Source organism: Impatiens glandulifera, chromosome 4 (genome assembly GCF_907164915.1).
Source record: "Impatiens glandulifera chromosome 4, dImpGla2.1, whole genome shotgun sequence".
Classification (NCBI taxonomy): Eukaryota; Viridiplantae; Streptophyta; class Magnoliopsida; order Ericales; family Balsaminaceae; genus Impatiens; species Impatiens glandulifera.
In genome coordinates this window covers 9,713,997-9,778,572 of record NC_061865.1, presented here as the reverse complement: position 1 = coordinate 9,778,572, position 64,576 = coordinate 9,713,997, and the positions used below count along the sequence as shown (strand labels likewise).

Genomic DNA, 64,576 nt, shown 5'->3' with positions numbered 1-64,576 from the left:
TGAGAATGAATTTTTCAGTTGAAATAAAATTATTGTTTGATGTGACATTTATACTAAAATGAGTTTGAAAATACGCTTTTTTGGCTGGAAATGATCTTAAATATCTTAGTACAATAACATATTAGTATTCATATTTATTGTATTTGTTTTCATATTATTTTTTGTTTTATTGGGTTTAAATGACTTTTATTTTATCAAATAGAACATTTTTAAAAAGTAATGTTGGATCAAATTTGTGATTCGTCCACTCAAATATATGTCAAACTCATTCAATTTCATCCATTTTCTAGTCTAACGGTAACAAGAAGTGAATATTTTCAACCTCCATTTTCTAGCCTAGCTCCAACAAGAGGTCCTAGGTTCTAGACTGTTATGTATTGAAGTTCTGCATCTGGTTAAATGGTTAAATGTATTTTTATTTTTTTTGGAAAACGACTTAGTGTCATTTCATTAAAATCCCAAACGGGAAAGAAAAAACGGACATAGTTTCCTCTAACTTTCTAACAAACCTAGAAAGTTAGAGTAAAATTCAAGAAACAACATCCAAACAATTCAAGCAAAGTAACAAACATGACTTACAAACAAACATAAAGAATTAACGAGCCTTAAAACATTTAAAAGATGTGACTTCATAATAGTTGACTTTCCATTCGCGACAAAGGACCCATTCTCGCTCGCCTTTAGAAACCCGCCTCCACGTTCTAATTAGTGCACCGCAATCAAATACAATATCGCTTCACACATGATCAACGTTTCAACGAACTCTACCAAAGACTCTAGCATTTCTCTCGGCCCACAAGTGATAAATGATGACTGTAAATCTGCATTTAAAAATATTGGCACGAAATTTATTACCTTTAGCAAAGGTGTGGGCAGCAACAATGATCTCATCCCAAGACTTTGACAAACTCCCAATACCCATAGCCGAGGAGAATAATTTCCAAATGGATTTAGCAAATGGGCAGCCTCCAAAAAGATGATCAATAGATTCCAATGACCCACTACAAAGCACACATCTAGGATCTGGGATATCCATGTAAACAAGAATATGATCACGAGTGTTAAGCCTTCTCCGGAAGACAAGCCAAAGTATAAACCGGTGTCTCGGGATAACTCTAAAGGACTATACAAGTGAAGCCCAACCCACTAATTGACCTTTCTCCCGAATAACGCTCCAAATCGCACTAGACTTGATTTTTCCATTCTCTTCTGCTTTCCACAAGTGCACATCAGCCATATTACAAAGATTGAGACCACTCAAATGGTCAATAACTCTTTTGCCTTCCAAGACCCGAATAATATTCGAAACCCAAAGCCCGCTATGAATATCGTGAACTATGACAACCGCACAATCCCTCATGATCCTTATGCCTCGGAATTCATCTCTACTAATCAATAGTTTGCTTTCGAACCATGGATCATGCCAAAAAAGAGTGCCACGTCCATCACCAATTCGAATGTCAAAGATCGAACCAATTCTGTTTTTGAGCTTCAATATCTTCTTCAAAGACCAAGCCATATTGTCGGTAATTTTGCACGTCCATATACTCAATTCACGTTTCATAAACCGGGAGTGTACCCATTTAACACATAAGGAATCCTACTTAGATTGTAAGGCCCATAAATGCTTATAAGTAACGACACGATTCCATTCGACACAATTCTTCAATCCCTCGCCACCTTCGTCCTTAGGCTTACACACATCAGTCCACTTGACTTTTCCCCCCACGGCCATGGCTGCCCCAAATAAAGTCACATAATAATGTATCAAGCTCCCGCATCACCTTCTTAGGAAGAACAATTTGTTGAGACTAATACCCGATAAGCCCCATTGCAACACTGCCCACTAACTCAATCCTTCCCACATAAGATAACTTCTTGGCTACCCAACCCATAATCACGTTTTTTACCTTCTCAATAAGTGGCCTACAATGTACTACATGAATCTGCCTTGCCGTGAGCGGAATCCCAAGTATCAGATCGGAAACGAACCCTTGGGGATGCCCATGATGTCTTGTATCCTTGCCTTTGTCTTGTCATCAACATCACCGTAGAACGCTGAACTCTTATCTACATTAATTGATAAACCTGTAACATCAAGAAGTTAAGCGAATCTTTTATAGTTTTAATGGTTTCAACATCGGCATGAGCAAGTAAGAACAAGTCGTCTGCAAAACAAAGATAAGTGATATTCTCCTCCTTGCATAAAGGGTGGAAAGAGTAATGACGATTCTTTCGGAATGTCGTTAAGACACTCTCAAAGACCTCCATGGTCAACATGAAGATATAAGAAGAGAGAGGATCGCCCTCTCTCACACCATTTTCGCCCATGAAATAGCCCCCGTGAACACATTGACACAAACTACAAAACGGGAGGTAGAGACGCATTGCATAATCCATTCAATATAAATTCTAGAAAAACCAGCAACGACAAGAAAATCATGTATAGTTCCTCATTTAACGGAATTGAATGCCTTACGAATGTTGATTTTAAACGCAGCCTGAAATCTTCCTTCTCCCAAAACCCTTAAGAAGATTCTGCATTAGAAGGATGTTATGCGATATAGACTTACCGTGTATGAAAGCAAATTGTCCTAGACTCACTATCTTAGAAATAACTCTTTGAAAAGTGTATTTACGGGGGTTATGTATTTAACCCGCTATCCCATTTTTTTTTCCAAAAACTCAAGTAACTTCGATTTAGATTTTAGATTATTTAAATAATCTCTTAATTTAGAGACGGCTTTAACTTTGGGTTAGGGCAACTTACTTTTGGGCAGTCCATTTAATAAAAAAAATGATTTAATTAAATTTGTTGTTTTTTTAAACTTAATGTGTTATAGCATAATGATTTAAGATAAAAATTTTAAACTTGTAATTGATTTTGAGTTCAAATCTCGTTAAAAACAATTTTTAGTTTTAGTTTTTTAAACTAGATTTGGGGAAACATAAATCTACATTTTTTTCTACCTGGGACTTGGAGTTAAAAAAATTTTGGTCCGATTCTGAACTAATCAAACCTCACTAAATTCATTAATTAAAATGTATTTTATTTATAAAATAATAATTTATTTTATTATTATCAAAAACAAAAAATCTCAATTTCTTAAAATCACTACTTTTATTCATACATAAAATTAAAAAAAAAAAAAGTTTTCGAACAAGACATACTAGAGTTTTAAATGTTTTTTGAATTTTTTTTTTTAGTTTTATGTATGAAATATTTATTTGAATTTTAATAAATAAAAATAATATAAGTAGACATAGGGATTCTACCCAAGTCATATAGAAAAGACCAACAAATTTATAATGACTATCTAAACAAGTGGCCATGATAAGTCCAACAAAAAGAACAACATGAATATATCTAAAAATAAATAAATAAATAAAAATGTTACATTTGCTTTAGCAACTAACTACGTACCACGGCTCCAAACCGTTAATGGTGACGGTCTTTTATTGCCTTTCTTTTTCTACTTTATTAATTGATTATTTATAACATCAATAATAATTCCTTTATTAATCAATATTCTAAAGATTTATTATTATTTTTTTCAAAAGTTTGCACCACTCATAATTATAATCCCGCTTTTATTAATATAAAGTATTTCAAAAAACTCCTTAAAACAACATTATTAACATGTGTGATCATAAAAAATAGAATAGACAAACCTATATCTACAAAATAATCTATATATGTTTTCAAAGAATATTAAAACAAATTAAAGCGATTTGTCACATTGATAAACACTACACTTGAAACGTCTAGAAAAAGAAGTTCAATAACAATAAATATGAAATTTTGATAAGAAAAAATAAACTATATTTAAATAATATTGTTTTTTTATACCCATATCTCCATGAAAGAAGTAGATAAAATAATAGTTGGATGTATGAGTGACAGAGTCTTATGTAGTGTTGAATGGGGGGCAAAAAGCTGTTTTTCAATGGAATCCCAACTTGTATGTTGTAAATTGTTTCACCTTTCAAATGATCATATAACATGAAGTTGTGCAATAATTACTTTATTTTAAAATTATATTTTTAAAACACAAATCATTATTCACATACCCATATGACCACAATGCCTATAAATTATGATTGTTTTCTTATTTTTTTTTAAAAACACAAATAACTTAAAATGCTAGACAAATAGCATTAGAGAATGAAATAATACATACATACAAACAAAAAGAAAAGTCCAAAATATGGGATGATGATGGAAGATCAATGTTAGATTAGGTCATGTGAAGAAGATCCATGCTTATAAATTCATCACTTATCTCTTCAATCTTTTAAATTTTGATTTCTAATGCATATATGGTCCATCCTCTACTCAACTCTATATTAATGTCTACCTAGCATGAGCCTCACCCTTACCACAAAATCGTCAACATACGACAATGTGTCAATATCCTCGATGTTGAAATTGCGTATTAATCTTTTCTTAGTAGACAAATAACCTTAATAATGCCCATGCTTAAGATCACGACCTAGGGTTTTATCCTTTCACTAAATAATGTTGAAAACTATTAATGCACTCCTAGCCATGAAATTGTATGTATTTTTTTACACGGGTTTATACTCGTGGATGGCTAACATGATTTTCACGTTCACGACGACATATTTGTAGATCAAATCTACTAGGGTTTGAATAAGTTTTTTTTAGTATATATGGTTTTTATTTTTATTGCATTTTGAGTGTTATAATAAGCTATATATATATGTGATGTTACATATATAACTCAAGTTCATGAAAGGCCCACAATCTTGATGGTGGGCAACATGTTTCTTGGATAATAATCCCAATGACATCCCTCATCCACTCCTTAACTGACACATGTCGGCTTTTTGCCTACGTGTCAATCCTCTTGTTTCATTACACTACCAATTTTTATTTTGATTTTTCAGACTAAATTTATATATGATATTGCAGAACTGATCCATATAGAGATTGATCATGATATCAGTTTGGTTTCTTTCTTTTACTATGCACCATACATTTCAAAAGCATGAATATATGGTTAGAGATATCCTAATAGTCCCATCATTGGCCTTCTTTTTATATATATATTTTCCAACTCTAGAAAGACAAATCAGAATAAGAACAAATTACAGAAGAATGGTGAGAAATGTTTTGGTCAAAAAATGGAGGGTTAAATGTATGTACATAACATCCAAATTATAAACCCTAGAGAGTTCTAAAAGTCAACATGATATGATGCTAGCTTTCACCATGCCAAATCAAGATCTAGAAAATGACCAACAATTTATTAACATGAATCTATATATATGGAGGAGATTTATTCAAATAAATTAGGTTATTATTGTCAAACTATTTTCAGCTTATTTCAACTAGGTCTTGGACAAATTATTTCAAATATCGAGTTAACAATTTTAATTTACGATCTTAAAATTTCCGTTTTTTGAGTTTAAAATTATCTAGATTTTTACAATTTTATAAAAAAAAAGTGAATTTGTATTTTTAAATTAAAAAATAAGTTATTATTTATTCAAATAAAATTATATTTTAGTGTCATTTGTTTTATACTATGTTTTTAATTATTTTTATACTTAATTATATAAATAGTAATAATATATAATATGTTTTAAACTAAAACTCTTAAAATTTAAAATGAATTTTCTTATTTTACAAATTTATAAGTATACAATTATTTTAAATAAAACTTTGATTTTGATTGATTTTCGTGCCTAGTGCCTAATGCCTATGATTTTAAGGGCATTATTTAATCATTAACAAATAAATGAAACTTTACCTTTATTCTTACTAGTAAAGATGGTGGTTATGATGGAGTTTTAGATGAGAAATTTGATGTGGAATAATGGAAAGATCACTCATCTTGTAAAGTAATTAAGAAAGAAAGAAGTTTAGTATTTGGCTAGGAAAGGGACCATGCATATATATCTTTTGGGGATGATTTTTAGACCATTGAAGAGTGTTCTTGAATAGTATCGTTTTCTAGTCAATTAATTTTTATATGACGTCTAAAGTTATTTTAAACATTTGAAATAAACAAGACAACTAATTGGATTTGCGTGACCAATATCATATCTAATCATAACTCCAAAGTCCAAAATATAACACGAAAAAAATATAAAAACCCGACATTCATGAACCCTAAAGCTCAACTCTTCTTGTAATTAATATATATTGTTTTGAATAACTATGTGTTCCATTTAATTGAATGTGTATATTGTTAATTAGTTGTATATTATGCACTAATATTAACAAAAATAAAGAAAGTGATGGATTAAAGGTTTTTCTAGTAACTAGCATGTATCACGTGCATTTGCACGAGTAATAATATAAAAAATCGTGAAAAAATATTACGGTAAAATTTTATGGGCGGGTCAACCCACAATCCGACCCAAGTATCCATTTACTCTCACATATATCCAAATTAACCACAGTTCTCGACCCGGCAATCCGGACACTTTAAAAATTAAGCATCATTATATATATAAAGTGTTAAAAAGTTGAACTTATATGGTTAAAATGTCACGCGTTTATCAAATTTTGGGTTGAATTTAAAATATAAAGTGTTATTAGCCTAGTTGGTTAAAAGGTTGTACTTGTTTGGTTAGGTTGCAAGTTTGAATCATACTTATAGCATTTTTAATTTTATTTTTAACCGTTTTAAGTTTATGGGCGGGTCAATCCACAATCCGACCCAAATATCCATTTACTCTCACATATATCCAAATTAACCACAGCTCTCGACCCGGCAATCCGGACACTTTAAAAATTAAGCATCATTTTATATATATATATATATTCTTGAACTCTTTCAATTGAGTATCACATATAAGAAAAAAAAAAACAATTATTTCTCCCTATAATATTATATATGAGACTAAATTTTAGTTCTTATTAAATTCACCATTATTTATTTGTTTAATTCATAATTTTTCATTATTTTTTTAAATTCACCTCAACTCTAATTCTAAAATTTCATGCCTAAATTATTTTTACTTTAACTAACTATGATTCACCATCTTTCATTTTTATTTATAGTTAAAAAAAAACTTAATAAAGGGGATAGATTTTGTTTTTGGTAAGAGAAAACTTAATTAAGGGGATATTCATATTAAGTCTCGGTAGACCTAATAAGAATATTCAAACATTATATATATATATATATATATTATTACAAAAATAAAAAATCAAATAAGTGATCAATTGTGGCTAATTATTTTTCAAATTATAATCATTGAACTATAACCTCACTCAACATATGGCAAACTTCAATAAAGTGATGTCTTCTTTTTCATGACAAATATTATCAATAGAATTGTTATCAGTCAACTATGTAATCAACTTTCCATTGAAATGTATGTGATGGGCAAAGTTCTTCAAAACATTTTACAGATCACAAAGCCTTATCTCTTTCAACACAAACACATGTGCATTGTTTCATAAACATTTCAAATCATTTCCATTTTCATATCTTTTCTTACAAACTTCATAAAAAACCCAAAAACACATAATAATGTTTCTCAAATTCATGTCTATCTACCTCGTTCTAATTTGTTTTCAAAGTTAACTTTTGTTGTTTGTGTTAACCGTGTCGATAGAATTCTCAATAGACGTAGAAGAATCGAGTGATTAATAGAAAATTATGGGGAATCATTGTTACTATAATTTATGATCTTATCCTTCAAAAAAAAAGTAATGAAAATCTGTCATGTTTCAATATTATTGTTAAGAAGATGCAAACATGGGACCCTTTACTATGAATGTCCTTTTTAGTCTAGTTTCCTCCCCCCAATAGTTTGGATAAAAGGGTAAATATATAATTGAGTCTTTTTTTTCTTTATTTGAATCAAGTGCAATTTATGACTCAATTGGAATATTGCTTAATTATACAACTATTCATCTATAGAAGAGACATCAAACTCAATTTTGGAGTTATAATTATACCTGATGTAGAAAATATATTCAAACCCCAATTTGGGTCTCACATGGATTTGACAATCAATTTTGAAATAATTGATATAGATTTTTTAAAATGATATGTAGTAATTTAGTCAAGATCGATAGTTATGTTTCTCCATTCAAATTAATGAAATTAAATGTAAGATAAAATTAAATATTACACTCAATTTAAACGTGAATTAGCAATACCACTAGTTAAACATATGATATAAAATAATTTAGCAGTTTAATTTATTTCTAATTTTGATAATAAAATGGTGTGCATTTTGAATTAGTGATATTTGAATTAATTAATTTCAATTAGTTAATAAAAATAATTAAAAGTTTAATTGCATTCATAGGCTTAGATCAAATGTATGGTATATATATATTAATTGGTCAGCTTGATTTGATTTGATTTGATTTTTAATTAGTGAATGGTAGATTTGGGGTCTCTTATTTCAGACTATATGCAATTTGAACTCTTATTTTGAAACATCAAAATTTAGGCTATTTATTATTAAAGTTACAAAAATGAGACTCGTTTTTTTAAACTATTTCAAACGCGATTAATTTATTATATAGGTGTCATTTATAAATAAATAAATAATTAATTAATATCACTAATTTAATTATTAAATTTTAGCGAATTTAAAATTTTGATTACTTTTAGTTAGTTAGCTTAATTTGATTTTTAATTGATAAATATTGGTCACTTACCAAACCCAGTTAATAATTTAACTAAATGCAATTTAATGGAAAATGAGTATTTGTTTTTGATGGTTTAATTTTTTTAGTAAATAAATTTCCTTCAAAACTTTCAAGATGTTATCGATATTTTTTTCTATAGAGTCTGTTACCCATCAAATCCTTTTATTGTGAACATTGTTCGAGTTCTTTTCATGATACAATTCTTTTTAATCCAGTAATAGTAATTCAGGTATTTGTCAAGTTCAATGTTGTAATAATTTTTTGTGATAAATCATTTTAAGTTATATATTATTACAATTTAAGGATGGATTAAAATAGTTATATTCATTTTCAAACCATTTTCTTATATACATATCCTCAAAATTATAAACCAATACTTTTAAGTGACTACATTATCAACAACAAAAATAAGACTAATAATGTAGCCAAATCAACACAAATATCTCTTGATAGTATACCGACATCCATCGAGAAATTGCTACACTTTCACAAGTTAAAGTATATATAGAAATGAGTTGACATTAGAAATATATAAAGAAAAAAGTTGTTATGTTTTTCATTGAATTGATTAATTAGGTAGGGATAACCATTTAAATTATAAACACATGTCCTACCATTAACTTCAATCATATATAAGGTGAAGTAGTAGTGCCCTTTAAAATAAGTGAATCTTCGGAAAGAAGTAGTTAATATGCCTAATCCTATTATAATATAAAATATAAAATATAAACTAGGCTACAATACAAAACTCTATGGCCAAAGAATATAAGGACTTTAAGGTTTATTTGATTGATCTAGCTTAAATAATTGTTTCAAATTGTCAAATACCTGCAAAGCTAATCAAGAAAGATTCCTAACTACGGACGCTAATTTAAAACTCCCCCGATATTTGAATCGATTCCAATCGGTTGGATTTTCCCACTTTGAACCAGAGATCGAGACGGATTGAAAAAAAATCGAAAGATATTGACCGAAAATCAGGGCAGCTGCGGAGATTGTAGTTATGTGCCATACATAAAAATTATAATAATGTCATTCTTTATGTATAATATTTTTTTTTAATTTACTATTAATATTTGTTTTAAAAGAAAAAATGATATAAAATCATATATGTTGGATATATAGATGGAATATAAAAGGCAATCTATATTATAAGTAGTTTTGCCTCTAAGTATAGATAATAAATATCAAGTTATAGAACATCATTATTTTTATAATTAAAAATAATATTTTTTTAAATATTTGATATGTTTATACAATTTTGAAAATATATGGTATTTTGATGCCGCACAGGGAATCCAGTCCACCAATAGGGACCGGGATAGTTGGTGTTAGGAGGAATCGGGGTTTGTACTCCCTTTTCCCAGACCGCCGCCAATAACATCCCTGTTCGTAACGAAGCTTTCATACAAATCGGGTTCATTGTGAAAAACTTCTTCAATTAGCACTAATCTTTTTAAAGCTCGACTCCAAAGTTTAGAAATCAAACAAATAAAAGTTGGGCAATATTCATTCATGCACCAACCTGGTTCGAAAGTAAGTCAAAAACAAGAGACGATAGGCTACAACAAAACTGAACCGCCTTACATCTACAAAGATTTCAGACAAATCTTGTCCTGTTATTATACTCTTTTTCTAAGACATAATCGAATACAAAACAAACTGATGTGCTGTATTATTCAGGAATGTGGTTCAGAAAAAAGGATATGAAGCAATGGTATCTTGTTCAGTCATCATAATCATGATCATCATCGCCATCATCCTCGTCAACATCTACTTCTGAACCTCCGAGGAGCGAGAGAAAAACTAGAACAGCCACTAGTTGTGTTACCAAGAAATATTTGGTTCTTCTTTTAAACTTTTTCTCTTCTTCAGTCTTTTCCTTCTTAGGCTTGGTCTTAGGTTTTGAACCTACAAAAAAAATGAGAACATAGATGAGAAAATCAATACACTAGGGTAGCTCAAGTGTCTCATGTTCGATTCTCAATAAAAATGCCCTAAGTTGAAGGGTGGTGCGATAAAATCAAAACTCGAACACTATTATGAAGGAATTCATTGACAAATCTTGGCTTTACTCCGACCTAATTTCTAATTTTTACCTTTTGATTTGGGACCAATTGAAACCCGATTACAAAACAATGAACAATTGTTGAAATCTAATCAAAACTTGTCTAAGTCAAAATTGAAATAGACAAATGAATGAGATTTGAAAACATACTCCAATTTGAAGGACCTCCTCCTCCGGTATGAAGTGGTGGTATAGAAGATGAAGGAGAACTGTTATCAATGAATTCCACCTTAAGTTTTTCAGCATAATTTACGAGATTAGAATGCTCCAATAACTTGCTGCGGAGAACAGATGTTTCCTGCGATTACAAACAGAAGAATACAGGAAACTAAGAAATTTTGATAATGTAATGCAGATCTAAGCTGCATTCATACTTGTTCATTGATCATCTCCTATTGAATAACTATTGAATAAGCACTCACTGGTAAAGCATGAAGAGCAAAAAGAGCATGTCCAAGAAAAACTGCATCCAAGCTTGTTGGCCTACAATAGCAAATACACAAGTTTCATACAATCAGTGCCTACCTCTATAAATATGAGCACAAAGTTTTATTTTGCAGCCATTTCGTGTTAAGCCCAATGACAAGTAAACAAAACTTACAATGGCACAACAAAAGGCAGTTAGTTACCTGTTTCCAAATAAAAACTGTTGATCACCTAAACTAGTTGAAAGAGAAGAATACGCTATTTCAGCTCTCCTATAAATCTGCGAATTAGTAAACATACAAGATAGACAAAGCCCAAAAAACGCGTTAGTCATAGCATGAGATGAAGAAAACAAAGAGTAGTAACTACCTCCTCTTCTCTTCGTTCACTATTTTCTCTGGTCAAACCAAGTAGTTGTTTAGTAAAGTTCACTTGCTTGAAATATAAAATCTTCCCAATTGGCCATGGAAGATCATCATAGTATATCTTACGAGCCGAGCTCCCATCAGAATTCAACCAGAGATCATACATGATTGCATCTCCTAGCCAAGATGAAGCCAAAGCAGTCATGGAAATCCATTCAGGGAGAGCAGAAGCTTCAGAATCCAAATCAACAATGCCAGCTTTCTTTAAACCCTCAATAACACCACCCTTTTCATTGTTGTATGCCACATTAGTACCAGACTCAACATATGGAATTTGATCTAGCAAAAAGAAAAAGTTAACAAATATACATAAATCATGCATTTTTCTAGCTTCTTCTCTATCTAATTTTCATAATGGATAAAGATTGAAGTCAAACAAACAGATGAATCATCAAATATGCATAAGAGAGGAAAAGGGTAAGAACCTGAATCGGGATAAACGAGATTAAAGGACAAAGTGAAGGGAATTTTAGCAAACTTGAGATAGATGTAAACAGGTAGGCATTGAGGGCATGATGTGGGGAGACCAAAGGAGGGTTTTCTTGCAACTAGGGTGAGTTCTCCAGTATCATCCATCTTCAGGTGTTCTTAAAAGCTTAGAGAAGTAGCGAGGAGGACTGTATACACGAATATATGAATCTTGATTTATTCCCAAGTGAGGAATCGTAAACCCTAGATCTGTACAGGAATCATGGAAGCTTAGATTGTAGCCGGCAATGAAGTTTTTCTGCTCTCATTTCCCCTGCGTGGATTCGGCCAAACAGAACAAAGAAGACGAAAGGGTTTGACCCTTCTATCCTATTGTAATCGGGTTAACCCGAATCCAATTTCACATTTTTTTTTACTTACAAAACAAAAAAAAAAATATTGCATTTTATTTAAATAAAATTTTATACATTTTCACAAAATTATCAAATTAAAAAATTATGTTGTTGTAAAAAAAAGGGTAAATTTCATTTTTAAAAGACTCATTAATCAATTATAAATGTAACACTATATAGAACATACAAATACTTACTATTTTTTAATCCAAGTTTATTTTGGATGATAGTCATTTTAGAGACAATTTATCTTTGTTAAATAATATTTATAATTTTTTTTTTTGTATAAATGTAAAATATATATTCTTAAATGTTATTTTCTTTTATTTTTTATTTTTGAAATTTTAAAAATATTATAAAGCTTTTAAAATATCAAACACATAATAATAATAATAATAATAATAATAATAATAATAATAATAATAATAATAATAATAAAATAACACACAAATAGGGCTTAAGGGTCATTCAAACCTTGGGTTAATGTGTCTCGGGTAGGGGTGAACAAATGGGTAAAATCAATCTGTTTTGTCCGATCCGTATTAAATTCAAACTAAATTTATCCAATCCGTAATTCAAACCATTTTACTAATTAATACGGATCAGATACGGATTGGATTGAAAATGGTTTGGATAATCCAAACTAAAAAATATTTAGATATATCAACTTGAAATTAGTTAACATATTTATTTTTATTTTTTTTAAGTTTCGAATTTTTTATTATTATTAAATTTGAATCTGAAAAAAAATAATAAAAATAAATAAAAATAAATATTGTTGTCAAAGTGATGATAAGTAAAATATATAATATATTGAGATGAAATTTAATTTAAAGAAAAATGAATTGAAAAATATGTTTTTATTTAGATAGTTTGGATAATTTGGATAATCCTAATCCAATCCGATTTCATTTAATCCGAACTCAATCCAATCCGATCTCAATTCAATCCGAATTAGTATTTAGGATTCGAATTGGATTGGATTTCGGATTAATCCACCCAATGCTCACCCCTAGTCTCGGGTGAGCGGGTTTTTAGGCTTCTAGACGTGGGGCTGATCTATGGTCAACAGGCCAAAGGACTAGTTAACACGCAAGATGACCCTCGGTCGGGAAGGAGGAAGGGCACGCGATTTTTCGGTCGTTGGGCGAGCGCTCGATCGAAAACGTGGTCAAGGTCGACATGCTTGTGGACAAGGCAAGATGCGTGATCAACTGAGAAACATTAGTGAGTTTTGGTCGAGATGGGCATCGTCTTCAACCTCTATGTCTCATTTTTGTTTTTTCTGTTTGAAGCCTCCAATTTCAAAACTAAACATATATGAAGCTTACCCTCGTCAATTTAGAAGATGTTTACTACTTCCTAAGGCCGTCATTCTTCCTAAGGCCATCATTCATCCTATCAAGGCCTCGTCGGAACCTAGACGAAAAACATGGTCCGAAAAACGGGATTTACCTAATTCGAACCAAAATTGATTTGTAAGCTTTCCACAAGCTTCTTTTGATAAATTAGAACAGAAACATAACCACAAAGAAGAGTTTTATGAAATTTGGGCAATCATCTACCAAATCACTAGGAATTTATTTTAAAATGCTTTTTTTGGAGTATATAGAAACTATTAGGATGCTTATTGAGTTGTGAGTTGGTGTTCAAGAACAACAATCAATTTTTTTTTAAATTCATCCTTTTTTATTTAGGGTGAATGGAAGCAATTCGTTTCAACATAAAGCTTATAAATGATCTTAAGATAAAATTTCAATCATCAAATGAAACAACAATACATGATTGAAGAACATGAGAACTCAAATGTATAAATTTTGAGTTTTTGTAGATAATTTAAGTTACAACATGAGTGATAGCTTACACTAAATTAGAAATCACTCTTAAGAAGTTGATAGAGCTTTTTCTTGGATTGAAATCGAGCTTTAAAGCTTCTTTTGGAAAGAAAAAAAACTTGATTTTTTTTGTTAATGGCGATTTTGATTACTTTTTCGGTTGCTCTCTTTGCCTTCTTCATCATCCAGAGGAGCCAAACAAGTAGTTAAATCGGTTTAATTTTGGCCCGACAACCATTTAATAGTTTTAACTCTCCGGCCGAATTCTATTTGTTCAGACGAATGTGACAACCTATGAACGTCGGGGAAATGATCACAAGACTACTACGATCATTTCGATTTAAAAAAAATATTATTGGTTGAGATATGATGAAGTTAAACTTCATCATTTCTTCAGCAAATCGGTCACCATCGTCTGTTCGTCGCGAGGAAGAAGACGAGTCCAAACTTCATGGACTTGTAGAAGACCCGAATCTATCTCCGCTGCCTTCGTTTACTAGTAGAACTTTTAATTTCCTTTATATTTGGACTTAGACCTCGTTTTTCTTTTCGATCCGGGGAGGATGCGGTTGATCTTAACCTTTTGTATTCTTGTTAACCAAAAGTTCTTTTAGTATGGAATTTTTTAATGCTTTTCTGGTGTTTTACTTTGAGTTGTTTCAGGTTTTTTCCTTATTCTACCGAGCTGAAGAGCGAAGCTGGAGCTTCAAACCTGCATCTCCGGCTTCTCTATGGGGCCCCTTCATACAAGTTTGCTAGGAGTCCCTTTAGTCGAATCAATAATCAATAGAATCAAACTAACCTGGCTCTTTAATTGACGATCTACTGCTCCCTCTTAGTTGCAGATGCCCATGCTTTGATTCGAAAGCCCTAGCCAGTGATGCCAGGAAGAGAGGACTATTTTAATCCTCCTCCCTAAGTCTAGTTTGAAATCGTCTCAGCAACGAACAAAAACCATCCTACTGCAAGCAAGTGAGGCTCTGCCCTTCCCTTAGAATCCATTATGGGTCGGAGGAGTAGCTAGTCCAACCCCCTTAGGCATTCCTCATGAGATTTCCAAGTGTGAGTCATTGAACTATGTTTGAACTTGATTCCTCCTCAAGGATACGTAGGCAGCCCACGGAGGTCCGATCCATTTTATCACTAAGTCGTACTTTCCTCCTTCGTCATGTGGGCCCCATCCCTTCAATCACACAAGGGGAATGACTCTCCGATGACTCTCTTTCACCAAAGTCTAGAGGTCATTCGGTTACAAACCTTGCCTACTTCAAAATAAAGAGTAATCCTATCATGTAACATGTCACTCGTTGGGCATGAATCTTCCAAGTAGCTTCCATAAAAGAGTCCTGGGATTCTTAATGATCCCAATGGAGAACTAATTTCTAACTATATTAGGGACACTGTCTCCTAGATTCTTAAGGCAATCCGAACATGTCGTTCCCTTTCTCGAAAAGCCACGTCTTTCTCTAATGGGTTTCCAAGAGTCATCATCCTCCCCATCAGTCTTCCCCGTAATTGTTTTGAAGTCAACTACTTGGAACTAACAGTCATGAGTAGTTGTGTAGACACTCATTTTTCACTCCCCAATTTTATAGTTTATGCTTTTAATAAGTCTGAGCCTATACAAATTTCTCGAATTCATTCTCGGGCTTATTTCACGATTTATTTTAAAGACAATTATTTTTGGAACAATTGAATTTTTAGAAATAATTGATTTTAGATTCTTAATAAGTTAAGGTAGTAATTTGTCTAAGTTATAACACTTGGGTAAGTTATTATACTTTGAATATTCAAGGTTACATTTAAATTAATACCTTGGATATTTATAAATAAATAAAACATGCAAAATATATATTAGCGTTTTTTAATTTAAAAGTAAAATTTTTTTATATATAATTTTGTTATTTTTTAGATTAATTGTTTTAAATTGTTAGATTAGTTGTCGACTAATTAGTTGTTAGGTTAGGTTTTGCGATTTTATTTTGAATTAATTAGTTAACATTTTTATTATAATTATAATTGTTCCTTAGAAGTAGGAATAATAAAAATAAATTGTCTCTTTTGTTTTTCAACAACAACAAAAAAAAATGTATGATAAAGGGAGATGTGTGACTTTTCAAAGGGGAAATCCAAGATTCACATGCAAGATTCGGACCAAAATTGTGAATGGGGCCAAGAAGATCCAAATAAAAGGAAAGTCAACCCGAAGAAAGGACAAGGAAATGATCCCAATTGACGGATCCGACCAGTGACCCAACCTAAGGACCGACCCATGCCCGAGATCCGACCCATGAAGTCAAATTGCTAAAAAGAATTAGGTGAAGTCAGTGTTCACCTTCATGATGGTAAAGGCAACGTTCACCTTTATGATGGTGACAGACGCAAACCTTGAAGCCTCAATTCAATATGTGTAGTCAAAGAAGTTACCTAAGGAAAAGGGGAAGCTGTCTAAAAAAGGAAAAAAGTTTCCAAATGAAGAGGGATACAGCCGTGTGTTGAAGAGAAGCTTGAAGGCTTGATCATTTTTTTTATTAAAAATTAAAATGACCAAGTATTGCATCATTATTAATTAAGCTTAAATCCTATTGGATATCACTTGACATTTAGTGACATGTCAAGTGGAGATTGCTCCATTTTTTTAAACATTTGTACATGTTTAAAATGGTTTTCTCTTTCCAACGTCAAGTGTGTTAAATGGGTCTTTGGGCCCTAGGGTTTCATAGTTTTGCCTATAAATACCCTCTCTTAACGAAATGCGAAGTTAAGTTTATACTAGAGTTGCAATTGAATTATGTTGTGGGCATTTCCTTAAGTATATGTTAGAGTGATAATTGACTTAAGCTAGGGAAATTTCTTAAGTGTCTACTGGAGTGGCAATTGACTTAAGTTGGGGAAATTTCTTAAGTGTTTGCTGGAGTGACAATTTACTTAAACTGGGGAAATTTCTTAAGTATCTACTGGAGTGGCAATTGACTTAAGTTGGGGAGGTTATTTAAGTATCTGCTAGAGTGACAATTGACTTAAGCTGGGGAGGTTATTTAAGTATTTACTGGAGTAGTAATTGACTTAAGATGAAAATCTATGGAGATCCTAAGCTGCTGGAGAATAAAGTGCTTTAGCCATATGTTAGGCGTTATATTTACTCATTTAAGCTAACTATGTGGGGATCTTTTAATCATTTCATTTTCATAGAATTCCCTTAGTGTCGATACAAGGGTTTGATTTTTTAAAATGTTTAGGACCGGGCTCATACAAGCTGCCTACGTATCCTATAGCTAGGGGAATTCAGGTCCAACGTAGTTCCATGCACTTTGTTTGTGAAAAATTCTAGCATTTGTGTGTGAATCTTTTGAAAAAAATTGAGATCCTAAGTCGTAGAGCAAAATACTTTAGCTTTGGGCATTATATTTTCTCAAGTGGGACTTTATGGGGATCTTGTGCTCATTTTTATAAAAAAAAAATGCTCCTAGTGTTGATATATAGGTTTGGTTTTTGAAAATGTTTAGGACCGGGCTCATACAAGTTGCCTACGTATCCCATAGCTAGGGAATTCATGTCCAACGTAGTTCCATGCATTTGTTTGAAAAATGTTTGTTTGAATTCTTGTGAAAACGTTGAGATCCTAAGTCGAAGAGAAAAATACTTTAGCTTTGGGCGTTATATTTTTTCAAGTAGGACTCTATGAGGATCTTGTGGTCATTTTTATAAAAATTCCCTTAGTGTTGTTAACTATGAGTTTTTGGTTTAGGAGTCAACTCAGAGTGTGATTAACTCCCCTTTTGATTTAAACAATAAATGCATGTGATGTGAAATGTCTATCAACTTCTTTCGATAATTGATAGTGGTGACCGCACCCTAGATGGACTGTATACATACTCTCGAGAGAGATCATGTCTCATGTAGTTCACAACTTGTGAGTTATGAACTTTAGTTGTATGTGATGTGATGTGAAATGTCTATCAACTTTTTTCGATAATTGATAGTGGTGACCGCACCCTGGATGGGCTGCCTACATACTCTCGATAAAGTTAGGTCTCACGTAGTTCAAAACTTGTGAGTTATGAACTTTGGTTGTATGTATTTCGTGAATGTACTTCATTACGCATATTTTAGACGAACTATCTTTTGAGCATGTCGACGTTGAAGGGTGCTGAGAGTTCTTCTCCGTCCAAGGTGGTCAATCTCGTGGCGCCACCTAAAAATACCTTCTTGACAAGGTAGGGTCCTTCCCACGGTGTTTAGAATTTCCCTCTAGGGTCTAATATCTGTAGGTTCTTCTTTAGGACTAGATTGTCTTCTTGAATGTTCTTAGGTTTCACCTTCTTGTTGAAAGCTCTAGTCATTCTTCTCTAGTATGCTTGCGTGTGACATAACGCGTTTAACTTCTTATCTTCCATAAGAGCTAGTTGATTGTACCGTGACTTACACCAATCTTCCTCCACTACTTGTGTTTCGAGTAAAACTCTTGGAGTAGGGACTTCAATTTCGATAGGTTACACTGCATCAATTCCGTAAACCAATGCGAATGGCGTTTCTCATGTTGACGTTCGAATGGTCGTTCTGTAGCCTTAGAGGGTGTATGGAAGTTTCTCGTGGCAATCCTTGTACGTCTGAGTCATCTTCTTGATGACGGTGATGATGTTCTTGTTCGTTGCTTCTATTGTGTCGTTCGTCTGAGAACGATAAGGTGAGGACTTATGGTGTTCAATCCTAGTACTTTGAGTACTTCTCCTCAGAAGTGTCAATCATTGTCTAAGATCAAGACTTTAGGAACTCTGTAGCGTGCAATGATGTTTTTGCGTATGAACTTGGCAACATGTGATGACTTGAGCACCTGGTATGATTGAGCTTCGACCCACTTTGTGAAATAGTCGTTAACTACAAAGATGAACTCGTGTTCGTTCGAAGCATGAGTATAGATTTTACCGATGATATTTATTCCCCATGTCGAGAATGTCCATGGTGAGGTCATGTTGTACAGTAGAGATGTTGGGGTGTGCTTCAAATTCGCGTAAACTTGACATTGATGACACTTCTTAACATACTCTACACATTTTTGTTCCATGTTCTTCCAATAGTAGCCAAAGTGAAGGATTTTCTTAGCGAATGTTGATATGTTCATGTGTGGGCCACATGTTCATGCGTGTACTTTCTCCATGATCTAAGATGCTTGAGGTTGGTCGATATATAACATTTTTTAACTATCAAAGGAGAATCGATATATATTTCCTGCGAGTAGCACGTAGTTGATTGCATATTGGCGTAGAGCTCCCCTCTCTTCCTTCTGGAAGTGTGAAGGATACTCTCCATGCTCGACGTACTTTTGTATAGATTCGAACCACGATTTGGGAGCCACTTCGGCGTTGGCTATCATCCTTCACTTGAAGTCTCTTCTTTGTTTACGACGAATATTTAAAGGCTTGATCTTGATTCCTTTTGTGATTTGCGTCATGGCTGCTAACGTGACCGAAGCGTCTGCGAATCGATTCTGACTTCTCGGAGCGTGTGTGAATGCCACATGTTCAAACTTAGCCATTAGAGTCAATAAGTGTCGATGGTAGGGTTTGAGGTTCTCTCCCTTGACTTATCATTCATCATTATCTTGTGAAATGACTAAGTTCGAGTCTCCTACTACTTCTAGGCGTCTAGTTCCTTTTTCGTGAGCAATCTTCAAGGTTAGAGATGCATACTTTGTACTCTGCTTCATTGTTCGTCACGGGATATTCAAGCTTGACTGAGATTGGATTGTATGTCCCCACATGATCGATGAGTAGTATTCTGATGCATAGCCTTGTTTTCCTAAAGCTCCATCGAATAGTAGCTTCCAGGTTGTAGGGTTGATAGTCATCACTTCGTCGTATGAGAATGTTAACACTTCCCTTGATAGATTTCTGAACTGTGCACTCGAAGTCATACTCTGATCATCATCATCCACTTAGATAATCTCGGTGACAAAAGCGTTTTCTAGAATAAATGACGAATTGGATCAAGTTTGGATACCAAATTGACTGTGTGGGCTTTCATAGAATGTCTTAGCCTCTTGGTGACCCAAGCTAGGGCCAACACACATTTTCTACTGGCGAGTAATTAAGTTCGTAGTCTGTCATGCGCTTTCTTACATGATAGACTGTGACTTCTGTCTTCTCCTCGTTTTCTTGGGCTAGTAGACTATCCATCGAGTTTTTTGTGATTGTTAAGTATAGGATTAGTGGCACGCCTACTCTTGGTGGCATCAGAATATGAGGATTCTTGAGGTACCCCTTTATCTTCTCGAATGTGTTTCGACAAGCGTCATCCCAAACGAATCTTTCATTTTTCTTTAAAAGTTTAAACAAAGATTCACATGTCATAGTCAACTTGTTTATGAATCGACTTATATACTGAATCTTGCATAGATAGCCTCGTACTTCTTTTTCGCTTCATGGAGGTGGCATTTCCGTGATTACTTTTATCTTTCTTGGATCAACCTCTATTCATCTTTGCGTGATTAAGAAGCCTAGCATCTTTTCTGTTATTACTCTAAATGTGCAGTTCTTCGGGTTGAGCCTAAGTTGGAATTTCCGGATGCATTCTAAGAATTTGTCAAGATTCTGGATGTGCCATTCTCGATCCCTTAACTTGACAATCATATCATCGACATAGACTTCTACTTCCTTGTGGATCATATTGTGAAGAATCATTGTGGCAGCTCGTTGATATGTTGCTCTTGTGGTCTTCAACCCGAAAGGCATGACTCTATAGCAAAATGTTCCAACTTCTATGATGAATGTTGTCTTTTCCTTGTCTTCTAAAGCCACCAATACTTGGTTGTAGTCTGAGAATCCATCCATGAATGATAGGAGTTGATGGCATGTTACGTGATCCACTAGCATGTCGATGTGTGGCAGTGGGAAGCTGTCTTTAGGGATTGCTTTGTTGAGATCTTGATAGTCTACACATACTCAGATCTTTCCATCTTTCTTCGCGACTGGGACTACATTGGTGATCCACTCTAGGTAATCTACCACTTCGAGGAATTCTGCATCGAGCTATTTCTAAACTTTCTCTTTGATCTTGTCACGATGTCTGCCTTCATTCTCTAGAGCTTCTACTTCACCGATTTTGTGTCTTCGTAAAGTGGTATGGGTGTTGGATGATTTATGGATCAATGTCTTGACATATCTTTATAAGACCATGAAAAAACATCTTTGTTTATTTTTAAAAGTTTAGTTAGATTTTTTCGTTCTAAATTATTTTAACTTTTACCGATTAAAACAATCTGAGGATCTTCTTCTTTGTTAAGATTGATTTCAATTATTTCTTCTGCAGTGGATAAATTCTCCTCTTGTTTATTTAGATAATGTCTCATCTCCTGTGTCATTTCTGATTTAACCGTTTCATCGGAAGACATATAATCAAAAGTTTCTTCTTCATTATTAAAAACATTGTTCAAAGTGTTCACAGACTTAGAGTTATTAAAATAATGTTCTGCATGTGAATGAAATTTAGACATGATAGTTTTTAAGTTCGAATTATTTTTAGAGAATGCATGTTTTGTCAAGTACGGATCGTCCTCCTCGTTATCCGTGACGCCATCACTGTCAGAGTCTGTGTGGATCAACTCTTCTGGCCTGAATGGCTTAGAAGGGCTTGTGTATGTATCGTCTTTAGGAAATAGTTGTTCCTTGTTCCCGGCTCGCGTTCACGAAAGTACGTCCTGCCAATCATCTGGTTCCCCTGATCACGAAAGAAAAAGGGGTTTGAGTAAGACGACAATCAGGAAAGATTTTCAAACCTGGAAATCGACGTTTGGAGGTTGGGTGTATGAATGGTTATGAGAATTAGAAATAAGGAATGGTTTCTCCTTGTTTTACGAACTGGCCATTCAAGGTAGGTGGGATCGGAATATAAGTGTCAACTATTTTACATCTACTTCCCTCATGGAGCCCGGATGGCTCATAACTCATACCACGACGATTCACATTTCCTACCATCTGCACTAAACCTGGTATTTCTGAAGCTTGTGGACCTAAACCAAAACCCGAAAAATAATTCATCTTGTTTATCAAATACAATACTAGATGAGAGAAATAATCAAACACCGGTATCTTGTACGGATTGTTACCTTTTCCTGATATCATACGGACAGTAAATTCGTTGAGGTGAACCTCTTCAAACGTAGCATGTACTGAGCTAGTGCCTACCGTAATATACGACTCGCCATTTATTGTGATCAACTTTCCTCGTGATACAAATCGAACCTTCTAATGCAGAGTTGATGCTACTGCCTTCATCTGGTGTAACCACGGTCGACCCAAAATGATATTATATGATGGCTTCATATCAATGACAACAAACTCTACTTCAGATGATACTCCTACCATTTTCACAATTGTTTTGAAGCTACCCATGATTTCTTTCTTTGCGCTATCAAAACCGCGAACACATAAGTCTGAAGGTACAACACTTTCTCTCTGAACACCGATCTTCTCTAACGTTCTCCACGGACAAATATTCAAGGCTGACCCATTATCAACTAAGGCCATCGGAATAGATTTCCCTTCCATGCTCACATAAATGTATAACGCTTTAGAATGATCTGCACCGTATGAAAGCAAATTTGAATCATCAAAGGCTATCTTCGGTTTTGTTTCTCTCCCACATACATTTCTAACTAGTTGTTTTTGGGAAGTATTCACTGAGATGCTAGTTTGAGAAAGCTCGTTTAGCACAAGTTGCTCGACATTCTTTCCAGATAGGGCGAAACGCCCTGACCATCCTCGAGAGTTGACTAAAGGTCTTCGTTCACCAACAAAACTAGATAAAAGAAGTCGAAAGGGTCTCTCAAGCATGGTAGATGCGAGGTTAGACGCAGGTGGGTGATTTCGGGGATGAGCTATCCACATGTGGTTTGTGGGTTGACTGAATTATAAATCTTAATATTTTTACCTTTGTAAAATTGATAACTTTTAATGGTTACAAAGTATTAATTAAAATAAAAAGAGCTCAAAGAAAAGTGTAATTATCCATTTTAATATCGGAATTAAAACATGTTTAGTTTGATTAAATTTAATATAGTAAGTACAAACCGCACTTATAGCCAAAATAAAATAAAATAAAAAAGAAAGGTACAAACCAGTCAGTCCTAGCTAGTATCATCCCCTTTCTTTCTCTTCTCCTTCTTCTTCTCTTTAATCGCGACCTAAAAATGGGTCCTGACGAGATCCCTGTTTCCAATCAGATTCAAGATCCAACTCATTCCAACCTATCCGAACCAGATTCCACAATTCGACACAAGAAGAAGAAGAGGAAGAACAACTGTCCATCGCCACTCAACCCAATCGCCACCAATTCCATCTTCTCATTTGGGTTGGAACTCAGATCCGAACTCGAACCCAATTCTACCCCAAGATTTGGGTCCTCTCCGGCGGCGGTAGAGGACCAAAGTGAAGAAGGGGATCTAAAGAGGACCAAAATTTCTTCTTCAATTGATCAATCAAGTTTCTCTTTCTTCAATTTGGATCAGAATTCAGATATTGGGTCACCGGAACCCACACCTAAATTTGGGTCTTTCAATTTCGTGGCGGCTCAGATTGAGGAGAGTGCACAGACCCAGATTCCGACGACCACTCATCAAGAAGTAGATGCTCCTGCCGCCGATGAAAGAGTAGAAGTAGAAGAAGAAGGAGATGAAGAAGATCATTAATTAAGGGTTTCAATGTAATCACTCAATTGTATTTCAACATTTGCCTAAATAAAATTAAGCAATCTCTTATTTTCATTCTCCCCCAATTTGTTTTATTAATTTATTTTAAATCATGATTAGATATATATAATTAAAATAAATGTATTTTATCTAAATTAATATTTTAATAAGATAAAATTAATTTATTTTTACAAATATTTTATTGTTCAAACCTAAATTCAAACTATATTTGAATATCTAATGTATATTATATATAAAATATTAATTTTTCAAAAAATTAAATTTATAAATTAGAGTTAAGACATGCTTGAAAATATTATAGGAAATTTAATAAAATAAAAATAAATTATAAATTATAAGAATGGATGATCATATATTTTACTTTTTTTTCTTTTAAATTTGAAAAATTAGAATATAATGTTATAATTTTTTTTATCGGGCATTAACATAGATTTACCCATGCTTTTCGGTGACGATGGATTAATTGCTAACCTATGTTTTATTCTCTAATTAACTTACTAAATAGTTTAAATGATAAAAATAATTTATAAGAGATCAAAAGTCACGAATTCAATTATCACTAAAGTTTATATTTCTATTTGTTCATTTTGTGATATGATAATCTGAATTAAAACATTTTGTTTTAAGTTGGGTCTCCTACACAAATAAAAATTGTCCTAATATTCAAGAAAATAAACCAAAAAAATAATTAAGAGAGATTTTTTTAATCAATTAATTAGATTGAAAAAAAAATAACCAAACTAAACAATATTGGAATATGATATTGGTGGACTTGGGGGAAAATCCTTAAAGAATATAGAATAAAAAAAAAAATACATTTTTCCATATTGAATTCCTTAATTAGGACTTGTCTCCATGTATTATGTCGGAGGGATGCATCTACTAACTCTCTTCAAAACGTGGGAACCTCTAAAATCTCCTTGAGATTAATGTATTATAATTTGAATTATTAATCATGTCATTTAATTAAAAATCTATTATAATTCTTCCCATTATAAATACCAAGTTTGTCAGCTCATGATACAACCCATAAACCACACAATTTGATTCAAAAACCACCATGAACTCGAAACCATCTTTGTTCGGGTCCTTCTCGTTGTTGTTATTGGTTTTGGTGGCCTCGACTATTGGATTCGCCGATGCAGCTTACACGACGTCGTTTAACTATGGGGATGCATTAGACAAGAGTTTGTTGTTTTTCGAGGCTCAAAGGTCCGGTTGGTTGCCCTCAAATCAAAGGGTTAATTGGCGTGGCAACTCTGCTCTAAGGGATGGTTACTCTCAAGGAGTAAGTATTTTTTTAAGTATAATGAATTATAACCTATTATATATAGTGTTATCGAGTAACTATAATTAAAACGTTACAATTTTGGCAGGCGAATTTGGTTGGTGGATATTATGATGCCGGCGATCATGTGAAGTTCGGGCAGCCTATGGCGTTTACGGTTACTATGTTGGCTTGGGGAGCGGTTGATTTTCGAAATGAAGTTTTGGGACTTAACCAAATGGAACATACATTGGAAGCTATTAAATGGGGAACTGATTATTTCATTCGTGCCCATCCACAACCTAATGTCTTTTGGGCTCAGGTTCAACTAAACGTGTTTTTAAGTGAAAATCGAACTTAAAATTTACTTATCGAGTTTATATGTATTTTTCTTTTTAAATGACCGGGGTTTGTACTATAGGTTGGGGATGGTGATTCGGATCACTATTGTTGGGAGCGACCGGAGGACATGACGACATCGAGAACAGCATACAAGCTTGACGAAAGCAACCCGGGATCTGATCTTGTTGGGGAAACCGCAGCCGCTTTGGCGGCTGCTTATTTGGCCTTTAAGCCTTATAACTCTTCTTATGCTTCACTCCTTTTGGTCCATGCCAAACAGGTTCAATTAAAATGATTTCATAAAGTCTAATATTGATATTATAAGAAACTCATTTAAAAAAAAAAAAGTAGAGTTTTGATCGATAATTTGTTGATCGATTGCAGCTTTTCTCGTTCGCGAATACGTTTAGGGGTCAGTACGACGACTCCATCCCGTCTGCTGAGAAGTTCTACCCTTCCTCGGGTTACTCGGTTAGTATATATACATAACAAATTTATTTAGTACCATTTATTTTCTAATATGAGATGGATTTTTTTAATTGTTTTGAATGATTTTTTTTTGGTACAAGGATGAGTTGTTGTGGGCAGCTGCTTGGCTATACAAAGCAACAAACAACGATTATTATTTGAAGTATGCGGTCGACAATGGTGTATACATGGGAGGAACCGGTTGGGCGGTTAGGGAATTTTCGTGGGATAATAAGTATGCTGGTCTCCAAATCCTTCTCACCAAGGTAAACATTGTCATTTTGTTTAATTTAACTAATGTATTGTTTAGATTGTAATGATCTTTTGCGTTTTTATCTAATAACAAAGTCGTGGATCAATAAAAAAAAATTAAAGTCTCGCATTTTAAAAAGTTATATGAATTTGCCTTAGGTATTATTGGACGGAAAAGTTGGAACAACATATGTCGAGACTCTAAAAGAATATCAAGCCAAAGCAAATTACTTCGCGTGTGCCTGCCTTCAAAAGAATGCCGGTTACAACATTCAGTTGACTCCTGGTAAGAGTCGCGACTAAATTTTATTTTATTAAATTCGGGTTTTATTTATTTATTTTGTTTTGTTTAAATGTGGATATATATATTTATAGGTGGATTAATGTATGTGAGGGATTGGAACAACATGCAATATGCTTCAGCTGCTGCTTTCCTTATGGCTATATATTCAGATTATTTAAGTCAATCTCATGCCACAATCACTTGTCCAGACCAAGCCCAAGTTCAACCTTTAGACCTTCTAAACTTTGCAAAATCCCAGGTACTTAAAAATGACTAGACGATTTTCGAAAATGTGATTTTTGATTTCGCTTCGTTTATTTCAAATTGTTATAGGGGGATTACATGTTGGGTAAAAATCCGAAATCTATTAGCTACATTGTTGGATATGGGCAGAATTACCCGGTTCATGTTCACCATAGGGGTGCTTCTATCCAATCAATCGCGCTTTACAAATCTACGGTTGGATGTGTGGAGGGATTCGATAAGTGGTATAACCGTCAAGAAGCCAATCCAAATGTAATCTATGGGGGGCTAGTTGGTGGCCCGTCTAACACTGATGAATTCTCGGATGACCGGTCTAACTATGAGCAGACCGAGCCGACATTATCGGGTACTGGTCCTCTTGTTGGCCTTTTCGCAAAGTTGCAATTCAATTATAAGAACCCGGTTCAATATTCACCTGGTAGGTACAAATTTATTTTATAAGCTAGTCTTGACTTAATTTTCAATAAAAATACTCTAATTTAATAAGGTCATTTTCTCTTAAATCATAAATGAAAGCAACTAATTATAAATTTATTGCATCTCACAATGCAGTTGGGAATAATGCTAAGCCACAACCTTCACCATCAAGTAAGTTCTTAAATCACATGTTATTTGTTTATGGCCACAATTTTCGTATTTCTCGGAGAAATTCTAAAATCAATAAAGATAAAACGAAACTCAAATAAGGAAAACTTAAATTTGTGACGCAATTACCAGAAATATCCAAGATTTATTTTTTGGAATAGAAAATTTATGTTCCTATTATCCACCTTGTTGGCACTAAGTTAAATATTTGTAACATAAGTATTGCGAAATGACCTATTATTTCAAATGTTATAGATGGTGCGCCGGTTAAATTCCTCCACTCGATCACAAGCTCGTGGAAGGATGGAAATACAATGTTATACCGACACCAAGTGATCATCAAGAACGTAGGTCAAAGTCCGATAACCGATTTACGGTTGAGAATAGACCACCTATCTGGATCACTATGGGGACTCAAACAAAATCAACAAGCCCATGTTTATCAACTTCCAGACAACTATAAAATCTTCAAGGCTGGCTCAGAATGCACTTTTGTTTATATCCAAGGTGGCCCTCAAGTTAAGATTACTGTTCTAAATTACCACTGATTGTATAAATTCAGAACAAACTTGTCCTATTTTTGTTAACCACTTATTTAGTAATTTGCATTTCTCTCTTTTTGTTTTCCACCCCCTAAGTGTTTTGGTTACTAGTGACAAGTTAATTTGAAATCACTAATTTGTACTTGTCACAAAAAAAAGTATTTATTAACTAAAATACTTTAATTTTAACTTTAATGGTAATGTATTTTTCTTTTACAATGTTGTGTTGTGATGATTTCATACCTTTCAAAAAGTTGTGTAAATAACTTTTCTTCATGTTTAACTAGATTTATAATTTCTTTTATTTCAAATTGATTAAGTACTATATAATTCAGTTTTTTCTAAACAAATTATTCCTATCATAAATTTATAAATATATGTATAACTAACTTCTCAGTTTTATTGGTAAATCAAAACATAATGAACATAATTTTATCGTTTTTTTTTTATCAATCACCTCACTCAATTTATTAACCAACAAAATACAAACTTTAAAAAAATTATTATAACGAAAAAACATATGAAATAAGAAAAAAATAAATAATAAAAACACATTACAGATTCTCGAATTTATAGATCCTTACAAAAAAACATATAACTCTCGGATTTTCCATAACGAATATAAAAAATCGTAATAATAATAGCATCATTAATGATATGCATCCGATAATTACGATCATAGAAGATTTAATAATTTCTCTCCAACTAGATAATCCATTAGAAGATAATCGAGATGATAAACCCAAATCTGTATTTCTACCACATCAACCGCCTCACTCCAAACTTCACAACAACTACCCAAAATTTGGACATCACGTAGTGAATCTCAATCATACTCCACAAAAGACTTCAGATACTAATTACCTTTAATAATATGTAAAGTAAATAAGTCGTCAATTTCATATCTTACTACACAAATAGACAAAAACATAATGCAAACTTTTTTTTCTTCATAATGCCACAAAATTCACCTCTTAATTATTTTACTAAAAATAAAATAAAAATATTGTCCTCAAAATTCCCACAAATCAACATTTTTAAATAAACAATATTTATTTCAATAAATCCAGACCTAACCAAATAAATCAATCAGAATTTTAAAAAATGTTTACAAATGAGCCTAGAAAAGTATTTATGGCTAAGCCAATTTTTTTAATAAATATATTTGATGAGGATGGATAATTGTGCCATTTTGCAAGTTAGATAGACATAATAAACCAAGTATACTTATAGTCAATAAATTGAAACTTTAAGATAAATTCAGTAGGCAAAATGAGATTTCTTCCTTTCAATATTTTTTAATTTTTATTTTCGTTTCAAATCGCAGTTTCTAGTTTCTTATGCCGCCGTCAAGACGGTCTCGCCCTTCTTTCCCATCTCTCTTCCTTCCTGCGTTCATCACCGCCGACTTCTTTATACAGAACCGGAGAGTGGGAAGAGAGAAAGACAGAGAAACCGGCGGCGGGTCTTGCTTCTTTCTCCACCAATTGCATCGAACAACTGCAAGACGTTTGCTTTATCATCATTATACCTCCAATATGTTCAGGTCTCGTCTTTACTTCTTAGGTTCTTACTTACCCACCATTTCAATTGCCCATTCATTCATTTCTTATTTCTATGTTGGGTTATGAACCATTCTTGGTTTAGTTCTAAACCCATGTCATTTCATATCTGAAACCATTCATTTGTTTTCTGAATTGACAGGCAGGTTTCAATCTGAAGGGAAGATCTAAGATAACATGCTATCTCTGCGACTGATTCGCAGATACGGAGCCACATCCTTAGATGCAACAACTAAGATAGCAGGCTCTTCTGTTCCCAGTAATGTCCAACAAACCTTGAAGAATATAGAGGAGCCTGCTCTTATTAAGCTTAAAAAAGAGAGAGACCCGGATAAGTTGTTTCATCTGTTTAAAGCTAATGCAATTAATCGTCTTGTTGTTGAAAATCGATTTGCATTTGAGGACACTGTTTCTCGGTTATCTGGTGCACGAAGGTTTGATTACATTGAAGACCTGCTTGAGCAACAGAAGGCTCTTCCACAAGGTAGACGTGAAGGGTTTGTCATTCGGATTATAATGTTATATGGAAGTGCTGGAATGATTAAGCATGCTATTGATACTTTCTATAATATGCATTTATATGGATGTTCTAGGACTGTCAAGTCATTTAATGCTGCTTTAAAGGTTTTGTCACAATCACGGGATTTAGAAGCTCTCCAATCATTTCTGTCTGAGGTTCCATTCAAGCTTGATATTCAAATTGATATATTATCAGTTAACATTGTTGTTAAGGTATTCTGTGACATGAGTTTATTAGACAAGGCTTACTTGATAATGACAGAGATGGAAAAATGTGGAATAAAACCTGATGTTTATACATATACGACTCTCATGTCGGCAGCCTACAAGATGAATAGTTGTGAAATTGGCAATGGGTTGTGGAATCTTATGGTGCAAATGGGTTGCTTACCTAATCTTGCAACCTTTAACGTTAGAATTCAGTATTTAGTGAGCAAAGGAAGAGCATGGCAAGCAAACAGTTTATTGAGTTTGATGTGGTATATTGGGATACTTCCTGATCTAGTTACATATAATTTAGTTATAAAAGGCTTTTGCAGAGCTCGGAGTCTTGAAATGGCCAAGAGGGTTTATTCAGCTTTACACTCCAAAGGTTACAAACCCAATCTTAAGATTTATCAGACAATGGTTCACTATGCATGTAAAGAGGAAGACTTTGATATGGCATACAAGATGTGTACAGATAGTATGAAAAAGAACTGGTTTCCTAATGTGGACACAATTTTTAGCCTTCTTGAAGGCCTGAGGAAGAAAGGAGAGCTGGATAAGGCCAAAACTTTATTTAAGTTGGCTGGAACAAGAGTACCTCCTTTTCCAATGGAGCAACTAGATGCATTGCAATCAATTTTGTCTAAGAGTTGATTAGAATCATAGATGTAGAATATGGATTCAGATATCTCGTTATGAAGCACTCAAGAGGAGCAACTATTGGTTTCATTTAATTAATTAATGGGTTCTAGAATGTGGAACTGTTCAACGACGGCATTGTTTGCATTTTTTTATGGAGGGTCAACTGGAGATGGTAATTCTTTACAGAATATGTGCCCTTTGATAAGTGCATCATTAAGAACACATCTTGAGCAAAAGGAAGACAGTTCTTGTAAGTCATTTTCTAATCTCTCTTCTACTTCACACCCATTTTAAATTAAAGGAGAAACAAAAGTTTCATGATACAATTTCTTTGAAAAATGTTAAATAGCCTATTGAACTCACACAAAAAGGCTCAAATAGGTCCCTCCATTAGAATACTTATAATACTTTCCACAAAATATTCTCCATCTATTGGTGGGTTTGAAGGCATCAATGAGGTTACTAAGGGAAAAGTGAATTCTAGACAGGGTTATAGTTATTATTATGAAGTGAGCTATTTGAGATAATAAAAAAATTCAGTGAGCTATGAATGATTCATTAAGCTAATCTGCCTCTAGTTTGTTGCTAGGTCTATATGATTTAACATCATTATTCAGATTGCATGTAATTTCCATGGTGTTTTTTTGCTCTTGTAGTATATATTTTCTTCATTCATTAAGTTTAGTTTCTTTTTTTTTGGATCTGTAAGAGAAATCATCATACCATATCATTGCACTAGCTACTACTCTAAGCTATTGTAGGGGAGAGGGGGGACGTAGAACAATTTGAAGGATGGTGCAGACAAAATTAGTTGACACATGCTCACATTTCAATGTAGATTTTTCTTCCTTGCAATATGAATGAAGTTTGTGAACTGGGATGTTCAACTCAAGGATATTTGGAAGGGTTGATTTCACATTGAAATTATAGTGTGTGAACACGTTTTCTTCTCATTCTTTCCGTTTTTCTCGATGTCGCAAATTCGCAATCCATTGATAGAATAGATGGTCATGAAAGAGCTAGTTATACTAGCTTCTACATTAGTCTTATCAACTTTATTGTGTTTGGTTGCTTCTACTTTGGTTGATTTCTGGGAACTCCTATTTTCTCCACATTTTTTTTGTGAATTTCTTTTTGTGCGAGAATATTCATGTTTGACAGTGTTATCTTTTTATTTATTTCGATGGGTAAAACTTTCTATGTGCAGAACAAATAAGTTTCATTGTATTTTATACTTGATATTTCTCTTCTACTTAGCTTAAATTCTTTGTCAGCTTGAGCATGTTTGCTTTTCCTGAGCAATTCCATTAGACACGAAGTTAGTGTTTCTGATTTGCTATATGTTCCTTTTCTCACTGTTGCAGGTAATGTTCCATCTCTTTCACATCCTTTGACATAGTACACACAAGAACTTATGGATGCCAATCTTTTAAGAGCTGCTAATCAAGGAAGCAGAACTAACCATGATCAGATTTTCCAAGGAGCTAGACATTGTACATAAATACACCAAGAATGATCTCATGTTGATCAGATAAAGGCCACCTAGTCCAAATGAATACTGTAAGTTTGATGTCTATGCTCAATAGCACTCAGTCTTAGGCTCTCAAAGGTGCTCATTTTCTTCAATTCCAAAAGAAAGTGGTGCAATAACTTTGTCACCGGCTTATTTCCTTTTTATATATGAAAGAAACCCACTTGTTACGTGGAGTATTTATTTTTCTGCCATATTTTCTGCAGAAATCGCAACAAAGGGGAAAAGTAACCCTTTTCCTTTCATTCTATAGTAGATTTATTTAGAGAGTAGGAAAAAGGTTGAGGGAGTGGGTGTGTCCTTGCAGGGAAGTAGACACGTCTTTCCTAACTGTTGTTTTTGTTGATCTATTGGAAATTTAGTCAATTTGAATGAATCTGTTATTACTTTATTTGTTTTGGAAGGTTAATACCTGTAAGATGTTTACATTAAATCTAAACAAGAATCAGTAGCAAAGCAAGTAAATGAATCTTAAGACCGATGTACATATTCAGATATTCTCCAAGGATTGTAAGCTAATGGTGGCTCAGGCTATAAATGTCTAGAAAGATGTATTTATCCATGTACTGGAAACAAAGTGTTCCGACGACGAAACAAGAACACCTAATATTCTATAAGCCCCATTTTATGTGATTTAAGTTGAACTAGAATCAACACGCAAGTTCTGCACAGTTTGTTGGTTGCCTTCTCCCCCAATGGTCATTATTTCTGTTCATCCAACTTAGGAGAATCAAACAACTGGTAGATCTATTCATTAACTCAGCCACAGATCAAAAAGATTACTTACTGCCTTCAAATAATAGCACTTCAGTTAAAACTGTTGGTTGAAAAACTATATACAAAATACCACTTAAACATGTACTACCAAGATACAAATAGCCAAAATAAAAGAAAATTACGATTAAGGGCTCCACTGGCAAAGGGAGAGTGGAAAAGCAGCAAACCTTTTGTTTTGCACAGAGAAAGAGAGATAGAAACACGTTTTCTGGGGGCATAGAGAGGCCAAGGAGCTGATAGCTTTCTCACCATCGCCTCCTGCAAACATGATGAAGAGCTTCGCTTCACTCGTGCCGGAAACAAGGTAGAATCATCTTTCCTCCATTCTTCCTTACTCTTTTTTCGTACATTGACTGAGTTGTTAAAAAAATTGATCTTTAAACTAACATCCAATTCTGAAATGATTTTCCAATTTAATAGGTTGAGATCTAAATATCTTCATTAATGGTTTTGATTGAATCTGGTTGTCCTGGAGAAGCATACGATAGGATGAGAGCGGTTGCTGGAGACTGAAGCTTGCTGAGACCATTGAAGCTGTCATTCCTCAGAGCACGGGTCTTGTTAAAGTACTGGTCAGTTCATTTTAGTCTCTTTGTGTTCATTTACTGGCCTAATTATGATTGTAGAAAGACAGAGATCTATAGATGGAGTGAATGAGCATAAACAAGAAGTGAAAGACATAACTGATCATTTTCCCCTTATTTGCAATTGGAAACAAAAACAAGCAAGGACATTAATTTCTATTCTAAGCCTCCACATAAATGAATCCAATCCATGCTATTTGTAAAACAAACATTCCTTCTTCATGATTCTATTTTGGTCTTCCCTAATGATGTCAATTTTGAAAGTTACTCTTGTAAGAAAATATATTAAAGTACTAAACCATTGATAACTCTTTTCTACAATTTTCTAATTTACTGCTAATTGGCTGTACAAACAGACTTTATCTTTTAGGTTTTGTTTCCATATTTTATTTTATGACTAACCGTTTTCTTGTTTTGTTTTCTAGAGAGGAAAATATAATGCTGAAGAGAAAGATGTGATGCTTCAGAGTGAACTTTGTGGGCAATGCTTTTAAGGTAATTTTTAATGCAGACTTACACCGTTCACTCATATTCTTAAGAAACATGATGATGCAATACAATATTTCAAGCTTCAAATCTTTGCCTTTTTAATAAATAAGCTACCCAACGAACGTGCCCACACAAGATAAACCTATAGAAAGGGTCCTATGTGCCAAACAAATCCTAAACAAAATCCCCATCAAGGAGGATCAAATAAAAGCCGTGATCAGTCAAGACCTTGTGTAATGGTTATAATATTATACTCCAAATGTAGAATAGAGATTAGGGTTTACAATTGTAGAAGGGTATGTGATTAAGAGACGTCCATTAGAGGAGATAAGACCCAGAGAAGATGGGGATGAGAATACAGACTCATTCACACTTTTCATGCCATATCATATCCTAACCCTATTCTTTTTACCTTTACTATTATACCCACTCTCAAATATCTAAGTGGGCTTACATCAAATGACTCATTAGCCTACAGAAGAGGCTTTTGTGTATATTATTTTGATGGAAAATGGCGAACCATTTATTAAAAAAATAAACCCAAGAGTCTTTACATAAAAGAGTAAAGACATTGAAAACACAAACCATTTCCAAACATTCAAACAAAAAAATCATGGTTTCTTTGAACCACCAAACCAAACAACTATTCTTCTCCATCACTTTCCACCAAAGGAGCCACTTTTGAAACGTATTTGAAACACATTTCCAAGTATGAACGAGTGCCAAACAGCTTTGAATAATATCCTTCCAAGTTTCATCTTCACTTATTTGGAATATGTTGGTAGTTATCTACTGGAAGATGAAATGTCTTAGACAGATGAAATAATAGACTAATGAACTTTCCATGATTGGAGTATTTGAAAGCTATTTGAGTTGTTATGTTTTGAAGTATCAGATTCTAAAGGAAGAAAAGCTGGCTACTAGATTATATTAAGATGATAATAATGGTCTGAATGAACTAACCAATCATTCTTTATTTTCCTGTTTAAGAATATAGATAGCTTTTAGAATGGCTATGAATCTATCTTTCTTCTATTGTTCTCTAGTCATTGGATTAAAGCTGAACCCACATTTTACTTTTTCTACTACTAGTGAATGGTTGAGGACTAAAGAAAGAACACTGAGAATATACTCTTTTTCATTTCTTTCTTTGTTTCTTTCATAAAGTAGTGGCTTGTTAGGGTTTTTAGGTGTGGGGTGCAAGACTAGTGGGGAATGGATTCTATAATATAAAAGAATCTTGAATTCTGTGTTCTATTATTAGAACCCTAAAACAAACAAACAAAACCAAGCTTAATTCTAAGAGTTGTATGGCTTGATTTGGAATCCCCCTTCAACTTTTGTTTCTATCATCCATTGTTGATGTTATTACATGTTTTTTTTTTATTGAAATAAGTTATAATTGAAATAAGTTATATGCCCATTTGGAAACACTTATAGGTCTTTGAATATAGATTTGATCGAGAATTATCAACAATTTTTTGAATATATATCGAATTAAGTTATATTTTGAAATATTATTTCATCTAAATCAAGCCTACGACAAGATATTTGTAAAAAAATGTTTTTAAATGTGTAAAATGAATTTTGGGTTTATTTTATTATATATGAAGAACTAAAAAGTAAAACATTTATATATGCATGTGAATTTGTCATATGTCCTACCATCCATCTCATCTTTCTGATCAACTTGTAATGTCCACTTTCTAGGATCAATGTATGTTCGTTTACCAGGTCAATGCTTTTTTTTTTTTTTCTTTTTTCTTTAATATAAGAACAAGAATGCTAGAGAATTTAAAATTTCATTTAATTTTGAAATGCTTTATTTCTAAAAAAAAAAACATTATAAACAACTAAAAAGGCACATGTTTTGTATTCCAAATTGATTCTTATGATAATTTGAGCATGTCATTTACATCAATAGATAGAACTCCAAGAAGATATGAGATATTTTATTCATCCTTAAAAGTAGAAAAGATAAGGTTGAGATCAAAACAAAATGGCATATTATTGGGTTTTAGATATTAAGTAAATTGAACAAATTACAATTGTATTATAAATTAGGTTTAATCTGCAAATTGAACGCCATATTGTTTTTTATTTCTTTGTAACCGGGGTGTTTTCGGATGACTAATTTCGAGAGGAAGTTATCACGTCTCACTTCAATTTGGTGTGTTTTCAATCAAAATTATGCGAATAAATTACTTGGTTCAAATTTCTTGTTATTAAGATTTAAAGACGAATATTTGAAAATGAAATTTCAATAGCATGTAGGCCTAAAACTTTTTGTTAACATGAATTTTCAATGCGACAATGACATCACATTTGACCCTTCAACCACCTTTGATGATAAAAACTTATCAAAATAGAATAAAGATATTTGTATGAATTTGTTTGTTATGACTTATGATATGCATAAAGGATGAGTTTTTTATGATAAAAACTAATATGAAAAAAATAAAATATAATTTTCTTGATATATCATTATTAATATTTATAATTATATATGTTACTAATTGATTTTTTTTTATTACATGAAAAATTGTATCCAAACCAAAATAGGCCTAACAATGTTCATCTCTCAACACCTGTGCTTTTATTTTTTTTAATATGATCATAAATTACTTTTCATATTTGATGGGTAATTTTTTTAAAAAACTTTTAATGTCAACAATTTACAGCATTATAAGTGGAAATTCTAATCTTAAGAATAACATTAGTTAAAAGTAATTTAATTATTCCATATTAGTTGTTTCAAGGGTGGGTTACATGCAAAATTGTGGAAGATCTAGAACTATAGATTAAAAGGAATTAGACATACAAAATTAATATTTAATTCCATTTTGCCAAAACAGCCATACAACCAGCTCCAATTAAAAGTGATATATTTGTTCCAAGTTGAAGCCTTCCATTATTTTGAACCCTAGGATTCATGAAATCCGCCGCTAACAAATCCACAAGCGCCATATAAATTAAGATTCCCGACGATGCAGAGTCAAATATCCCTTGCACGATAAGAGCTGTCGAACTTCCCTCATTGTAAACCCCCGAAACACCAATTCCTATCATGATTCCTATCGGAGTCGTGAGGGAGAAGAAAACCGCCATTGTAGCCATTGAACATGACTTGAATTGTGCCTTCACCCACAAGAAAAATGATTGTTACATTTGGTTTTCTTACAAAAATTGAAATGCAAGAATTATAAAGATTGTCGCGTTTTTATACCTGAGAAATACAAGCACCGAGTCCCATACCCTCGAAAAATTGATGAAATGTAAGAGCCGCTAAAAGAGGTTTAATCACGGTTGGACTTTGAGATGTTCCAAGTGAGATCCCAATTATGACCGAATGAACCACAATACCCACTTCCAAAACCTAATTTATTCAATAAACCATCAATTTATTTTGAAAAATAAATAAAAATAGCATCTTTATTTCATATCATGGCATAGTTTAATAAGTGTTATTTCTTTGTTTCAATTATTAAATAGAAGATTTTAATATTATTTTAAATAATGATTCTAATTCCAAGAAAAAGACAGTCCAAAAAGATTCTATTTGCATGTCATTAAAGTCAACTTTGCTTTGACGTCTTTTAGATTCTAATATTTACTATTTTATTTATTTGTCTATATTTAATAAACTATATTTACATTACCCCATTACTAAATAATTTTAATTTTCGAAATTAAAGCCATATTTTTATTCAGATTTTTCAAATAACTCAATAAAATCAATTATCACATCATTTCCTTCCTCATTCATCAAATCAATCAATTCATTAACCAAAATACTAAAATACCCTCTATTTTAAATTATTATTATTTATTTTATTTATATATATGAATACCCTTTAAGTCTTTTTACCAAAAAAACATAATCATTTTCTCAAAATCATCACCCATAATCATTATTTTCTCCCTCCAAGTTAAATAACCTGAAACGAAAAAGGCCTAAGATTTTTAAAAAATATTATTATCATTTTAGGTTCATTAATTTATTTACTTTTAAAAGTTAGAAGTGCGATTAATCCGCGGGTTAAACATATAACCCGTAAACATGTGAACATACTAAACCAATTTAACCTGATAACGGAATTTGTCATATGACGATCTCAAACCTAAGATCTCATAGTCATAGAGGTTATGATATCCATATTTTGTTATCTCTTACCTAGAGGAGGGGTTATGTTTATTAATTTTTTATTTTAATAATTTTTATTTTTATAATTAATGAATATTTTAAGTGATTTTTTTAATGTGAGATTAGGGATATAATGGTCATTAAGAAAATAAACATAATTTTTGTCACAGTTAACTAATTTAACTACCAAAATACTAATTTAACTACCGAATTTCGAGTTTATACCTGAGATACAATGCGATGGCGAATGAGATCGGAATTCGCCATGCCTTGTTGATCGGAGTGAGCGGCATAAGGTCCATGAGCATGGCCATGACTAGCATGAGTATGGACATGAACATGACCATCATGATGATTTCCGGTCGTCGCCGCCGCCGCAACACTCTCCTCATCAGCAATCTGCCGCCGTACGCCGCCTTTCTTAAAATGCCACCTTTTATAAAACCCAGTCGCCAAAGAATCAACCATCAAAGTCCCAATCGAACCCATCATCGCAACGAATCCAGCAAACGGAAAATTCTTCCAAGGAGTCTCATTCAAGCACGGCGAAGTAAGACTGTCGACGGCGTCGGGAAGGATATGAATGAAAGCGGTGGCGAGAATAACTCCGGCGGCGAATGCTTTCACCATGAAGAATATGTCGTTTTCGGGGCGTAAAGCATCGAACTTTCTTCCTAAGATGGGTATACTTACGCCGAATGCGCCGGCGGTGAGAATCGCGGCGATTGCGATTAGTTTGTATTTGAGTGATTTGGTTGTGTTTCCGGCGGATATTTGGGTGTCGCAGGTACAGTCTCCGGCGATTAAGACGGGAAGAAGGAGAAAGAGGAGAATTGTGATGTGGGTATTCGCCATTTTTGCAAAGCAGAGGAAGAAAGAGTTGTAATATGTGCGAAGAAGAAAGGATGACATTTGCAGGTATTTAAAGGTGTTTAGGGTTTGTGACTTATGACTTGTCACACACCAGACAAACGAAAAAATCAATTTTGAGTTGGAAAGGAAAAAGTTAATTTCATCTTCACCGCTCACTAAAATCGCAATACTTAAATCCACATTTAAAAAACAAAATTGTTATTATTATCGTGCTCGAAATTAAATTTGAACTATCAAAATTTTAGTTATTTTTTTTTAAAATAGAATATAATGGTTAATGTTATTTTAATGTGTTATTTTTAATTATTTGTTTAGGTTGGTAATGAAACGATATTTCTAGACGTTTGACAAATATTTTTGAATTTAGTATTTATTTTTAAGATTTACGTATTTTAGTTTGTATGTTCTTAAAAAAGATTTAAGAAAATTTGTATGAGATAGATTTTGTATTTATTTTTTATTTTTAAATTTTAAAACGACGTAACTTTATATACAACTCATCAATTAAAGTTTTTTTTTATAGATATATGGGTTCAAACTTTTGACTGCAATTTGAATGTTTTAAAATTTTTGTAAATGAATGTCTTTTTTTACCTATATCATAAATCAATTAAGAAAAGAAAAATATTACGATAAAATATCAAATTACTAAAATTGTGATAGTTTAAACATATATGACACAATTTATATTTAAAGTTTGAGCTCCACTTGAGGGAAAATGACCCATGTTTCGAATCTCAAAATACAATTTGTGCCTATAAATTTTTTGTTATTTTGTGTTCAATTTCTATTAAAAAAATCTTAGAATGAAAGTAGTATTTTTGTTTGTCATATAAATGAGCATAAAAAGTCGCTTCATATTTGAACATTTGTAAGAATTAATTGAATTTAAGTTTTGGAAAACATCTTAATTGAACATTTGTAAGAATTTATAAAAAGAATCTCATTAAACTTTCATTTGTTTCAAACCTGTGACATAAAGGCACAAATCATAAAAGTATAAATTTATCATAAATATTATAAAATTAGGATGAATCACTGGCCTAAAATGAACAAATTAATTAATATTTAGGCAAACCAAAGGGATAGCTAGGATGAGTCATTTGCCTAAAAGATCTTAATTAGTTTAAGTTGGGGGTAATTATTGCTCACTTTCTTTGTATTACTCTATTTTATTAAATAGTGCAATCTCTTTCTTTTCATTTAATTTAAATAAATTACCCCTATACTGATTAAACCAAAACACGATGAATTAAGATTTTCATGTCATGTTTTGTCGTTGTGTTTAAACGTTTTCTTTTTCAATTTTAATATACATAAACCTAAAAAAAGAAAAAAAAAAGAAAATATCATTTGTTTAGATATCAAAATGATTTGTAATTGATTATTTTTTAGGGGTAATTTAATTATTTAAGTTATTGACAATTTTGGTTAACTTACTAATGTTAAAATGAACAATTTTCATTTTTGCTTTGAAAATGAATGGACTTGTATTTATTTACATTAATAATGTTTGGATGATGCAAAAGAGAGGGAATAATGGAAGTATAAAGATGAGTAGCGTGAGAATATTTCCTATAAATTAAAGATATATATTAAATTTCCCTTTTCATTATGTTCAATGATTTTACACCAAATGAAATGTAACACTTGAATCATTATTTATGAAAAATAAATTATTATTTTTACTTATAGTTTTATTAAATAATGATTTTACGTCATTATTTTTTTGGAATTAAAGGAAACCTATCATGAAACTCTCACTTAAATCATTATAACTACTTTTAATAATCTTAATAAGTCCGGTTTATCAAACCTCTTTTTTTTTATTTTTTTTATTTCTCTATTGTCAAACAATTCACTATTGATAAACAATATTAAATCAATATTAGTTGTCCAAACTTTTTTAACCCCACACTTATTTTCTTGAATTAATTGATTTATGAATCTCAAAAGTATTAAAGTGAAATTATAATGTATTTAAAAAAGCCTAGAGAATACTTAGTTATCCCACAAAGCAACCAAAAAACTATTTTGAGACAAAGTCAACATTTATAAGGTATTTTATTCTTCAACATCTTCTTCTCGCAACTTTAGAATTATGTTTGATGTATCGTCGATTGTTAGAAAAAATGGATAGAAATTCATCGTTGGATTGAGTCGATGAATTTCTATTACGGTTATCTTCTGCTCGATCATTTGGTTTGAAATAAACCGTAAAACGTTTTGTGATTGCGGTCGACCGATGCGTTTACTCCACAACGTTATATTTTGACGATCTGGAGGTCTCCTTAGAAAAATCGGTGAAGCAATGGTCTTATTGAGGATATATAAATTTATGTTCGTTCATTGATAAACATTTTAACTCATATTTTCGTTTTTAATTTTCAAATTATTAATCAGATGGTTGTGTTAAGTTATTTTTGGAATAAAAATTTAAAGGAAGATGAGCCTTAATAGCTACACCTCCAAACCATAATAGAACAATAACGCATATTAGAACATGGGACATATGATCCAAAACCATTTTACCTTTTGGCATCTTTTACCAATCTTCTTTACCCTTCTACACTTAAATTTAATGTTTAGAATATTCTATAAAAAACAATGGAGAAGAGATGGTTGAGTTTTGGAAAAAAAAATTAATAAAAATGATATCAAACAATGCAATTCAACTATATGTCACTATTAACTTTTTGATTTGAACAAAATATTTTGGGTTTATCCATCAAGATAGTAAGAGTCGGTTTAAAAGATCGAAATGTCACAAGTTCGATTTCATTTAGAAGCGTTTTAAGTTTAAGCGGTGCCATAACTGTGGTGTGGGGTGTAATGTTAGTTCTTTTGTAATTTCCAAAAAAATAATTTATATTTTTTTCTTTTTTAAGACTGATAGACAGAAGAATTTTGTGGGAGGGGAATAAGAAAAAGAATGATGTGCATCATTTTTTATGAAAAAAAGTTTATTACATTTTTAATTTGTTAAATTATTATAATATTTTTATATTTATAAAAATAAAATAAAAATATTTTAATATTTTAAATGAAATTAAATAATTAGATTATTAAAAATAAATAAGTAAAATCTAAAAAAAAAAGGAAACATCAAATAGCTCTCCAAAGCTTCTTCGGTTGGGAAATTTGACTAAATAATCTTAAAGACGATCATATTTGATTTTTTGACTAGTGCATAAAATTAAATGCGTTGTTGACACCTTTATTTTTTTAGACGAAAATGTCCCCGTTGTGAGACGCAACCGGACATCGCAAGACGAAATTGTTTTTTTCGTCTAACGATTGCAGGTTGCGTCTCGCGAATGTCGGCTGCGTCTAGTGAATGTGGAACAAATGGGGAAAATCGTCCCAAAAAAAAGAAAATTGTCAAATTTTCCCTTCAATCAACTAAATAATATGTTTTAACAAAGATTTTGAAAAAATAAAATTAATTTTAATAAAATTAATCTGTATCTTTTTATAAAATAAACAAAAAGTATTTTATTATTTTAATTAACACATTGAAAGAATGATATAATTATAAAAAGAAGTAAAAAGTAAATTTTTTTTTTTTAAAATTATTTAAAAGATAACCTAGTCTTTATTAATTATTAATTTTCAATTAAACAATTCTTGATTTTCACAAATAATTTGTTTTTGGTCTTTCTATTAGTGGGTGCTTGATAAGTGGGTGTAGGGGTCTAGAATGGGAAAAAGGATTCATAACATTATGTTTGGTTGGTGATATAACTCCACAAAAGTTAAATCAATACCCAAAATTCATTATTCATCAATTCTTCGATAAATCGGGTGAGTTTTCATTTCCCAAAACTCATTATTCATCAATTCCTCGTCAAAACGTGGAATGAAAAATGATTACAAGGCTTATCTGATCCGCCACAAAAATTTGCTCTAATCTTCATCTTCCTCTCTACGACTACAAATCTAAAAAGCTCTTTCTAACCTTTTAAGGAACATCGAACCGCCAAAGTTGATCGTCGACGCCTTGACGGTGAGAGTATTGGTTTGACGACAACAATGAACGATGGCTGCGCAAATCGATCTCTTCCAACTAAACCTTGGTATGATTTCTTCCAAAGACTTATGTTGCTCTATTAGTTATCAGATTTCTACTAGTAATGTTAATTTTTATAGGTTTTTATAACAAAGATAATATTTAATTTAATTAATTATTTAAATTTAATTTATCAATTAAATATAAAAATATTTTATAAATTATAAATATAAAAATATATTATAATAATTCAAATAACTAATTTTTTATTAAATAATATTAATTTCAAAAAATCTCAAATAACACAAAATCAAACAAGCTCTTATTATTAGGTTTTTGTTTTATTTAAATTCAATATTTTATGTTGTAACTTCATGTCAACATATGTGTCAACATTCTTCTTCATCCTCCATGCACTGAATTAAAAACATTAATATTTAAATAATAAATATTGATTGTCCAGCCTTGTTTGGAATTTGTATGAGGTGGTTAACTTATGCTTAATTAATTAAGTTATCTTATTTTTTAAACTGTGTTTTTATTGAATCATGTTACTAATATTATTATTAGTATTTAATTGTTATTGGTTATTTAAATATTTTATTTGTGATTTTAAATCCGAAATATAATTTTATTTTAGTGTTGTTATAATAACTCCATAAAACAAACAACTTTTACTATATGACAGATAAAATGTTGACATGATAGTCGGATAAATTAAATAAGGAAAAGAACCACCAACAATTAATTAATGCATTTTCTTTAATTTTTTTTTATAATAAAACAAAATTATCGGCAATTGTGCCGTCTAAATTTATATATGGTATTAATTGCCTCAATTTCAGCACTTCCACTATTAAAATTAATATTATATTATAATTTAACTTAATTGTTTTTTTTTTTTGGATTTTAGGAATTTTAAAAAAATATTTACCTAAATTTAATCTTTCATACATCTAATCATTCTTTTTATATATTAAAATTTTAAAATTACTTTATTAACTGCATATAAGAAAAACAAATATATATATATACAAGTATTTTGGTATATTAACCTAAAAATTGTTTTTTTTTTTAAATTATTTATCAAAATTGAAAAAAACCCAAAACAAAAATTTCTCAAACCTATTCTTAGGCTTGTTTGTGGAAATTATTTTTTGGGTTTTACTTAGTTTTATTTTAAAAATCCTTTTCAGTAAAAACTAGGAAAAAATTAGTTTTAAAATTTAAAGATTAATTACTCTTTGAGTTTAAAAGATATGGTGTAAGTGAGAGAATAATGGTTTAGAGAAAGAGGATAAAATTATAAGTAGTTTTAATATTTAAATAATAAAATTATTTAATTGGATGGTTGATAAGGTTGATAAAATGTTGGAATTTTTGAATAAAAACTGGATTTTATCTCTTAATCTATATGTTGGAATTTATTTTATTATAAATGATTTAGTCAACCTAACAAATGGCCATTTTAAAAAAAAAAAATTGTCAGAAAAAGATTTAATAGGATTTTGCTCTACCACTTTTTTTTTTTTGAAAATAATTTTTAGTACATTCACGAACACATTTAGTTTTCCAAACATATGGTAGAGTAAACTAAAAATAAGTTGAAATAATTCAGGAATATAATTAGGATCCTAATTGTTTAAGTATTGGTAAACAAATAATTAATTAAAATATCTTAATTTATCAATAAAAATAATAATAATTAATCTAATCTCATTGAAGAATTTGTATGCCTTTATTTATGGAATTAGACTTTGAAAGGGTCCCTTTTGTAATGTGTCCATACTTTGCACCTCTCATGAACTTAATCAATGCCACAAATTATTTTTCAAACATTTAAGTTTACTTTTTTCATCTAAGTTTAAGACTAGAAATTGTCAAAACCTAAAATTGATCAATAAACCATGTAACACTTCTAAATTAATGAATTGAAGAAAAGAAAGATAAAAGAAAACTACAAAAGTCATTGTGAGAACTTTCACTAATTCAATTAAAATAAACTTGTGTATCAAAAGTTACCTGTTAACTTGATTGAATGGTTGACACCTTCACTCGTATACGTCCATGTCATTCGACTTCGATGATTGAATTATCTTATAAACTTCATTAGCTTCGTTTATTAACCCTGAATCTCGAAGTCCATTAAAAACGGCTCTTTGAGCTGACAAAAGAATCTTTCCGCCGAATCTTACATAAGCTTGAAGTAACATAAATGCTTTATTATATCTTCTAAACTTACAAAGATGATGCACCAAAGAAGAAAACGTATATGAATCCCTAAAACCACTCGAATTGAAAGCCATCGTCATCGCACCATTAAGATCTCCATTCTTAGCCAAAGCGTTTAAGTAACTATTGAAAGCCACAATGTTAAAATCTAAACCAATTTGACCCTTATCCAAAAGCTTTTTAGCCTTATCAAAATCACCCGAATTGAGAAATCCATCGATTATTGTCGCATCGGTGTACTTATCAGGTGCAAAACCGGCCTTCTCAAGGTCTTTTAATAATTTATCAACTTCCTCAAATTTCCCTCGTTTAAATGATAGATTAATCAATGTGTTGTAACACACTAAATCCAGCTTAACCTTGTTTCTCAACATCTCTTCAGCATATTTATTAGCCTCGTTTAATCTACCAATCTTAACCAAAGCACCAATAACCGTGCAATATCCAAACGAGTCGAATGCGTAACCTAAATCTCTCATCTCGTAAAATATCTCAAACCCTTTTTCATACTTTCGAGAATTAAAACAATATTTCATTATCGTCGTGTAAGTTATCTCATTTGACTTATGACCTGATTCCTCAAGCTCCGATAAAATTCTTGTTGCGGAATCTAGCATGTCTGATTTGCAAAGACCGTTAATAAGAATGTTGAAAGTAGATAATTGTGGGACAAAACCACGACATTGCAAATTCCTAAAGAAAATGAATGCGTTGGTTGGATAACCGCTGTTGAATAATCCATTAATCATTATATTAAAAGTTGTTGGACAAGGATCAATTATGTCATTAAATACCTTGATAGCTTCCTTTGGATTTCCTGATTTGAAATAACAATGAATCAAGTTGTTGTAAGACCAAACATTTGGTTTGATATTTCTCGTGACCATTTTATCGAACAATTTCATAGTTGTCTCAAACAAGCAATGAGTGTTCGCACAAGTCATCAATGCGGTATAGGTAAAACGGTCTGCTTCAATTCCAACATTTTTCATTCTAGAAATAACTGAAAAAGCAGCATCAAATCCGACAATACGACAATATGGAGAAATTAAGGTATTATAAGTAACAACATCGGGTAATACACCTGATTGAATACCATCTTTTATAGCAATTTCGGCTTTCTTCAACTGGTTACTCTTACAAAAAGAAGCTACACTTATATTTAATAACTTGGTTGAATTTTTGGAAACCATCCTTCTTTAACTTTTCTTTTAGAAGTTCTAAATCCAAAATCAAACCTGAAATTAAAGTAATGAAATGTGGTTTCAAATAAATAGTAAGAATTCAAATATTCCTTAAACTAAATTACTTATATAATTAAGAAATGGTCCTTAACCCAATTAAAAAATACACATGTTTAAATGACTAAGTCACATGATTTATTTAACTAAATTAAATATTGCTAAATAAATAACTAATCCTAACCAAGACTAGGGTGACCATATATATATACAATCAAATTCAACTCAAATAAATTTGAAAATCTTCAAATTTGAAATCAGTTTTTTTTTTCTTATTATTTATTTTAAATAATATATTTAACTTAAATTATTTTATACTTTATAAAATAATATTAATTAATTAATGTTAATCATATTAGTTATATTATATAAAAAAATAAATAAACTACTATTTTGATTATAATTAAAAAAGTATATTTTTAACTTATTAATTTATTTTTCATATGTAATAAAAAAATGTTAATTTATTAGACTGATTCCACATATCAAGAACAAGTTCAACTAGTCAAATATGTGTTAATCAAGTTAAATGGTGTCACAAAAAATATGTTAATCAATTAGTGATACATATATTCAAAACATGTTAAATGGGTCACAATCGTATTAATATTTATAAACAGAAAATAAATTAGATAAATATAATTTATCTAAAAAAAAGTAAATTAAATTTGAATTACTCAATTTATACTCATCTCATGAACCATATTAATGAATATTATGAATTAGGTAAATATAATGTGAATATGATATATTTATTTTTTGTTCACATCTAGTTTAAAGACTAAATTTCATAAAAAGAAAAATAAGTACCTGGATAATCCGTCGACTTGGAGAATGAACTTTGGCTGATAATGGAAGAATACTTCCTAGACGATATGATGAAGGGATGAATGTATTGATTTTTGAATGAATGAATTACATCATTCCAATTTATATAATAAATTAAGAAATAAATAAATAAAATATTTGATTTACAATTTACAATCAGTTACATATCAAGTCCAAATCAATATACTAATTGGTTTATATTATATTATATTTTATTTAGAGGAGTAATATTGGAGATAAATTAGGGAAATGATAAAAGAGAGAATCACTTAATTGAATAAGTGCGAAAACGAGAGAAATTAAAGGAAATAAATTTTATTATTTTTTCGACTAATCTGAATGTTAGCTCTATTTATTACCTCACTCAAATCCCCTATTACAATAATTTCTCCTTTTTTTTATATAATATTTACAACAATTTATATATTTATTATCTTTACTGAAAATAACTATTAGGATTCTCCCGTCATACGTAACAAACGGCATAAATATATATTCAAAACAATAAAGACATAAAAGAAAATTTGAATATACAATAAACATAGATTTTAATCCTATATATTCAATAATTAAAAAAAACTTAATTAAATACAATAAACATATATTTTCACCTTAACTAAATTTTGTCATATAAAATAATGGCACATTTAAAATCTATTTTTTATTTATAACTTTATACATGAATTATAAAAAAATAATAATCATTTAAAATTATATTGTGTTTGACATGAATTTCATATTATCATAATTGTTATACACTATCAATATAAACATATAAGTTAGTGAAATTTTAATATTGTGTGCATACATGTTATTCTTTTATTTGTTTCATTTTTTTTAATATTGTGTGAAGTCATCTAATCTCACATTTATTATAAATTATTTTCTTTTATAATGTTTTTTAGATTGAAATAAAATTTTGCAAATATAGTATTTTTATTCAAAATTTTAGTTTTTTGTTCTATTAATTTCTTTTTTATTTTTTAATGTGAATTATCACATATTTCAAATTTGCAAAAATAATATTTGAATGAAATATGTTTTTGTGTTTTTTCTCTTTTACATAACTGTTTCAATTTCTACTTTATTCTCTTGAAAAGTTCTAGAAATAATTTATTGTTAATCAAAATTGAAAATATTAATTAAAGTATATGTACAATTTCTATTAAAAAAATAATATTGAACCATCTTTTTTATTTACTTATATAAGAAGTGATAGAGGAGAGAATTTGAGAGATGGATTGTATAGTCACTTCCCTCTCAAATTTAATCTCTTAAATTCCCTCTCACAATCATTTATCTATATATATAAGTTTATTTCATATGTAATTGTAAAAAAAAAAATAATAATATTAATTATTATTTTTATTAATAATAATAATAATTCAATTTTATAATATTTTATGTAAAAAATATATATTTATAATAATATTATAAATTAAAGAGGAGTGATAGAGAGAGGGAATTTGTTGAGAGAATGACTTGTCATCTTGTCATCACTGTTGGAAAATGTAAAAGTGGGAGGAAAGAGAGAAAATAGAGAAATTATTTGATTTTTTCAGCGAATAAAATTATGTCACGTCATTACCTCACCAAATTACCTCACCAAATTTCCTCACCAAATTTCCTCACCTAATCATTTCTCTAAATTAAAATAACTAATATTTATATTATTTAACACAAGTAGAGTTAAATATTTTTTATTATTATTTAAATATATATATTATATTTTGTGTTTAATTATATATATATATATATAATTAAAATATTAATATTATTCTTTAAAATACAAATTTACTTATATGGAAAAATAAAATAAATAATATTTAAATAAGAAAAAAATTAAAAACTAATTAAAAGAACTAAAAAAAATTAAAAATTAATATTGTTATTTTTTCACCCAAAAAAAATTGCATCATCTGACTAACATCCCAATTGTCATCTCATTTATAATATTATTATTTTTATGGACAGAATTATTATCACGGTCAATTATCATTTTTTGGACCATTATATATATATTAGGTGAGATTAAATAAATAACGAAAAATTTTAAATAAAATAAATTTTAATTTTTTTTAATAATTAGATAAATAAAATAGTGAATTATATTGAAAATTTTAAAATAATTAAGGATAATGTACATTTATACCGTAAATATATATATATACATATTATTATTTTTTTCTTTTAGGAGTAGGCTTATATATATATATGAGAAATGATTAGGTGAGAGAATTTGGTGAGGAATGATGTGGCATAATCTTATTCGTTGAAAAAATCAAATAATTTCTCTCTTTTCTCTCTTTCTTTCCCTTTTACATTTTCAAGGATGTATATATAGAGAGGAGTGATAGAGTGAGGGAATTTAGTGAGGGAATTTGGTGAGGGAATGACGTGGCATTACCTTACTTAGATTGGAAAATGTAAAAGTGGGAGGAAAGAGAGAAAAGAGAGAAATTATTTGATTTTTTCAGCGAATAAGATTATGCCACATCATTCCCTCACCAAATTCCCTCACCTAATCATTTCTCATATATATATATATATTAGAGTGAGATTAAATAAATAATTAGATAAATAAAATAGTGAATTGTATTGGAAATTTTAAAATAATTAAGAATAATGTACATTTATACCGTAAATATATAAATATATATATATATATATATATATTATTTTTTTTCTTTTCGGAGTAAGCTTACAAAAATCCGTCTATGTTATATAATGTAGTTCTAATATGAAATATCTCCGGTTTAAAAATTCACTAAAAATTATTAACTTTTTACAAATAATCATGTGTTTGAATTAATTTGAATACTCATATTTCCCAGTATTTTATTTTATCATTTTATTTTCTCTCAACTATGTTTGTAAACTGAAATGCTCAATTGAGGTAAATCTGAACTAAATAAAATCTCCACTTTTTTGTTTCTATTTACTAATCAATTTTTGATCATTTTATTCGTTAGACAAAACTTATTGTTAAATAAGTGAAATATACTTAAAATTTATATTAAAAAGTAATAATAATCTACATATCAATCGGTTTAAATATAAATATTATTCTTTTATAAAAGAAAAAGACATTTTACTATTATTATATATTTTCTGTATGTAAATTGTTTTTACCACCCTCTCCCATATTCTTACCCCACTTTGCTCTTTAATTAACTTAAAAATTATTTATTTATCACTTTCATTTTTATATATTTACTTTTCTTATCGTATTTATTTTATTTATTTTATTTTATTTAATTATTAAGTTTTTTATCATTAATCATAATTAATTAATTTTTAATATTTTTAATATTTTTTTCTATTTTATTTATTTAATTAAAAATACAAAATATTATTATTTTTATATTATAATTGTTTAAAATATATAAAATATTAAAGTGTGTCTAAATTTAATAAAATATAAATATTTAATATTTTATTATATTAATTATATATATATATATATATATATATATTAAAATACTTATAAAAATAATAATTAGTTTAATGATTCAATTTTTTTTATAAATAAAATTATTTATTAAATAATAATTAATAATTAGTCTAATCATTATTATTTTAATTAATAATATTATATTTTATTAAATTAATACACATTTCAATATTTAATATATTTTAAATAATTATAATATAAAAATAATAATATTTTGTATTTTTAATTAAATAAATAAAGTTAAAAAAACACATTAAAAATTAATTAATTAATTATATTTAATAAAAAAACTTAATAATTAAATAATATAAAATAAGTAAAATAAATAAAATAAATAAAATAAGAAATATAAATATATAAAAGTGATAGGAATAAATAAGTAATTTTGGAGTTAATTTAAAAGTGATGGTGAGAATATGTGAGGTGTGGGAAAATTAAATTTGAAGGTAATGTGAATGGTCAACCGGCCCTAACATAAATTCTCAACCGATCAGTTGGGCTTAACAGTTTCAAAAATTATCAAACAGTTTATATTTGATTTGATTTGGATTGATTCAATTAGTTTATTTATATCCTTCAATTCAAAAAATAAGAATATATATATATAATAATAATGATAATAATAACGTTTATTTCAAACTACATGATCGTTTTTATTTGTATATATATTTAGATGTCGAGTATTTAATATAAATGAAACAAATATATTAATTTAAGTTTCACAAATTTCCTTTTTATCTATATATGTTTTCTATAAAAAAAAATTGTGATGTTTTCTCTCCGAACTGATACTACCAACAATGAGTAGGTTGTGACTAGAGCGGTCAGACGAGCCAACGCATGGCTGAGCGGGCCTACCCACAAAAACCCTGCGATCGACGAGTCGACAGGGCTGAAAATTCTCAACCCAACCCAAGATGGGTTGCAGGTTAGGCGGGCCAGCCGTGGGTTGTCTCACTATAAATAAAAATCATTAATAGTTCTACAAAACAAGAGTTCAATACGGAACCTTTAAAGGCAAGAGAAATACGGGACAAATAAGTAGTCGGCGGTCAATTTGCAAAGTATTGAGTATTGTCTATTGCAGTCTGGAACCAAATTTGAATTCAAGAACCCTTAAAGACGAGAACGAAAAAAAGACGAAACAAATAAGTAGTCGACGACCGATGAACGAAGTATTAAGTTTTGACTACCGCAGTGCTGCAGAGAAAAAAAATTAGAGCTATGCGGATATACCTATACGGCTATAAATCAGATTAGATTTTTTTTGTCAACCCGTGGGCCAACTCAGGCCCGACTCGTCTAGACCCGCGACCCGAGCGGGTTGACCCGTGTAGGCCCACTTCAAAATGGGTTGTTAATATTTCAACCCAACCCGTCTAAATTGTTTGGCGGGGCGGACCAACCCAACGGGCCTAACCCAAATTGACGGCTCTAATTGTGACTCATTCCCTTCGCGAATCTTCTTCTACAATCTATGATTGATTACAAAGCTGACCGGTAATTTTTTTTTGATATACAGATATTATATTCTAGATTTATATTCATATAATCATTTGTTCTTATATTTAATTTAAGATGTCGTAACTCTACATCTTCTCTAGCAAGTCTCTTTTCTAATACTTTTCATCTCTAGAATCTTTTTCCTCATGCAATCATTTGAATTTATATTTTTTTTATGATGTCGAGCATTGTAGGCCTGGTAGGCCGTGAGTGTGACTCTACATTTTCTCTAGCAATCGTCTTCTTTGAGACTTTTCTTCTCCTGAATCATTTTTTTTTTGCAATGAAGATGAGGAAATTAGCTGGTAATCTTTCTTTCATTATGCATATATTATATTCCAAATTTATATCCATGAAATTATTTGTTCTTAGATTTGTTTAAGATGTCGAGCATTGTACACAGTCACTTTACATCTTCTCCACCAAAGGTTTTCTCTAGGACTCATCTTCTCCTAAATATTTTTTGACTTGAATGTTTTTCATTAAGTGTATCTTGTCCCTCACCCCAATTTCTCATCTGAGAAATGATTAGTCATTTTATCTCTTTGTTTATTTTGTAAGAATAGTTTTGTATTGAAACGTGACCATCTAGAATTTCTTTGATTTGGTGGATTGTTTTGTTTTTTAAGTGTTCATTTGATTAAATTTTGAATCATTCATTTTAAGTAAATTGAAACATTATGGTATGTTTATCATTATTATTTTAATTCATTTGTGTGTCCTTTTTGCCCTCTTCTTGTTGGTGTTCCTTGCCATTGCGGGCGGGTTTTAAATTCCGGGTAAACGGGTCAGGGTTTTCTTTTATGAAAACGGGTTAGAGTATAAATATTTTTTTTTGGGTATTTTTCTCATAACAGAGCAAATAGAGAGAGAGTGAATTACAGATCTAGGGTTTTCTGGTTTCCTTCTTCTTCTTCTTGTTCTTTGGCTGATCCAGAGTTAGAGATTGGGGGAGCTTTTGATTGTGGAGTAGTCCAATCATTCCTAGTGTAATCACTTCTTTCATTTGAGAGCAGAGCATGTAAGTTTCTACTATTGACATTTGTTTGATTTAGTGAAACTTATCCCTCCCGTGGACGTAGGTCGATTTTGACCGAACCACGTATATTGTGTTGTCGTTTATTGCTTTGTGCTATTTCAGTTCTTGGTAATCTGTTTATCGTTATAGACGATTTGGAATCTGATTTGCTACAGGTTTTAATTTCTAAGAAGATCCATAGTTTTACTGTTGCAAAACCCAACAGTGGTATCAGAGCGGTATTAATTGGTTATCTGTTTTAATATTGGAGCAGAGTGCTCTGCTGGTTATTTGGCGAAATTCATAGAAGAGATCAATTGGTTTCTTTGCTGGTATTTTTGTCAGTTGTTAAGGCAGTAATAATAGAAAAATCTAGACCTGATATGGTGATTCTGAATGGTACAAACTACAGGCAATGGAAACCGATGATCAGTGATCTGTTAGTTTCAGATGATTTGAATGAAGCAATTGAAAATAAGGGTGTTAGACTTGAGACTACAAAAGAGGCTGATTGGAAAAAGATAGATAGAAAGACCTGCAACTTTATTCGTTCCTGGGTTGGTGTAAATGTTGTGCACCATGTTGAGAATGAGACTACAACGTATGGTGCGTGGAGCAAACTTGAAGCTCTCTATGCTGGGAGGTCAGCAGGGAATAAAGCAGCACTGGTACGAAGGCTGGTGAATCTGAAGTACATTGATAATAAATCAATTGCTGAGCACTTGAATGAATTTCAAAATATTTTGAATCAGAAGATAAACTTTGATGATGAGGTGCAAGCACTTTTAGTCCTTGGATCTTTGCCTGCAAGTTGGGAGACACTTATTATCACTCTCAGCAACTCAGCACCAAATGGTAAAGTCAACATGGCATTTGTCACCAGTTCCTTACTTGATGAGGAGAATCGAAAGGGGATAAACCCTCTAAGTCTGATATGTTGGTGGCTGATAGAGGAAGATCAAAAGATAATAAAAGTGGTTCGAGTAGGGGAAAGTCTAGAAGCAAGTTTAGAGCTTCAAAGAAGGATTGTGCTTGCCATTACTGTGGCAAAATGGGTCACTAGAAAAATGAGTGCTGGAAATTTAAAAATGATAAAGCGAAGGGTACAGTGAAGCCCAGAGAAAAGAAAGAACAAAGTGCATATACATCTGCTTATGCTTCAGATGGTGAACTGACATATGCTTCTAACTGTCAAGACTCTTGTCTTAGCACATCTTCAAATGAAACAACATGGATTATTGACACAGGTGCCTCATTCCATATAACTCCACACAAAGGTTACTTCTAGTCTTACAAAGCTTGTGATTATGGTGAGGTTCGCATGGGTAACAGTGGTGTGTCCAAGATAGTTGGTCTGGGTGATGTTAGAATTGAGACAAACATGGACTGCTTCCTGAAATTGAGAGATGTAAGACATGTTCCTGATTTGAGAATGAATTTGATTTCAGCAGGTAAGCTCGATGATGGAGACTACCATAATGTTTTCAGTGGTGGAGCATGGAAGCTAAGCAAGGGTTCATTGGTTATTGCACGAGGTAAGAAATGTTGTTCCTTATACAAGACAAATTTGAAAATTGTCTATGATGCGACATATTCTGTTTTAATGGAGTCATCCTCTGAGTTGTGGCACAAGAGATTAGGTCACATTAGTGAAAAGGGGCTGAATGTTTTGATCAAGAGGAATGAGTTGCTGAATCTCAAGGATGCTCATCTTGAAAATTGTGAGCATTGCTTGAAGGGTAAGCAGAACAGAGTCTCCTTCAGTAAGTCAAAAGTTGAACTGAAAAAGAATGTCCTTGAATTGGTCCATACAGATGTTTGTGGTCCTATGAAGATTAAATCCATAGGCGGTGCTTCCTATTTTGTAACCTTCATAGACGATGCATCTAGGAAGGCTTAGGCTTATGCTATAAAGTCCAAGGATGAGGTTACAGCAAGGTTTGAGGTCTTTCACAAGCTGGTTGAAAGAGAGACAGGAAGAAAACTGATGATGGTGCGGTCAGATAATGGGGGAGAGTACATAGGCTCATTTAATGATTATTGCAAAGAGCAAGGTATTCGACATGAACACACTGTGCCCAAGACTCTACAACAAAATGGTGTGGCAGAGAGGATGAACAGAACAATGTTGGAACGGATGAGGAGTATGCTCTCCCATGCCAGGTTGGCTAAGCATTTCTGGGCTGAAGCCATGAGCACTGCAATGTATGTGATCAACCGTTCTCCCTCCAAGCCATTGAATAATAAGTGTGCAGAAAGCGTCTGGTCAGGTAAAGATGTTAATTATGACTATTTACGTGTTTTTGGTTGTAGAGCTTTTGTGCATGTTCCAAAAGATGAGAGGTCTAAGCTAGATGCAAAGACCAGACAATACATATTTTTGGGGTATGGTGATGAAAAGTGGGGATACATGTGTTATGACCCAGTTGATAAGAAGGTTTTGAGAAGCCGGGATGTGGTCTTTTTTGAAGATCAGACTATTGAAAATTTTGAAGATGGTGAAAAGCTTGATGCATACATACGTGACCTTTCTAGTCTTGAGTTGTCTCATGATGTTGAGGAGACAAGGCCACATGTAGCTTCAGACTCAGATAGTGATGATGATGTTCCTCAGGGTCAAGCTGTAGGCCATGGAAATGATATTAATACTGAAACTGATCTTGGTGATAATGTTGAGGTTGATTTTGAAGTTCAACAAGAAGATGTAAATCAACAGAATCAACAAACAGATGTACTTCGGAGGTCTACTAGGGAGAAAAGATCAAGTTCTAAGTATCCCGCTACAGAGTATGTTCTTCTAACTGATTGTGGGGAGCCTATATGCTATAAGGAGGCTCTTGAGAATGCTCATAAGAAAGAATGGCTAGCTGTCATGGATGAAGAGATGAAGTCATTGCTGAAAAATGGCACATATGATCTAGTTAAAAGACCAGAGAACAGAAAAGTATTACAAAATAAATGGGTGTACAAGATCAAGCAAGAAGGTGATGATAGCAAGACAAGATACAAGGCTAGGCTGGTTGTCAAAGGTTTTGGCCAGAGGCATGGAATCGATTATGATGAGATTTTCTCACCGGTAGTGAAGATGACTTATATCCGGGTGGTGTTAAGTCTAGCTGCTTGTATGGATCTTGAGGTTGAACAACTTGATGTCAAGACTGCATTTCTCCATGGTGATTTGGATGAAGATGTTTATATGGAGCAACCAGAAGGTTATAATAAGAAAGGTGAGGAAAGCAAGGTGTGCAAACTTGTCAAAAGTCTGTACGGTTTGAAGCAAGCACCAAGGCAGTTGTATCTTAAGTTTGAGTCGTTCATGACCATCCATGGGTACATGAAGTCGTCTACAGATCACTGTGTCTTTGTGCAAAAGTTTGCTTCTAATGATTTTATTATACTTCTCCTATATGTTGATGACATGCTGATTGTTGGGAGAGACAAGCTCAAGATTGCCAAGTTGAAAAAGGATTTGGCTAAGTCTTTTGAGATGAAAGACTTGGGTCAAGCAAGACAAATTCTTGGAATGAAGGTCATTCGTGATCGGGTGAAGAAAATGCTATAGTTATCTCAAGAGAGATATATTGAGAAGATTCTAAAACGATTCTGTATGGACAAGGCAAAGCCAATTGCTTGTCCATTGGCTACACACTTGAAAATAAACAAGACAATGTCTCCCAAGGATGAAGAGGAAAGACAAGAAATGTGCAGTGTTCCATATGCTTCAGCAATAAGCAGTCTGATGTATGCAATGGTCTGTACAAGACCGGATATAGCTTATGCGGTTGGAGTACTTAGTCGTTTTCTTTCAAATCCTGGTAAGACACACTGGGAAGCAATTAAGTGGCTAATGAGATATCTTCGAGGGACCTCCAAATACGCTTTGTGTTATGGTACTGGAAAGTCACATGTTGAAGGGTTTTCTAATTCAGATATGAGTGGTGATATTGACACAATGAGATCAACTTCAGGATATTTGTTTACTTTTGGAGGAGGAGCTGTATCATGACAGCATCGTCTACAGAAATGTGTTGTTTTGTCTACTACAGAAGCTGAATATATTGTCATTACTGAATGTTGTAAAGAAATGAGATGGATGAAAGAATTGTTGAAAGAAATTGGCATTGCACAAGACAAGTTTGTGGTGTTTAGTGACTCACAGAGTGCTATACATGTGAGCAAGAATCCAAGTTTCCATTCACGTTCAAAACACATCCAAAGAAGGTACCATTGGATCCGTGAAGTGCTCGAGAAGAAGTTATACTTGGAGAAAGTGCACACAGATGAGAACGGGTCAGATATGATGACAAAGGGCTTGCCAAGAGGAAAGCATGAGATATGTTGTGCCAAAGCCGGAATGGTTCTGGCAGAAGCGTCACGATGATGAATGTTTATAGCAACATTCTCCCATTGCTCGGAAGAGGGAGAATTGTTGGTGTTCCTTGCCATTGCGGACGAGTTTTAAATTCCGGGTAAACGGGTCAGATTTTTCTTTTATGAAAACGGGTTAGAGTATAAATACTTTTTTTTTGGTATTTTTCTCATAACAGAGCAAATAGAGAGAGATAATTACAGATCTAGGGTTTTCTGGTTTCCTTCTTCTTCTTGTTCTTTGGCTGATCTAGAGTGAGAGATTTGGGGAGCTTTTGATTATGGAGTAGTCCAATCATTCCTAGTGTAATCACTTCTTTTCATTTGAGAGCAGGGCATGTAAGTTTCTACTATTGACATTTGTTTGATTTAGTGAAACTTATCCCTCCCGTGGACGTAAGTCGATTTTGACCGAACCACGTATATTGTGTTGTCGTTTATTGCTTTGTGCTATTTCAGTTCTTGGTAATCTGTTTATCGTCATAGACGATTTGGAATCTAATTTGCTACAGGTTTTGATTTCTAAGAAGATTCATAGTTTTGATGTTGCAAAACCCAACACTTCTCACAATATGGGTAAAACTGTAAAAACAAAAATAATTACACTTTTACTCGCCTGAGAGTTGGGCTTGACGCCGTTTTGATAAATGAGACCAATAACTGAAATATATTATCACATTTTATTTTTAAATTAAATATATATTTCTACTTTCTACACCCGTCTACTATTCCATTGCTACTGTCGCCGTCCACCGACAGCTCAATCATCTGCTGACTGTCGCTGCTCATCTACTATTACCTTCTTCGACGAGTTGCTACGATATTTCATTTCCTTCAAATTAAGGTTCGTCCTAACTTTCTTCTCGCATTGTTACATTCATTCTCGACGGTTAATATATTAGTAATCTAGGTTTGAAAATATTAGCTTGGCTTGACATTAAATTAGGGTTTGTATTGTTATGTTTGATAGTGATGAACAATGAAAACTTGATATGAATCTTTGGTTAATGTAATTTGATATGAATCTTTGGTTATTGACATATGTGCAAAAAACATGTCTATATGTGCATTGTTATCATCTTTTAATGTAGATCGCATTGTAGAACAACTGTGATATCTTCCGTACGAAGAACATTAAGGAAAAATTAAAAGTGGACAGTAAAAACTTCTATATTATTTTTGTTTGATAGTGAAATTAGGGGAAATTAGTTTTTGTTTTGTTTGATAGTATAATTAGGTGAAATTAATTTTTTTTTTATTTGATAGTGAAATTAGTTTTTTTTTTGTTTGACGGTAGAATTAATGTTTAGAAAGTGGAATTTGAAATTAGATTTGCTGATTTTAAAGAGAGGTTGCTAAAATTAAAATAGTTTCAAGAACATGAGATTTGCTAAAGTTCCTTTTTAAAGTTTATATAGTTTCAAGATCATGGAATTTGTTGTGGGACTTAACCCAACACCTTCTGGCACAATCTGAAGACAACCATGCACCACATGTGTCTTTATTCTCAATGGTACACAGAGTTAGTCCAATTTCAATAATTCTAATTAGTAATATATCATAATATACAAACAAGAAACTCATAAACAAAAGTAACAATCAAACAATCAATTAATAAAATCTTCTCAAAAAATCAATCTGAAGAAAAGTTTGAAATACAAAATCTAATGTTCAAGAATTTCAATGTTTCTTTCAAATAATCCTATGTCCTTATGTTAAATTAGTATTTGATTTGATTTGATTCAATAATCACACAAGAGTACTAACTAACAGGCCATTAAAATCTTATAATCAACAAAAACATATGATAATTTCATCTACACACAGGTGAATTTTACTAAATTTTACAAAAACATATTTGGAAAATTCATAGAGAAATATATGTAGCTAGCTACCTTCGAGAATGAATCATTATTGAGGAGAAGATTCTGGAGATGGCGAGACGAACCTGAGGGAAAGCGCGATGAGAGAAATTGGAGGTCTGACGGAAGAAATACTCGATGGATTCAACGAAGAGATTGAAACTTCTAATCGGCGGTACGTATATCGTTAACGGAACCGCCGAGAACGCCACCGCGAATAAGAGCTGAAGCATATTCTGATTTGATCTGATCTGATCTGATCTGGATGATGTCAAAAGCTTCACAGATCCAAAGCTACTGAGCAAAAACGACGAGTCAGAGAGAGATGGAGGAAAACGAGACTTGAGAAAGCTTGAATGTGGTGGTGTGGATGTGTATGTGTGGCAGAAAGACAACCGCTAATTCTTATTAATTTATTATTATTTTTAACATAATTGTTTTATTTTAATTATTTTTAAGTTTAATCAGATTAATAATTCTAATATAATTAATAATAATTTTATTTTATTTTTGAATTTTTAATAAAAATTTAAATATTAATTAGTTTAAATAAATTTATTTATATTATTGAATACTATGGATAACATATTATCACCATATTATAATATTAAAATAATTATAATATTATATGAGTTTCTTATATATTCACCTAATATATAATATATTTCAATTAAATCTTCTTTTTATACTAAAGTTAGAGTCATGTTTATATTCACGTAATATATAATATAGCACAAATTATTTAGGCAGCCTTCAAATTATTTTGATAGTTTATTTTTGGCCCTTTATATTATTTTTGAAAACAATAGTCACTCAAATTTTAAAAATGGTCACCAATGATTATTCTGTCAATTTTTTTTTTTTTGTTAAACATAACGGTTCTAATTAAAAGCCCCTCCAACTATTTTGATAGTTACTTTTGGCCCTTAAATTATTTTAATAATTAATTTTTAACTCTGGAATTATTTTTCCCCAAAACTATCCATATATAATTTATATTATGTATATCAAATTTGAAGTAATTTGCTCTATTACAATATATCAATATTTTTTTTTACAAATATTGATAGATTACAATAGAGTATTAAACCATTATAACTTCTTATTGCTTTATATAATAATGTCAAATAAGATGAAAAATATAAATTTATTAAACAATTATAACATACATGTCAGACTAATAATATTCATTAAAAAATATTAAAAATATGAATAACTATATCAATATCATTAACCAGAGTTATTGTTGTACGACTTTGGCCCCTTATTGTTTTTAACTAGAATTGGGATCGTTCAATTTCAATCCAACAGTAAACCTCAATTAATCTGCTCTTGTTTACCACGTACACATATTCATAACATCAACATTGCTTACAATGTTTCTCGGGTTACATTTCACAAGATCACCTGGTTCCACATACGAGAAGAACATACTATTGTTGTCATACCCTAGGTCTTTAACCATTGCCTTAATCTCTCGGAAAGACAATCTATCAACATCATAGTAATCAATGTAATCAACATCATCACTAACGTATAATAACTCATCTCTTCTTCCTCCATGATAAAGCTTAATGCTGAAAATTCAGACTTAAGTATTGTAAGCCTATATATGCACATTGAAATAGTTGAAAGAATATATGAATATTGTAAACTTGATATCAATGCATAATTAGAAAATAATGGTTGAAAGTGAGGTTTTTAATTAGTGAAAAATGATAAACATATTATCAAGTATAGTATAAATCAATAATTATGCATTACTTAAATAAGTTGTCTCAAACTTAAGTGCACTTCCGACTGAAACAGTTTCAGCACAAAACTGAAGTTACTACAGTAATAACTAATATCAAATCCATCTCCCGAACTAAGAAATAAATAAAAACAGGGGAATAATGTCAATTTTACACACCACGTTGTAAGAATGTGTCAAATTTACTTATTAAGTATCAAAATTCTTTTTATATATATCAACTTGTCAAAAAATGTGAAATATGTTTAAAATAACAGAAATGTTAAACGACGTCAAAAAAATTTCACATGTAATATCCACCTATTTTTTTATTTTTTTAAATTGACATTACTTTAATTATTTTTCCATTCAAACAAAACTTATTTTTCCATATCCATTTTTTCTCTCTCATTACCCTCCACAACTCTCTATTTTTTTCTAACTTTTCCTCTTCCGATTAACTCTCAAGTGCTCTTTAATCTAAATATTTCTAACTGAACTTTAAACTGTCATCGTCGTTGATGAAAGTTTTTGTTGGTTGATTCCTAAATCATAGACGTTATGGCCAAAATCTCCATTAGTCGAACCATAAATCATTATCGTCATTAGCGGACAATACCGAAATAAGGTAAAATCTGCCTTAACCGACTTGTTTTAATTTTAGTTTTCATAATACTCACACTATTAAACTTTATCAGCTCCCAGCCGTAGTCACAAAATTCAAGTCTTTCTCAGTTAAACCTTAAACTATCATGTCATTGGTTGAAACATTTCTTGGTCAAATCCTAAATCCTCAACGTTGTGGTGAAGTCTTTGTTGGCCGAATTCTAAATCGCCAGCATTGTGGCGAAGTCTCCCTAGCCAAACCATAAATTGTTGTTCTCGATAGCTCATAATATGAACCAACTTTAAGAAGAAAGGTTAGTTGCAGTGTAACATGATAGTTTGATTGTTAGATATTTTCATTCATATAACAATTTCTTATAAATTGTTAGTTAAGGTTTCCCTTGAAATGGTATAGCAAAGGGTTATTAAAGTTTCATCTTATTGTTATAACAAAGGGTTATTAAAGTTTCATCTTATTGTTATAACAATAGTATGAGAGTTTGAGTTGTTTCATTGATGATCAAATTTCTGCTTATTATAGTGTGCAATATTTAAAAGTAAAAATGATTAAATTTTTTAATTAAAACATTATTCAAGTTCACAAAAATTTTCTTTAATTAAAAAAGTTAAATTTTTAGCTTGATAAAAAATGACTGTAAAATTAAAACATTAAATAAGATTGTGAGCATTAATGTTACTATTAAGCAAAATTTTAAGAAATGATGTTATATAAATACAGTTGAACTATAACAATGTTGATAAATTACAGTTTCATTTAAATGTTATATAAATACAGTTGAACTATAACAATGTTGATAAATTACAGTTTCATTTAATCATAGTTTGTATACTTGTCTATCTTTTTTTCAGTTGGAGAGAATTAGCTGTCGAAGAAAATGACAGCGATGAAGATTCATCGTACGAGCAATTATCATCTGATTTAGTTTTAAGTGAGAATGAAGAAAGTGATTCCTTTAGTGAAATAATATTTGATAATTCTGATATTGGGAGCTTCACAAATGAAGATGGGATATGAGTGGATCTTGATAATTTGAATATTGAGAGTTTAGTTAATGAACCAGTGAGAAAACCAAGTCGAGGTTATGCCTGTAATCCCAACGATAATGGTAATACACTGTTAAAATTTGGTATGACTTTCAATTCGAAAGAAGATGTCAAATTGGCCATAATAGAGTATAGTTGTGCACACAAGTTTTCTTTGAGATTAAGTGTTGTTGATAACAGGAAAATAAAACAATATACAGTAGGGGAAGTTTCCTTGGACAATGTTTATTATCAAAGACAACACAAATAATACATGGATGATCAAGAGAATTCAATCGGAGCATACTTGTTAAGTTCATTGCCTCCAAATTTGAAGAAAGGATAATGATAGATCATTCAATTACACTAAATGTTCTTGGTGAGTTATATAAAACGGAGATGAATGTTGAAGTGACGAAATCAATGGTTGTCAGAGCTAAACGCATTGTTATGGAAAAATTGAAAGGTAATGCTTTGATAGAGTACCAAAAGTTATTTGGCTATGTTGCTAAAATACAATCTACAAATCCTGGATCAACTGTTGAGTTGAAACTTACGAGAGATGATGAGACAAATGAGATTCATTTTCAAAGAATTTATGTGTGCTTCAATGCTGTGAAGAAATGTTAGTTGTCTAGTTGAAGACCTATACTTGGATTAGGCGGGTGTTTCTTAAAAATCGTTTATAAGGGTCAACTTTTATCTATTGTTGGTCGAGATTGAAACAATCGAATGTATCATCTCGCATGGTCTGTGGTATAATTTGAAAGTAAAAACTAATGGCGTTGGTTTCTTAAACTTTTATTGAACGATATTAGACCGGTTTTCTTTGAGGGCGTTGGTTTAACCCTAATGCCCGACATGCAAAAGGTATTTTTTAATCATCGGTCATTATTAGGTTATGATAATGATATTATTCTTCATTTATTTATTACTTATTTTTTATTTTTCTTACAATTGTAGGGACTAATAAGAGTTGTGAAAGATGTTTTTCCTAAAGATGAACACAGATTTTGTGCAAGACATTGGTACGCCAACTGGTCTTGAAAATTTAAAGGTAATGGCCTCAAATTCCTATTTTGGATTTGTGAAAAATCATCTTATGTAGAAAAATTAAATGAGAATATTATAAAGCTAGAAAAATTGATGGAGGGTGCTGCAAGAAATATTGTTTCAATACCAAAAAAATGTGGACAAAGACATTTTAGTTCGAGATCCCGAAATGTGATATTGTGGACAACATGTGCGAGAGTTTCAATTCTTCCATTCTTAAAGCTTGGGATAAACACATTTGTATCATGTTGGAATTGATAAAAGTTGAATGTTATGGAAAAGAAAATTAAGTATCGCAATTTAGTACGAAAGTGGCCTCACAACATATCACCCGAGGCTAAAAGTTTACTTGAAGAGAGAAGATCCC

General features: G+C 31.4%; 4 protein-coding genes and 1 pseudogene across 4 annotated transcripts; 2 read left to right on the top strand and 3 right to left on the bottom strand.

Moving 5' to 3' along the window:
- Window positions 1-10,137: 10,137 nt before the first annotated feature.
- Window positions 10,138-12,317, bottom strand: LOC124934204 (mitochondrial outer membrane import complex protein METAXIN). Its single transcript, XM_047474697.1, has 6 exons — window positions 11,992-12,317; window positions 11,511-11,845; window positions 11,345-11,421; window positions 11,138-11,198; window positions 10,866-11,013; window positions 10,138-10,558 (listed from the first exon to the last, which is right to left on the bottom strand). The coding sequence occupies exons 1-6, from the start codon at window positions 12,140-12,142 to the stop codon at window positions 10,374-10,376; spliced, it is 957 nt and encodes a 318-aa protein (XP_047330653.1). The 5' UTR covers window positions 12,143-12,317; the 3' UTR covers window positions 10,138-10,373.
- Window positions 12,318-24,988: 12,671 nt separating this feature from the next.
- LOC124934682 lies at window positions 24,989-27,947 on the top strand (annotated as a pseudogene).
- A 1,256-nt stretch (window positions 27,948-29,203) lies between these two features.
- On the top strand, window positions 29,204-32,783 carry LOC124935722 (pentatricopeptide repeat-containing protein At1g80150, mitochondrial). The gene is made up of 3 exons (XM_047476140.1): window positions 29,204-29,477; window positions 29,636-31,111; window positions 32,226-32,783. Exon 2 carries the CDS (start codon window positions 29,671-29,673, stop codon window positions 30,871-30,873), a length of 1,203 nt encoding a protein of 400 aa, XP_047332096.1. The 5' UTR covers window positions 29,204-29,477; window positions 29,636-29,670; the 3' UTR covers window positions 30,874-31,111; window positions 32,226-32,783.
- A 4,239-nt stretch (window positions 32,784-37,022) lies between these two features.
- LOC124936114 (zinc transporter 8-like) lies at window positions 37,023-39,265 on the bottom strand. Its single transcript, XM_047476576.1, has 3 exons — window positions 38,612-39,265; window positions 37,469-37,618; window positions 37,023-37,380 (listed from the first exon to the last, which is right to left on the bottom strand). Exons 1-3 carry the CDS (start codon window positions 39,239-39,241, stop codon window positions 37,075-37,077), a joined length of 1,086 nt encoding a protein of 361 aa, XP_047332532.1. The 5' UTR covers window positions 39,242-39,265; the 3' UTR covers window positions 37,023-37,074.
- Window positions 39,266-45,319: 6,054 nt separating this feature from the next.
- Window positions 45,320-46,693, bottom strand: LOC124934681 (putative pentatricopeptide repeat-containing protein At4g17915). The gene has a single exon (XM_047475201.1). The coding sequence runs from the start codon at window positions 46,691-46,693 to the stop codon at window positions 45,320-45,322; it is 1,374 nt and encodes a 457-aa protein (XP_047331157.1).
- Between the last annotated feature and the right edge of the window lie 17,883 nt (window positions 46,694-64,576).

What these genes read in the sequence shown, in the direction of transcription:
- LOC124934204 (XM_047474697.1), bottom strand. Translation starts at nt 12,142, where the DNA reads ATGGATGATACTGGAGAACTCACCCTAGTTGCAAGAAAACCCTCCTTT. An exon ending in GTGAACGAAGAGAAGAGGAG is followed by an intron (nt 11,422 to 11,510) that starts GTAGTTACTACT and finishes ACTAATTCGCAG; the next exon opens with ATTTATAGGAGAGCTGAAAT. An exon ending in TTGCTCTTCATGCTTTACCA is followed by an intron (nt 11,014 to 11,137) that starts GTGAGTGCTTAT and finishes TTGTAATCGCAG; the next exon opens with GAAACATCTGTTCTCCGCAG.
- LOC124935722 (XM_047476140.1), top strand. Translation starts at nt 29,671, where the DNA reads ATGCTATCTCTGCGACTGATTCGCAGATACGGAGCCACATCCTTAGAT.
- LOC124936114 (XM_047476576.1), bottom strand. Translation starts at nt 39,241, where the DNA reads ATGGCGAATACCCACATCACAATTCTCCTCTTTCTCCTTCTTCCCGTC. An exon ending in GCCATCGCATTGTATCTCAG is followed by an intron (nt 37,619 to 38,611) that starts GTATAAACTCGA and finishes TGAATAAATTAG; the next exon opens with GTTTTGGAAGTGGGTATTGT. An exon ending in TCGGTGCTTGTATTTCTCAG is followed by an intron (nt 37,381 to 37,468) that starts GTATAAAAACGC and finishes TTGTGGGTGAAG; the next exon opens with GCACAATTCAAGTCATGTTC.
- LOC124934681 (XM_047475201.1), bottom strand. Translation starts at nt 46,693, where the DNA reads ATGGTTTCCAAAAATTCAACCAAGTTATTAAATATAAGTGTAGCTTCT.